The 67,333-nt window shown below is 38.4% G+C and overlaps 1 protein-coding gene across 2 annotated transcripts; it reads left to right on the top strand.

Moving 5' to 3' along the window:
• The first annotated feature begins 6,630 nt into the window (after positions 1-6,630).
• On the top strand, positions 6,631-37,940 carry RASEF (RAS and EF-hand domain containing). Of its 2 annotated transcripts, XM_063295178.1 has the most exons (17): positions 6,631-7,130; positions 13,141-13,287; positions 14,972-15,062; positions 17,719-17,814; positions 18,842-18,919; positions 19,492-19,607; positions 19,689-19,757; positions 22,012-22,096; positions 22,695-22,786; positions 24,772-25,006; positions 25,661-25,798; positions 28,296-28,443; positions 29,764-29,845; positions 32,942-33,056; positions 33,663-33,782; positions 34,259-34,335; positions 36,926-37,940. In XM_063295178.1, exons 1-17 carry the CDS (start codon positions 6,733-6,735, stop codon positions 37,032-37,034), a joined length of 2,196 nt encoding a protein of 731 aa, XP_063151248.1. In that variant the 5' UTR covers positions 6,631-6,732; the 3' UTR covers positions 37,035-37,940. The 2 variants fall into 2 exon arrangements, with proteins under 2 accessions (XP_063151248.1, XP_063151249.1); XM_063295179.1 differs by lacking the exons at positions 33,663-33,782; positions 34,259-34,335; positions 36,926-37,940 and adding an exon at positions 31,715-31,767 and having other exon boundaries at positions 32,942-33,057.
• The last annotated feature ends 29,393 nt before the right edge of the window (positions 37,941-67,333 follow it).

Raw genomic sequence — 67,333 nt, 5'->3', positions numbered from 1 at the left:
ACCCAATTTAAATGACACTATGTTCTCCGAAGATCTAACCACTCCAGATATTGGACATTTAAATTAGAGCTGCATTCAGACTGATATCTCTTTTTAAACCAATACCTACGTAATATATTTTGGAACAAAACCTTCTTTTGCTTTTTTATGCTGAGAGCTCTGCCTTCACTGCTTGCACTGTGGCTCATAAAAATAAATCATCTTTTGTTGAATGCTTTTTCTGCCAGTTGCTTGAATAGCATGGGTTGTCCCTCTGGCTGCTACAGTGATGCCAATCCTACATAGGTGGAAACTGGCTGCCTGAATAATACATCAAGTACCATCTGTTTTGTAAGCTGCATATTCTTTGACAGCACTAAATGACACCTTATTTGATCTTAAGAAGAGAGTCAAAGAAAAGGGCTTGAACATTATGGCAAGATAAATATCACCCTTCCCACAATGTTGCATTACTCTTGAGAGTCAAATGCAAATGTTTGATAAGAGTGTATTAATAACCTTTGGTCATAGCATTTCCAAATAATGTAGGCACATTGTGTGTCAAAAGTGGATGCAAAGTCTTGCTATTAGGTATCTCTCAATTTCCTGGGTTCTACTTTGAAGCCCAGCCCAGCTACCTTGAATATCTCAGAAGCCATCTCTGCTCTGAATGTTACTTACCTCAGAAGAAAACCATCTAAGTTCTTTCATCTCATAAAGCCAATTTAGTATCTCCATGAGATGTCTCTTAATCCCTTTGAAACCAGAGCCTTTCCAAAATGTTCTGTAACAAACACATTTATCTAATCATCATCAGCATAATCATGATTTTGGAAACCAAGCCCTTATAAATAACCAATAAAAATTCTGGAAACCAATTAAAATTCTTAAGCAGATGCTTATATTTTGTCTAAGAAGTGACGGGGTGAGCTCCCGTGGCTAGTCCCAGCTCCTGCCAACCTAGCAGTTTGAAAACATGCAAATGTGAGTAGATTAATAGGTACCGCTTCGGCGGGCAGGTAACGGCGTTCCACGTAGTCATGCTGGCCACATGACCACGGAACTGTCTACGGACAAACGCTGGCTCTTCGGCTTTGAAACGGAGATGAGCACCGCCCCCTAGAGTCAGACACGACTGGACTTAATGTCAAGGGAAACCTTTACCTTTACTATACAAATAAGAGAGACAGAATACCTGTCTTCAAATATACAGACAATAGCCATGGGGGAAAAAATGGAAAAATCTTGTCTTTTATTGTTTCAGAGGGCAGGAATAGAACCAGAACATGGACAGGAAGCAGAATTGGGTAGGACATTACCAGAACATTCCATTTTTTTAAGCTAAGAGATGAACAGCAATGAAAAGGAAATGTCTTGGCAGCAATAAAGGCCTTAAAAGGTCTTTATTACTACTTACTTTATGCAAGTGATATTCGAGCAGAGCTAGGAGAATCATCTGCCAGGAATGCTGTCACCGTGATATTACTTTTATTAATAGAAAATTGGATAATTATTACCTCTAAGCACCCTTCAAACTTTAATATTTTCTCATTTTAGGATTCTAGTATAAAAATTGTATTTTGAGTAGTGCCTTCCCTCCTGAATTATGTAACTTCTTTCTTTGTTTTAAGGTACCCCAGATCTATGCTGCTTAGTTTAGAGGGAGACAGCAGAATCCCATGTGCCTATGGACATCATCCTTGGTGCTCATCAAGCTTTTGCCCACCTGACACTATTTTAAAATATATTATTTCAATTAAAAATTAAATGGAAATCTCTGATGATTTTTATTTACAGCTATGCTTCTGGATTTATGTAAGACCACAGGAAAACAAAATGATGAAGAGTTGCAATGCAGTGCTTGGAATAAAAAAAAAAAAGTTGAGGAATGTGCAGATGTACTATCTTGGGAACAAAATGTTCCATTACTCTTCCAGACCATGCTGATTGGTGGGTTTTTGGAGGTTCAATTTGGAATAATTCTAGTGTGTTCCTCCTCCAGACCTTGCCGATCTGTCATTCTGGGGATGAACTGGTGATTCCCAGATCAGCATGATCCACAAAAAAACAAACAAAAAACCCCAAAGTTCTCTGGATCGTTCTGTTCACAGAATGATAGTTTTTACGTAACTGCCAGCTGCCATAGCAAAAACATCCTAGGTGGCTAAAGGTGGTAGCAAAATTCAGCAAAAAAAAAAAAGTTACTTACTGCTAGTATAGATAAATTGTGTCTGAGTTGAAATGAATGATTTCTTGTCTCATCCATTTGGAATCCTGATCTGTAGCATTCGGTTTTCCCTTCCTGTGAAACATGATGCCTGAATCTTAATGGCTACAGTTGGCATCCACGAACAAACAACTTAAAAGGTCTTTATTACCACTCACTTGGATTGGTAATACCGTCCATAATAGTGCAAAATAGAGATAGAGAACCTGAGGGACTTGGACTGCAGGAGCCTCCTAAAGGCCTTCGGTATGGCCTTCAGAGACCTTCAAACGCTATCAAATGGTATTCTGTATTAAATACTTGATTAGAAAACTATCACTTAAATAAATTTGATTACAACTTAATATGAAATCAAATGGAGTTTTTGTGCTGGCCTTAGTTACCGTTTTTTTTCTAAATGTGGCCCTTGATATAGTAAAATACTCTTTCAGACATTAGGGGTCTAAACCACAGAAGCAGAATTTGAATCTATCACCTTGTGGTACTAATTCAGCATTTATCTAATAGGATTCAGCTCAGTATAAGCTGTCTTTATATATTACTGTTTCCCACTTTGTTACCTCCTCTTTATTTCAATTTCATTGTACAGGTAGTCCTCTGTACTGATGGTGAGCAGAAGGAGGCCCCTGTCCAGGGGGAAAAACGCATGCGTAGTTAGAGGCTTTGAACCTTCCTTCAAAGAAACTCAGAGCAGACCCGCATTGAGTTTTGGGTTTATCTGTGTGGATTTCCCACAGTCTTTCAGTTTGGCAGGATTTTCTGTCTACTAGAGTAGTTCAATAAACACTAGAGACCAAGATACCGTCTCAGCATGGTTCTTCGCTCTAAGTTAGGACATCCTAACTTAACAACCCTAATTGAGACTGGCAACTCTATTGCTAAGCAAAGCTGTTGTTAACAGAAACATGTAACTGCCCCACTTAGTGATGGCAGTTCTGGTTGCCATCTGTTGTTGTTAAATGAATCCCACAGGTGTTAGGTGAGGTCCTACCTTGATCCAAGCCATTCCCAGCTTGATCCCTCCCAGACTTGAGCCTCAGTTCTTCCAAGGCAAGGGACTGTCTCCCCTTCAACTCCCCCCACCCACCTATCTTCCCCACATCTCTGACATTTTGGCTACCTTGCATAGCATGAAGAGGCTGCTGTATTCCCCTGCTGCCCCCCACAGTGGACCTTCTTCCGTCCTTGGTGTAATCATTGTGTTCTTCCTCCCTTCTGCTGGACTTGCCAACAACGCCGAGTGCTGCCTCAAGCTCCACGGCACACCAAGAAGCCCCATTGCTGCGGTGCGCCACAGTTCTGGGGCTGCTGGCTGCGCTGTGACTCGGGGGCTTCTTGCCCCAAGCAGCCCCCAAGCCACAGTGCAGCAAGCAGCCTGCGAACCATGGGGTGGCAAGAACTGCCTGCTTAGGATCCCACCTTCTCCCGCATCCCATCTGCAGCTTACCAAATGAGAAGTGCCCCGCATCGCTTGCCCGGGTCCATCTCGCCTATGACTCCACCACCATAGGAGCAGTCTCGCAAGAGCCATACCTCCTAGAGTGGCCTTCGCGCCCTGTCCTGACATCATTGGCCTGCGGGACGTTTCCACAGTGCCTCCCCGCATGTGGCCAGGATGGTGAGCTCAGTGGACGCAGGCAACGACAATGAAGATCAGGTGGGGGAGTGATAGGGAGCGGTTGTAAACGTGAGTAGGCTCGAAGTTTTATCATGTGATTGTGAGAGGGGCGCTGTGACAGCCATAAGTTCGAGGACTGGTTGCAAGTCCATTTTTTCAGTGTCGTAACTTTGAACAGTTGCTAAATGAGTGGACATTAAGTGAGGACTATATTATGAATTGGGAAATATTAAGAATCAGAGCAGGTTATTACATTATTTGAGATAAATGTGTCAGTAAGTTTTGCTACAATTTTCATGCAATGGATATTTTTTAAAAAAATAAAAATACTTTTTAAAAGAAAATGATTATTTCACTGTGATATGCAGGTGCTATAAAGTAATTTTTTAAGTAACTTTTCATAAAGTATGGCTAAACAGAATTAAGTCCAGAAACAAGTTTGGCAAGAGAACATTTTCTCTAGTTATTCTTAATGAATCTCAACCTCACAAAACCAGTGTTACAAGAAAATGCCACTTCCTTTTCTAGAGTCTCAGGTGATCTGTTTTGAGTTCACTGTTCTGCAAGCAGAAAGGTCAGATGGTTCAATTTGTAGTGCCACTACTTCCTTTATTTTGTAAACATCTTGAGTAAAGACAATGGATTTTAAGTGAACCCCTTGTGAACCCCTTGCATTAACTGGAAAATAATATAATAATAATAATAATAGTAGCAGCTGAGGCACTGTCAAATACTACCTCTGTATTTTTAGAGTATAACATAGTTCAAGGATTCAACACACTAAAAGATCTTAGATTTTATTCCTGACTGACTCAACCAAAGGATTTCAAGCTGTAGCATCACAGGAAACATATCTGCTTAAGAATTTATAAGCAACTGCTAGTTAACAAGAATGGAGCAGAAATGGTACCAGTAATATTTTTTAGTTTGAAAATTATTTGTAAATGTTACTACGTAATACAGAACTGAAGAGGGCTATTTTTAAACTGAATGCTGTTATCCTCCAGTTGGTCTGTAATTTTCATTCAGAGTGTAATGTGGTTCAAATAACTCTCATAAGAGGCACAAGTATATTGGATATTGTTAACTGACATTACAGATGTGTTTACAAGATCTAATTCTGTTCCACATGATATATGGATGTATACTTTAAGTAAACACCATAATTTTATCTTTAAAATATTATACATTGAAATGAAGATGCAAGGAAGACTATTACCATGAGTAATTGAGATGTGAAGAGTGAATTTTGTAAAGCAAGTAGGTTGAGGAAGCTGATCTTGATCAGGACTGGGCTCTGTGCACTTTTACTGCTGTATTTAAACTAATATTGTTTAGCTTAATCCTAACTTAAGATCATCTAAACATATTTAGAATTATAGGTCTTATGCGTACTTGCTTAGGTGACAGTAAGCTCCATGTAGTTTCACGCAGCTCAATTGATCCTGCTCCCCAATTAAGTGTCCTCAAGACTTCAACCTCAATTCAATGAGATTATCCCCAACCCCCAATATATGTTAAGACTGGGTTCCACATCTTAGAATAACATTTAATTGTATTTAATAAACTGTCAAAATTTAACTTATAAGCTCACAATTGGGGTAGGGAAGTTTTTTGACTGTGAATGTATAAACCAGATAATCACAACAAAATTAAGTAAGCGTATCGTAAAACTTGTAAAATTATGTCCCATCAATGTCACTGAATGAATTTTGAATGTGTGGGTCAAAAATGTTCCATCAAAGGAGAGTTCTTTTCAAAAACAAAGTCCATCCTCCTACTTCTCAAAGAGTGGATCTGCCATTTTGGTTGTCAAAAGGCAAGAGCATACATGCAAAGGTGAAATAATAATGGTAAAATAATAATGGAGTTTCCCTTACAATACAGTCCTATGTACAGTATACTTGCTTGGGGAGAAGTCCCCTAGTGAGGAATGAGGCTTCTCTCAGGGGAGCATTAAAGTGGCAGCCTTATAAGAAAAAGCTTGAGAACAGCCATGAAGTATTTCCACCAGTACTATTTTCCTGTGAGGACTCTGCAGGAAGCCCCGAAAAAGTAGTATTTTTCTTGAAAGTAATAGAAATAAGTGGCTTGAATTTGTTACTTGCCAAGAGAAACCTGGCTGGGACCGAGATGGCAAGGCCTATTTCTTGATATTCTGACTGTTGCCCTCCGGGAAAATTTAAGTTGAATACCAGAGGAAAGGTGGTAGTTGAATCCCTAGGTTCCCCATTCATATATTGACGCCTTCAATTCACTACCCAAGCTTCTGCACGCTTATTTAGAAGAAAACTGCGTTCCTTGGAACATCCTTCTCTAAGGCGCGCGTTTAGGCTTGCAGCCTAACGGATTAAGGAAGCTACGGGGCCGGTCCGAGGCGTCGAAAGGTAGCTGCCTGATTCCCAGCTACGCCACACTGGGTTGGTTTGTAGCAAAGGCTCAGTTCGACCCGGGGCAAACCATTCGCTTGGCGCCTAGTCAATTGCCGTCGTCACCCTTGACTACCCGCCAAGCCGTCCCTTTCCAGGATGCGGTTCTTTTGGCGGGCTGTAAAAGAAAGTTGCGCCGCAGGGAGAGTCATCAGAAGTAGAATTCACACCTGTGACGGACCAGCCTCGTCCACCTCGTTTCTACACGTCTGGCAGGCCGCGCCGGGGCGGGCGGGCGCTCTCAAAGCAGCTCCAGATTGGGTGGGAGGGACGGCGGCCGCTGGGGCGAAACTCTTGGAAGAACTTTCCTGCTCGAGAGGTGGAGCGGAGAAGGGGCGGCCTGGAAGGCAGCTGGTAGCAAAAGCAGGGACAGTGGGGCTCGGCGTGGCCGCTTGGTGCCTAGGCGTCTTTCATTCTCACAGCGGTTTCCCGGCTGCTTCGAGCCGTCTCCGCGACTCCACCGCCTCCCTCGCCGTGAGATGGGCTCCTCTGAGGGGGAGCAGGTGGACTTGGACGAAGCTGGTCGGCTCCGCTCGCTCTTCCTGGCCTGCGACGTGAATGGCTCCGGCCGGATCGAGCGCGACGACTTCGGCTCGCTCTGCGCCGAGCTGCGTGTCCGGCCGGTGGAAGCCGAGGCGATCTTTCAGCGCCTGGACGCTGACCGCGACGGCGCCATCACCTTCCACGAGTTTGTCCGCGGGTTTCGCGGCGCCACTCAATCGCAGAGGCGGCGAAAAGACAGCGGGGAGCTCCCCGAGAAGGACGACGACGCATTTGGTGGCTTCGTCGGGGTGGCTGCGGAATCTGCGGTGGGTCCCAGCCAGGCCTGGCGGGAATTTGAGCTCCGGCTCGGGGAGGAGGCGGGCTACATTCCCAGGTAAGTCGCCATTGATCCTCCGAGGGGGAAAGGGCGCGCCATAACCAGCCCCAGAAGTTTTAGCCTTTGCTTCCGATTCAGCCCTGAAAGTGTTTCTGAGTAAGTTCCGCCTTTTATTTTCCGAACAATACAAGCCTGTTAACAAATCATTTTAGCAAACTTCAGTGTTTTCGGAATGGATATAGGTTGTACCTGATGAACTTCTACCAGGCAAATATTACTTCAGGGATACATAAGGGCTAGCGCGGGCAGCAGTTGACTATATGATTATCCTCTGTTATTTATTTCAGCGTTCGTTCCATCTATTTGAGGTTCATGTATTTTATTATTTTCACTGTTGGTAATATTTCTTGAGATTAGCGCCCACCACCTTTTCTACAAGGAACTGAAGTCAGTGTTTACCCTCTTTTATCTCTACAATGTCCGTGAGGTAGAATTGCGCGCGCGCGCGTGTGTGTGAGGCTTTGTTGGCATTTAAAGTGAGTCTAGGGTTTTAGGCAGTTGCCAGTCAGTAACCCATGCTGGCTTTCCAGTGCAGCAGAGAAGGGCCAAGGATATAGTTCCTAAGCAACGCCTGCAGTTTCAGTTTAAGTGGGAATAATTTATTGCCGTTTTATCTTATGCCTGCCAATGTTATAACATAGTTTTTGTTTAAAGAGTAAATTTCTTTGTAAAAAGAATGCCCAGCCTCTCCTCTTCCAGCATGTTTGGTATTTGCTCTCCCCCTCCCCATTGAAGATCGTCTCTGTGGAAGTGGCATATGGTAGCATTCCTAAAGAGAGGATGGCTAGAGAGGACAACAGAATGACAGAAGAATTTTTGTTTTTGTTGTAATGATGCAATGCATACCTCTGAAAACTCTCATACTGCAAACCTGCAAGGTGCCATGTTGCTTCTAGTCTTTTCTTGCTACTGCAACTAAATAGAGCTGCTCTGCTCAGATTTCAAGTCTTTTCTTATGACTTTGGGGGAATCCCACTCTGTGTTTTCTCTCAGTACTGCCTACACCAGCTAATCATTTGGCAGTCTTCAAGTTCTGTGAACGTCTGTCAAACACATTTCCAAGCTAATATACTTTTTTCATACCTGTCCTCATTCTTCATACTGACAGCTGTTCCTGTGCAATGAAAAGGAGACCAACAAATGAAAAGAATCAGTAAAGTGAATTTAACCAAGTGATTTCTGTTTGGTGTCAGATTTTGGGTGTATTCAGAATTCTTTTTACAGTTAAAAAGTAAGAAGGTTGTCTGGCTGTTTGAAGATACCTATGTAAGCTTATACCTATATGGTTCTGTTGTTGTGAAAATAATTCTTTGGTGTTGGGTTTTATATCATGGCTTTCTGAGTTGTATCCTGAATGTCCAAGCAGCAAGTCTTCTTCACTGGAGTATGAGAACAAGCTAAGCCAATGACGCACTGTGCCTGTTTTTTGACATGCTATTTCCCATGATATTAGCACAGTAGCAGGACTATTGCCAACAAAAACAACATAGATTTTCCATGCAAGGCTATGGTTCTTTTGGAGAGCAATTAATCAAAGGATGTTTTATCATTAGCAACTTTCAGAACAAGAGTCAAAACATCCAAAGATTCTGTTCAGGCTATTGGTCTTCTTTCATATCAAATAGAATACATTAGATTTCACTCAATTTGAACTGAATTCTTGACAACCTCAAATAGGGTGCTCAGGTATGGGGGAGGGTGCACACAATTGGCTAGCAGACCACAGTTTGACCATCCATGAAGTAGATGAAACAGTGGTCTGTTGTGCTATATCGTATCACAGGGATGTATATTTCTGTAGTTTTGATATAGCATTATAGCATCATTCAAACATTTTTTGCAAAATGAAAGCATTTTTTAAAAATTTGGTACAAGTTATAAAATAGTTTTCGCCACTTTTCACATGTTCACTGTTAATGATTACTTTATTATTGGTAAATTTGTATAAATGAAAATTGATCCTTTGGTCCTGATACTTAAAATAGATTTTTGATTTTAGAGTCAGGAAACTTGTTCTTTTTAACCTAATTGGATATATGAAACATGAAATCAAGAGCTGCCTTTTTTAGAAGTAGATTGCTTTAAATGTGGTGCTTTAGTGCTGCCGTCAAGGCTGATAACCAGCTTAGGTTGCAGGAGGCTTTTTCCTCATTTCGCTGAACTGGGAAGTTTCTTTTGCAGAATGAGCCTTTCAGTATGAAACAAACTTGGAAAAAAAAGTCATTCTCTTAGCTAAAAGGGAATTAAAATATTGAATGTTTGAACAAATGGAAATTACAGTTGATTCTTCAGAAATTAGGGAAGAAAATTAATTAATAGGTTGTTCTGAGGAGTCTCTTACCTTAGTCCATGTCACAAATCTTTGTGTTTTGGATACTGTAAGAAGCTGACATGTAAGACTGCAGATAGCTAATCTTCAAATAAAAGATGAAATGGATACACAACACTTGAAGTCCAAAAAAATAATGCTATTGTTTTAAGAACCATCTGCAGCCCTAAATTAGCATCCAAATCTAGAGGTGCTAATTATAATCACTGTAGAGGTTGTGATGTTTTAAACATTATCCAAAGACAGAAATGTTATGTAGAAGATGTGGTAAGTTATGGTTTGTTTAACTATGATTTATTGTATAAACCACAATTATTTGGATTCCCACAATATGCTAAACCAAAGCCATTATGTCTTAGCCCAATTTGTGAATCCAGTCTCTAGGAACAAATTAATACTTCAGGTAGCCTAATAAATGTAAGTTATTTAATAATATCTTACAGAGTTTAAAAAATAAACAGCATTTCCCCCAGATCATTTACAGATAGTGACAAGGGCAGTATATGACTAGTGTAAATGTTCTTCCTGAGCAATCCTGTTATCTATCTCCTTTATTTCTCTATTTTTAAAAAGGGCTAGTTTAGTCTTGGCGAGTGAGCCAAGTAGGAGAAGGGAATGGAAAGTCAGTGAGATTATAGTCTGTCTTTGGAAGAACCTCTGGATATTACTAGAGGGAAGTTGAGATTAGCTTTTGTTTCTATGCAGTCATCAAGAATTGAACTTGATGTCGCCTATTTAAGCTCAGCCTTAGGCTGTAATGGCTGAGAATTCTGGAAGTTGTAAACTCAATATATCTGAAAGGTACCAGTTGAGGACGATTTGGGTAAAGGTTTGTTAAAATATAAATCTAAACTTTCAGGAAGGAATCCCCTTTTCAAGTTTCTTTCACCATACATAATGCGACTTAGACTAAGACAACAATTCTACTGGCTTCTTTTCTCAACTTTGTTAGTAGGTTGCTGATCTCCCTGTCTGGGTTCTATATGCACACTGATTTTTTAAAGTCAGTGCCATCTGTCAAACCAGAACAGGTCCTGACAGGGGTAATGACAGGCATTTGGTGGGCAGGTAATTTAAATGGGTGATGCAAACTCTCCCTAATGTGTCACATGACAAATTGTATTTTGCTCACATATCAAGGTAGAATGCTACTTACGCTGTTTTTCTAAGCACTCCTTCCCATTCTTCTAGTTTAAATTAGGGCTAAAGTAATAGCATAAACCTGACCCAATTGGGGCTTTAACAAAGTTGATGGGAAGTCACAAGACCTTTGTGGATTATAACCTTGAAGAATTCAGATGTGTTGGATTGCACATTTTAGCCATCCTTCTCAACATGGCTGTACTGACTAAAATTGATGGATTAGCGTATTTTGCCAACACAGTCACAGCATTAAGAGTTTACTTTTTAAACAAATTAATATTAAAAGTTTGTGCAATAAATCTGTCTTTTAAACTTAAAATCTTTTGACCTTTCTAATATTTGCCAGTTAGGACAGGGATTAAGAATTACTAGAACTCCCAGCAGCTCTAGTGAACATGGTCGGTGATGAGGGATGCTGAAAATATAAGTCAGTAGCAAAATGTACTTTCTTTTAACTTATACTTTATAGAGTTGACTGCAGAGGTATAGAGGATAGGTGTATATGTGGTCCGGTATCCTGTTTTAGAAGAGCTGTGTAGGTGGTGGAATGAAGTTTATGCAGGAAGAGCTTGTGTAAGCATCTGACTTTCTTATCTTAGTACCATGGAGACAGTGTTTGCTCTAGCACTCTGAATGTAGTCCAGCTACCTTGGTTTAATAAGACAGGAGAATGAATTGCAATTACTTTGTTTGGCATAAGTATACAGACATAATGTGTCTGAATTCTGAATAGCAGTCCTCATGTATTGTTTCAAACAGAATGATACTCAGAACAAAACAGATATGATCACCAAAGAATTAGGGCAAAATTAACTGCTTATTGAAAAACCAAATTTTGTTATATAAGTTTTGAATATAAGTTTTTGAGTATAAGTTTTAGATGTTTCTCTAATTTAGATGTGCATTGGTATTATCTATCTATTTAGGAGTTACAGTATATATCCTGTCTTTCATTCAGGAGCTCAAGGTAGCATTCCTTCCTAATTTTTCCCACAGCAGCAACTCTGTGAATCAGGTAGAGCTGAGAATGACTAGCTGATGGTCACCCAGTGAGCTTTTGTGGCTGAGGATGAATTAGAACTTGGGTCTCCTCATTCCTAGTGTAACACTGCAGTGGCTTTCACTGTTAAAGGTGATGGCCTTGTGAATAGCAAAATGTTCACCAAATTAATGGCTTTTCAACAGATTAATTTTTCAAAAACATAGCCATAGTGAAAGAAAGTTATATAGCAGGAATAAGAAACACACCACATTCCAGATGGTTTGAAGCAACAGTACCGGAATATATGACCATCAGCTGTCTTGAATAAGGCTTATTGAGGTATAGTTAAAAGTATCTGGATGGCATCAGGTTGCAACCTCTGTATAAATATTGAACCTGAGACTTGGCATCTCTGCTATATTGGGACATAAAATCATACAGGTAGTCCTTGAGTTACGATAGTAATTGGGATCGGAATTTCCGTTGCTAAGTGATGGAGTCGTAATGCCACATGACCGCGTCACTTAGTGATGGCAATCCCAGCAGTCCTCATTACTGTCATTAACCAAATTCCACTGGTCATTAGGCAAGAACCCACCCCGATCCAAGCCATTCCCAATTTGAACCCTCCCAGCCTGGAGCCTCAGTAAAGTAGGAGACTGCCTCCTTTGCCGCCTCTTCAACTTCCCCAACCCACCTATCTTCCCCCAATCTCTGCCCTTTTGGCTGCCAGGCACAGTGGCACTCCTCAGCAGCAGTGGCTCTGAAGCTGAAGTAGAGCATGGGGTGGTCACAGCCGGCCTGATTTACTTTATACCATTTTAAAGCAGGACTTAGCCCTAAAGTAGATTTAAAGCAATTTAACAAACATCAAAACAAAGAACAGCTCCCCCCGCAACCCATAGAAATCCTGTCTCCATTCACATGTGTGATGTGTTTTTACTTGCTTTGTAGGAACTGTACTGCCCATTGCAACCCTTGACTCCCCCCCACCCCCATCAGCAGGAGAAAGATATAATTTGAGTGATATCAGAGAGGTGAGGCTTATCCAGACCACTCGTATGATGAACTCAGTGGATTTGTCTGAGTGGGACAGTAATCTGATCCTAAAATAGAAGCACTTCCTGTGTGAAGGGCAAATCTGATTCCTTCCTGTTAGCATCTTTATTTATAAAAGTTTCTCAGGTACCATGTATGTGTGTGTGTTTAATCCATGCAGTGTTTTAAAATTTTTATAACCCAAGTGCTAGGGGAAAGAGATTTTGAGTTTAAATCTCTGGAGATGTGTTGATTCCAGGGTAGATCAGATCACAGTGCTTACACCAAAATAAAGCAAACCATATAAACATGTAATATGTCTGTTTTTTGTCATCTGAGTTTGATTGCTCTTGCTCATGAACTAATTGACCCATTTTTTTAAAACATATTTTTAAAATCTTAATAAAAAGCCTGTTCCATCTATCCATTTTTACTTGACATCACAATGTAAGATATATGATTATTTCTGAATAAACCTGCAAAAAGTTTAATACTTGATTTCTCCTCATTTCTAGGCAAGAGCAGGTCAGCATTCTGTATCAGAACATCAATATAGTGGAACCACGATTAATTCAACCATATGAAGATGTTATTAAGAACTTTATTAGAGAGATCAAGCTGCAGAGTACAGAAATGGAGAACTTGGCCATAGCTGTAAAAAGGTAGAGTTAACTGAATTTGTACTTCATACAGTAATGAAATTATATTAGTGTATAATATTTAGATCTGAAGTGGGCAGGGTCCTCCAGATCTGTGGACAGCTTCTCTGTATCTGCATCATGCAGAGAAAGGGTGCCCACACCGCCTCTCTCGTCCCGATGGGAGGAGATGGGCGGGGACAAATTGGATAAATAAATAAACAAAATCCTTACCCATTTTGGATTCAAATGCTTCAGTTTCTATCACCCCAGCCCACAGAGCTGTTGGGAAGGGATTGGGAAAATTGCAGTCCAAGGTATTTGAATTTTTTTATCTGCTTTAAATATTCAATAAACCATGTGGGTGAAGAACAAATAGTTAATGTTTATAGACTGTTTTATTAAATGTGGCTCTGAATTATAAATCTGTATTTATTTTTAGCTTTATTTGAACTGCCCAGAGTCGCTTCGTGCGAGATGGGAAGTGATGAAATTTGAACTATAAATATAAATAAATATAAATAAGCAGTATGCAATGTTGCATCCAAATGATTGAATATGCTTGAAGATTTTGTTGTTAGTTTTATGGTTTGTGAACATCTATTATTCGTTTTCTGAAACAACATTTTCAGATGTGGCATCTCTGACTTTAAGATTTCTGATCATAAGGAATTGGGGGTTGAGGGGAATGGAAGGAAGAATTCAATGGGAAATATATTACTACATAGAAATTAGGAACTCAGTTTATTGCTAGAGAAAACTATTTTCTCAGGTTATCTCAACACAAGCACAAACTAGGCTGTAGCTTCCCAAATACTTGGACAAACAGGGATAGGAACTAAATTTTTCTTGTACTCTTTGGAATGTCAGCCTTAGCAGTTGAGCTGATAGAGATGGCACAGCACTGATAACCAATCTTACTTCAAATCCTATGCAGTCTTTTTCCACTTCTATACTTAGGCAGAGAAGTCTCAGCCTTCCTCTTCTCATGCCCCTAGGTTTTGTCCATTGAAGAAAATTGCATGTTTACATTTCCTTCTAAAACAGTTCCTCCTTCCAGGATGCAATTCTGATGCCACTAACAGTCACCATACTTCTGTAATAGTGCTTCATCTTAATGGATAAGATGTGAATAATACTGTTATGTGCATTGTGTCAGTTTTTTTCTTCCTTCTTGCAACATTCAGTGTTCTGAGCCAATCTTAGCTACGTTTCTTTTCTACATCTTGTTTTACAATTTTGGCTGAAGTCTTATTGGTATTCTCCAGTGAATTATGCTATAGAAGGGAATGAGGTAGGATATGTAATCTTTGGAGATTCATATTATTATGACAGTTCATTTACATCCATGACAGTTTCACCCTGAGAGATTTAGAGCCTAGTATTGCAAGGTCAGAACCTTTTGCAGGTCATTCCTTGTTGCTGTGAGGAATAGAAAAACTTCTGTTCCCAGTTGTATGGAGACAACCAGTCCCTACAGTTCAGCATTTATTATTGGCCAGCACTGAAGATCTTTGATAAATAGGGTAATTGGGTATGAAAGGCAATTAACATGTCTCATTTAGCTATGTAATGTCACATTTGCTAGAGTTCCATTGGTGACTTAAAGATGGGGATAAAGTCTGTTCACTTTCTTCTAATTCCTAGCTTGAAACATATTGGCCCAATTATTTATAAGGTTGTTTTATGTGAACGTTCATTTTTATAGAGCACAAGATAAAGCAGCTATGCAACTTGGTGAACTAGAAGAGGAGATGGAGCATCGCATAAAGGCTACAGAACATAAAACCAAGAAGGAGGTGACTAATACTTCAAATGCTAATAATTTAGAAATGGTTGCTTCCCTCAACAAAATAAGTAAAATAATTCCAAATTTTGTGTTTCAGATTCGATGTATGTAACATTTCTCTGCATAATTTTCCTCTTTAGTTTGCCTTTAATATAAAACAATACAAAGCTAGCATTTTCTCTGTCTCTTTCCTAATTAACTCAGCTTTCTGTGTCAAAAAAGAAAGATTTGGAGAAGAGGGAAAGATGTCCATGATAGCCTATTGCTAGCTAGTCATAAAGTAATTTGTCATTGCAGACAAGGTTGTAGTCTAAGGATCTGTTATATTGAAGATGAAGAGCCTTATATAGGCGTTCTGGAAACTAGATATTACATACAGATCTCTTGAATTGTTCTTTCTCTGAGTGCATAATGAATATATGGAGGAAATGTAAATTCATACGTCCCACTCCAGCACTCACAGAATCTGAAACAGCAGCCTAAGTATATAAGTTTTTGCTTGTTATTGGAAACTCTGATTACACAGGGTTCTCAATTAATACTCAGTGGTTCTCCTTATAGGTTATGTGCAAATACAAATACTTGGAAGTGGGCTAATGTGTATAGCCCTGTTTCTCTTCCTACTTTCTATTCGATTCAACTATATATCCTTAAGTTTAATTTATTTCAATGGGTCTCTGGTTTCTTTGATATACCTTTGGTAATTAAATAAAGGGAATAATTGTAAGGAAAAAATAATATTCTGTATATTACTGTAGAGCTGAAGTTACAAATAGTCCTAACCAGAAATGTAGATCTCTAATCTTAGAATAGCATGGTAAAATAATCACATATATTGACTTCAAAAATGTATCGTAGCTTTTCTTCAGTGGCATCCTAGGACATCTCTGGTATCCTTGGAAGATTTCTTCTACCGAATCTCTGGGTGTCAGATTAGATTACCACCTCATTATTCCAGCTTTACTAGTGGGATTGCGTTCTTCCTATAATTACTTAATAGCTAAAACTACTTAGTATACTTGAGGACCCATAAATAGTAGGCTTCTATGGATAAGAAATCTAGCCATGATATTGTAAAAACTCTGGAGGCTGCTTTCTTAGTACCTTAGTTAGAAGAACCAAGATATTAATGTAGATTAAGGCAGAATTAGTTGGGAACTTTTTCTTCCCCAAATCAACACAGTAGCAGGGGAGTCTGCAGGTGGGATAAAGAGGGGAGCAGATTGACAAAAACAGTGTTGTGCTGACATGATAAAAGCCCCTCTCCTTTGTACATATGACACTGCATGCATGCCCCAAAGGGGTAGGGTTTGTGATAAGATGCTACTTTTGTCGTTTTGACAAATGCTAGAAGCTTCTGTGGACACCCGTGCATTTAATCCTTCAATTAACATATGAAAAATAAAGGGAAAAAAGAGAGCAAAATTCTGGGTTTAGCTTTGAGTATTTGCCCTAGCTCTCATAGTAACCAAGAGATTATAATAGGGTTCACATATTACCCTAAGCTATATTCTGATTTTGATTTAGGTTTTGAAGTAAAGTTTGTAGACTATGGTTTATAGCTTAGTATATTGTATGAACCAAGCTAATTAAATAAATTTTAGTTAAACTAGTTTATGAGGCTATCAACAATTAATAGTGATAGTATAGCTGTAGCCTTGGTTCTGATAACAAACTGCTTTTGCAGTATCCCTGAGTTTCAAAAATACTATTTTTGTCCAGTTGAGTGAGGAAACACTGTTTTTAGAAAAGGAAAAACAGAAACTGTTGCAAGTAACGTGTGCATATTCAGTAGACATTTATGACTTTACTAAGGAATGGGTTGGTATTTGATAAAACAACAGCAATTCAGTGTCTAGGTAGGTACAGTAGGTATCTCCTGTCTATTGATTAATTGTACATCTAAATCAGGATTTCTCAACCAGGATTCTGTGGAACCCTAGGATTCCACGAGAGGTCACCAGGGGTTCCCTGGGAGATACGATTTGTTAAAAAAATATTTCAAATTTACGTTTCATTCTTTATTTTTAATTTAAGAACACAGTGCATATATACAGGCGTATACATGAAACAAATATAATAATTTTGTAACTTGTGGCCTATATTTGAGCCTGAATGTGCAGGGGTTCCCCAAGGCCTGAAAAATATTTCAAGGGTTCCTCCAGGGTCAAAAAGGAGAGAAAGGCTGATCTAAATATTAAGAGTAGTCCATAATAATGTAGTTTGCTTATCATTCTTGAAATTTTATTTATCTTACTGTGTGCTTCATACACGTACTATTAAAAATAAAGACGCCTCAAATGTAAATGCAAGACTGCTGTGATATTTACTTTGTGGGATAGTTCTGAACTATAAATTGTATTAGTTACATGCACATGACTTTTACTAAGCAAGGCTGACTTGTGACGCAGTCAAATAGTGCTTTGTGTGCTAAAATCATTATTATAGAAATGTGCTTTGTGTTTATTCCCAGGTGGCAGAGACGTGAAATGTGCACTATAGCAAATCTTTATATGTATGCCTAGTCATGCATGAATGTTTTAAAACTAGTCAAAATATTTTTGTTAGTGTATAATTAGAACAGATGCCTCCGTGCTACATGAGAATGCAACATAAATTGCTTAAGTCTACCATTTGTAATTTAACAAATGTGTAAAACGTTGCAGGAGAAGAGGAAAGCAGAAGAAGCTTTGAATGATCTCAAGCGCCAGTGTGAAGCTGAAGTGGGTGATCTCCAAGTGACAATAAAAAAATTAAAAATGGTATGTACCCACTCAATTTGTGGTGAATAGTTTATGGTTAAATACATCAAGGCCTGATTCTCTGTAAATGTTCTGCTGTCTTTGAAGTAATTAAGCAGACAGGAAGACTTGAGCTTCATCTTACTGGAAAATGAAGTCCAAATTTTTTAAATCTAATATCCATGAGATAATAGAATAAAGTTTCTGGAGGAGCTTAAGATGGTGCTTCCTTAAAAAGGAAGGAATTATGTTTTGTGGTGTGGTTATGAATCAGGACTAAATGGTCTTAACTGTGTCCTTGTTCACCCTATTTAGATGGTAATTAATATTTGGTTATTTCAAACAGTAATAGTTTAGCCCTGCTGTACTTGGGAGCTCTTCTGCTCATCCTTCAAAGTCTTGGATTTCTGCCTTGGGTTTCTGTCCTCAAATCTTAGTCTGAATGACCAAAAATAAGTGTGTGTTGACCTTAGTGACCCTTTCTCCTGTTACGTGCCTTTTAGTTACTCACCTAATAGTGAAACTGTTTCAGAATTATTTTTTTGTATTATCAAAACATCTGTTAAATTGAAACAGACTGTGGTCAGCTTGTAAGTAGGGATTTATCTTATAGCCTGTAATGAGCAGGAATTCCTTTTGCTGAGCAGATTGGGAAACCTTTTTGTGAATTGATGATTAGTTCTTTGCTTTTCAGTTATTATTACTAGCATGCCATAATTTATTTGTATTGATGATAATTTTTCAGTTATCAATACAATCTTTCTTTGCTTTTCAGTTACTCATTACTAGCATGCCATAAATTATTTGTATTGATAATAGCTCAGGAAGTTAATGACTAGTTTACTAGTGGACTAATACCATTTCATGTTACTAGTTTTTAAACTAATAAAACTAGTTTGCCAGTTTTTAAAGCTGCCCTCAAATAATTTATGAAGAAAAAAATTGAACACTTGAATATTTTTAGAGAAAAGTTTGATTCCTTTTGGATTGTAATGGGGCAGTCAGAGAAATTTTCTTACAATTACTACATTTTCTTTATTGTTTACAGCTGGAGGAACAATCTAAAAACATTAATCACAAAGAAGATTTGGAAGTGCTAAAAAGGAGGATACATGATTTGACCTTGGTATGAGCTACTTAAAAATTCCTCATTCAGCCTGTCAGTCTCAACATAACTGGTATTTTTGTTGCCTCTTCAATTTGCCTGGCTTGGTGGAAGATGGCATTTTCTTGAACTGTCAAATGAATGGCTAGAATTTTGGGGACAGAATAAATGCTTTTTTAGGTATATGATGTGTTTAGCTCCATATATTAACAACTAGTTAGCGGGAAGGTGGTATGTGTAACAATAAAATACAGACTGGCCTTTAGATGCAGACATGTTTTTCTACTAGTGGAACAGTAAGGTGGAATTCCTATCTATTCTTGTGCATGCTATGAAAATCTGTTTGAGGGTGTTTTGAAGAGCCTCAAACAGATTTTGGGGAAAAAGATGCAGGGTACAAATGGGAAACCAGTGCAGAAATAATAAACCCATTTATTTTAAACTGGTGACTGTTCAAGGAGTTCACAGATTCATGAAATAATTTATCAAAGTAACCATTTAAGTAATCATAAAATTATGTTTACTTTCATGAATTGTCACTTCATGAATTACTACATTTTGAATGTTTCATTTTTAAAATTTCTGTTGTTTAGGAAAACCAGAAACTTAAAAAAGATCTTATGGAAGCACAGACAAATATAGCTTTCCTTCAGAGTGAATTAGATACTTTGAAAAGTGATATTGCAGATCAAAGTATGAATTCAGAAAGGTAAGGGAATATCTCTAGAGATATATAATAAGTTGTGGGTAAAAACCAAACTAATTCCCCTTAAATTGATTCTCTTTGCAGAGATCTAGACATGATCAGAGAGTACACTGAAGACAGAGATAGCTTGGAGAGACAGATAGTGATACTACAGTAAGCTACTAAATAATTCTCTTTTTAAAAATGTTTTCATTTATGAATTTTGATGTTCAAAAGTTAGGCATCTCTAGTGGGGAAAAGAACAGCTCTTTTTTTTTCTGTGAAAGGTTTTTCTGGTACCCTGGTCTATATTTTAGTCAGCCTGTCTGATAGATGAAGGATGATCACAGTGTTAAGCTGTCATTTGACATTACAGGAAACTGGTAATATCTTTGGAAGCGTTCCTTTCTTCAGAAATAAAATTATATCATTTTTATTTATTTTTAATTTTTATATGTCTCCCCACCAAAGTCTATAATCTTGCATGTTTTTAGGTCACTCAGGTGTAAATAAGTCATAGTCCACTTGTTTTATTTGTTTGTATGCTCTTTTCCAGAAAGACACTGGTCCAAAGTACCTGAAAATACAGTATAACAGTGTATTTATTCAATTTCTCTAGCTACCCAGAGTCACTTGCTGAGATGGGCGGCTATAGAAATTGGATAACTATAAATAAGTAAATAAAATAACAATGTAATATTTTGCTCGTCCCATGCTGCTTATTTATACTACTAGTACCCAGTTTGAATGTTCTTATAAGGCACTTGGGGTAAAATGAACTGGAGTAAAATGGATCAGTTCAAATTGAATAATTCTGTCTGAGAACTGAGGTGATTATTGGAGACTTTGCTCCAAGAACACCTGACTGCTAAGGTGGCTACCTAGAATGAGCCTTCTGTGTATTAGTAGTTTAAGCTTTGAAATATCCCCACTGGAAAAACCTATTTGGAGCTTATTTTGTGGTCTTTGGGTACACTATAAGCAGTGGATATTATTATGTTTTTTTGGTTTCGGTTTTAAAGAGGTGCTTTGCATTGTGAAGGTAGCCTGTTTGTGACTCATTAAAGTAGCCACATTATTTTCTACAATTGCATGTAGATACTGTGGGAAGACTTCTACTGCAACTGTGCAATCCTGGACACAGCTGCTTTAGTGAGGCAGGTGCATTATGTCCCCCCACGTTCCAAAACACTTCTTCACAATTCAACCCAGAGCATTGCAGAGCCCTAATATTTATTTTAGGAATAAACAAGTGCCATGTTTGCTTTTTTCTATATGCTGAACTTCATGCAAGTTAAAGTATTTTGAGAGGTTTTTGTGCTTCTCAAAGTTTTATCTTGATCGTCTTGCTGTGATGACTTTTGGATTTCAAAGCATTTGATTTTAAACATGGGAGAACATTTAAAAATGGGCTCCCCGCCTTCATCTGATGTGTGAAATAATTCAATGAATTCTGCTGCTTCAGAATTCTTTAACGTTGTGCCAGTTGAGCTCTTATATACAGACAAAAAGCAGAACTTAGTTACAGCAAACTGCTCAGAGCTATCACTAAATTGTTTTATTACTTTATGCATTTTTAATAATTGCTTAGATAACTATGCTATCCTTTCCTAACCTGATGCCTTCTAGATCTGAACTACAACTCCCATCACATCCAAAGATCATGTCAAACTATCTGAGAATGATGAAAGTTGTAGCCTAAGATATCTGGAGGATTTCAAAATCAGGGAGGATAATGTGAAGTGTTAATGGTGTTTGAAATTAAAATTCTCATCTTTCTGTAATATCTTATAATGCATGTTCAGTACTTTGATTTCTCTTCCTGTTAATTTTAATTGGAGCCTGATAATATTTTGGTGAACCTTCATATTGGCAAAAAGGCAATAGGGTAGGGAATGAAAAACCAGCAGTTCTTTGGCCCTTCTCAAATAAGCAAATGTGGAATCTTTGTGATTGTAGGAGAAGTGATTCTTTTTTTCTGCTTTGGGGTCAGTGTGCTCCTATGTATGTAAACCATTATAAGATTAAACATAATAGGATATGTTAATACTCAAGAGAGCCAGTTTGGTGTAGAAACTGGCAGACTGTGAGTTCTAGTCTTGCCTTAGGTAGAAAGCCAGCTGGGTGACCTTGGGCCAGTCAGTCTCTCTCAGCCCTGGGAAGGAGGCAGTGGCAAACCATTTCCAAAATCTTGCCAAGAAGACTTCAGGGACTGACTTGAAGGCTGGCTGGCTGGCTGATTTATTTATTTATTCATTTATTGATCGAACCATTCTGCCATTGTCCTGGCCTTTATTGAAAGCACATGGAACCTCTTTAGTTCCCTTATTTTTGATGAATTTCTTAACACCAACTTAAACTGCAAATGCTAATGACCCATTTTGACTTCTTTTAATGAGATTTTTTTCTCCTTCTGGCTTGATTTTAGGTCAGCTAACAGGAAACTACATGACAGTAATGATGGCTTAAGAAGTGCATTAGAGAATAGCTGGAGCTTATACAACAGATCACTGGTAGGTTTGAGCATTGTACAGTCAACATGTTTGATTAATAAGAAATACATTATTTTTTTGTTTTTGGATATCTCAATAAAATACCCAAACTGGAGTTACTGAAATAAAATAGACCTTCTGGATTTGTGTCAAAACAATCCTGTGCTTCTTAACCTGGAAGTACACCCTGTGCTTAACTCTCAAGTAAATGTACATAAGCTTTGACAGGACAATTCTGTGTCTATTTATTCAGAAAAAATCCACTGAATCTGTTTCTAACACTTATTTAGAATTACAGCCTGAGAAAAAGTTATTGCATATAATATTGCTTATTTATTTTATGGTCTTGTACTGTTTTTTCTATTTGTAAAAGAGGGTAGTATGCACATATAGAATTTCATAAGACAAATTATTTTTAGGAAAACGTTATACCAAGGAGATGCTTCATTCCGCCCCCCCCATTAGACATACAATGATTCCATACAATTTTGTTTTGAATTTTCCAAAATAATAAAGAAATAGCTGTAATCAGGAAAAGTGTTTTGGTAGATAAAGAGATTATGCTTAACTTTTTCCAGGAGTACTGAAAATCTCTGTAATTCATGTGTGTATTTTTCAGCGTCTAACAAATACTTCCCCTGGAAACACAATGTCCAGAGGCAGTCCCAAGTGTGGTGGTGGCCATTCTCCCCAAAATCCACAATATGACAGGTAGAATTGATTATGTCTTTTTAAATTTCACGGTTTGAAAAACAGGTTATATGTTTTAAGCTACATTCTAAAGATGAGTCAAGCAGTTTTCTACCTGTTAAATTCCTTTTTTTTCTAGATCTTCATGATAAGGTTGGATCCACTCCAGTTGGTCTCAGGTTCAATCTCTGACAACCCGAGATAGTTAAAATAATGTCTGATTGAAGTCTTGGAGAGCCACTGCCAGTCAGTGTTGACAATATTGAACTTGATGGACTGATGGTCTGACTTGATAAAAGCTAGCTTTCATTGTTGCCATGGATGATTATATAATAAGGTGTCCCTGAGCACATTCTGAGTCTACAGTTCTTATTTTCAGTACCAGGACTGAACTGAGTTCATGATCTTTCCATCCCTGGTGGTTCCTTTCTTTACCTCAACAACCTGATTTAGGTGTGAAAAGCTGTTTTAGAATAGACATCAGTCTGTCTCTTCATTATTCTGTGCCACATGGATAGGAGCCAATCGGATCACTAAATTTCCATAAAATGATTACAGTTACTAGAAGCTGAAGGACAAGAGTGGTGTTAGTCTGTGGTATCCAAAAATCAGGAGGAGTCTGGTAGCACCTTTTCATACCCACAGGCAGTGCAGTGGAGTGAATGAATATTTTTATTGTGGTCACTGACCAGAATTGCAGAAAAACACATTAAAAATAAAAACAAAACAAGATAAAATATTAGAATTGGTGGTGGATTCATCAGTGGATAATAGCAGTGGAGTGACTAGACTGATACAGGGTTTAAATTGGGATGAGATGGGGAGGAGGGAAAAAGAGAGTGTTTGAGTGGCTTTAGTTGTGAGTTGTAGGTGACAACCAGTGGTGTCTTGTTGTCTGTCTTTTAATAGGTCCTTCCTGGAAATCAATCTGGGTGTATTGATTTGTCTGTTGATCTTGTTGAGTGGGTAATTCAGTCTCCTGAATGCATAGTTTAATTCCATCAGTTGAGCATCTTTGTCAAGTGGGTCAGAACAAATGTAGTGTAAAGCCTGGCTGTAGATGATAGATTTGGTAGTGTGCTCAAGATGGAAACTAGAAGCAAGTAGGGATGCATGGCGATCTGTAGGTTTCCTATATTGTGTAACATAATGTTTATGGTAACTTTAAGATACAGGATTGGCTGCCTACCTTATTCTGCTCTCTAGTGGAATTGAATGATCGTCTAATAACAAGGGACATTTCTGTTGCTGGATGATTGTTGGAAATAGTTGTATTGGATTTTGTCCCTGTGAGGTTTGAATGAATTAAAGTTAATGTTTCTCATTCATTAATAAATTTTGAATGGGAGCCTGGCATTTCTACTCTCAAGAATAGTTTTGCAAATTTAAGGTTTGGGTATTATGTATATTACCTAATTTAAGAAGGCAGCTTCAAGAAATACAAATTTCTCCCAATTTTCAGAGCAGAGCTTCTCTAGCATGCTTTTTTTTTTTTTTAATGTTTGTTTAATTAAAAGATATGTGTCTTGTTCCATGTTAGCTACAGAATTTGAAGGACTTTCTCCCCAACATTTTCTAAATACTGTTTCTTTTTATACACCTGAACCTCAAGGGATATTTAACTATGATTTAACCTTTACCTTTTTATTAGTCTTTGAAATCAGACTAATGTAGTGTAATGAATCAGGATAGGTAGACTTATATATGCTTTAACTTCTATTTCAACATTGGTATGTAGGTCTCCTCTCTCTGCCTCAATGTAGCAATACAATTATTCATATACTCTGCATATTTCCCCGTGTGAAATATAGTTGGCTAAAGGTCTAGAGGGTGCACTTAGCATTCCTCCTCATATTTGTTCCACAGCAATAACTTCTATGAGGTAGGCTGGTTTTAAAGAGTGACTGCCCCAAAGGCTAAGTTTTCATGGCTGAGGGTGGGCTTGAGCCTTATCCATTATATTGCATTGGCTTTCCAAAAGTTATTTCTCCTTATGTTCCAATCAGGCTATCTCATTCATCCTATGTGGATGAAGACTATGATTCCCTCGCACTTTGTGATCCAATGCAGAGGATAAACTGTGAAGTTGACAGCTTGCCTGAAAGCTGCTTTGATAGTGGTTTGTCTACATTAAGGGACTCAAATGAATATGATTCAGAAGTGGAATCCAAGCATCAAAGAGCATCTCAGAGAACACAGGGTCTGCAGGAAAGCTTCACGGGTGATGCTTCTGATACAGACGTAAGCTACTGACTATTAACCATCCATTTTAAAATGTTCAGATTGGTGTTTAAAAGCAGAATTACTTCCTGCTAGTCAGAGAGTGAACTGGAACTTCATGTAAGATAGAAATGCATTGAGTTACAAATATGTAAAGGAATTGCATGTTTTAAGTTTAATGTACAATTGTATTTCTGTGGTTACTCTTCACAGAGTTTTGAGGAAGAGAGTATGCTTGCTTATTTATCCATTGTAATCTCATCCTGTAGATCGATGTAAGTAAAAAATCCATCTTAAGCTACAGGAAAGACACTCTCTAGAAATTCAATAGATGAAATGGAATATTGGAAGAGCCTACTCCAGTTCTCCAAGGAGGATCTGGAAATGCCACTTATTGTATACAACTGAAAACAATCTTATATGGCAGGTATCAACTGAGAGTTGATTTGGATTATGGCAGGAGATAATTGAAATGAATGAATGAATGAATATCTACTATCAGCTTCCTCACTTGTACCTGCCAGACACCTTGAGTTTTTCTCCTGCTTGCCAGCAGATGTGTTCTTACTTTTCCTGCAAGGAAGCAGCTGAAAATAGCTGTGTTTTCATTGGCAATAGTGGTTTGTTTTCCACCCCACCCAAAGGCAGGTTAGTTATACTTCCTGTTTTGTGCAGGTCCCAGATATACGAGATGAAGAGGTATACAGTCCTCATGATGTAAGTACAGTATTGGATTGGAAGCCCCACCAGCCAGTCAGTCGAAGCAGTTCTGGAGCTTCAACAAGGAAACACATCCCTGCCATCTCTCCACAGGTATTAACAGTAGAGTGCTTTTTTTACTCTTAAAGCCATAGTGGCTGAGATTGAAATTACCCTTAGGAACAGCCAAAACTTCAGCATGTCCAATGGCATCCCTGATACTTTTAAACGTAGATCCTTCTTTCCCTCCCCACATGTCATTACATTTTTCACTATCTTTTTAGTTTCAAAAGGTATTTTCCATATGGCATGAAGTGGAAGTCCGAAGCTGCTTTTGCAGTACAGAACTAATCGTGTTATTCTTTTGATGCAGACCACAAGCCATAGTCTAACACAGTTAAGAATAGACACTAGGTTCACACATTGTCCTAAGCCATAATTTATTGAAGAAATAACTATGACTAGATTCATAGTGCAATACATTGCCAGAATCAAACAAGCCTGGCTTAGCATAAGCATCCAGTGCTATGGATGCTTATTCAGATGCAAGCTTCACTTAATTTATTTTTACTAGGTACCAGGTAATTGTTTATAAAGCTCAGTGAAATCTGCAGGAAGGGTGTGCTAACATGTCTTGTTATCATGTAACTGAGTTTCCTGAAATTTTTATCTTTGAAAGTCCTTTATAACTTAAAACCTAAGCCAAACAAAAAAAGGCCTCCAGTGACTTTAGGCACCTTCTACTAATATAAAAATGGACTTTCTGACATTTTAATGATCCATCATAAGACCTAAACACCTTTTTAAATAGAATTTTTATTGAAAGAAAATTTTATACAAAATTTAAAAAACGATAGAAACTTAAACAGAAAAATAGAAAAAGGAAAAAAAGATATGAAAGAACAAAAGAACAAGTGAGGGACAGCAAAAGACAAAGAAAAAAGCAAGAAAAGTTACCTAAAGAAGCGACTTTTGATCTTTGCAGCAGTTATAGACATAATAGTTACCATCTCCACCTCCCAAATTAAATATCTTTGTTCCCTTCTTCCCATGAACGCTCCCTTTTTAATCAGTAAATCCAGAAATCACCAGACATAAAGATATAAATGCCTTCCAAAGCCTGTCAGAGGTCCCTTAGACCAGTCTTCCCTACCTGGTATCTTTCAGAACTGTTGGGAACATAGCTCCTGGCCAGCACTGTCAGGCTTCATCCCTGAGCTGAGCAGCAAATTACACATCTCCAGACACTTAATCCTTAGTTCAGCTTCTCAGTTTGACTTGGCAGAAAACTCACAAACACAGCTTGGCTAGATTAGAGAATTTACTGCAGATGAGAACAAAGCATCACATGTAACAATTGATTGCTTATTGCAATGCAAAGATCTCAAGGACTTTTATATTTTCTCAAGGCTTTAAATTCTGGCTTCTTCCTCCTGCCCTTATGAATTAAGGGTATTTGGTATGTTGTTTGGTGACTTTGGGAGTTTGTACGTTTACATAAGCCTCATCTCTAGCCTGGGAATCCCTAATTCCCATTTGCTAACTGCATTCTTTATATCCATGGCCAAAACAGATCTAAAGAGAACCAAGTTGGGAAGGCTTATTTAGTCCATTGTTCCATTACTGACAGTCACCCAGATGACCCTTTGAACAAGACATGAAGAACAAGACTATTCACTGGCCTTCATGGCTAACAACTGCAGAGAGCCAAATTTTTCATGAATCACTCCCTTTAAAGGCATTTTGAGAGGTGTCTGATTATATTTTGTGGTAGCAAACTTCATAGTATGCGGAGTGCAGATACATATTTTTCTTTATCTTCTAAATCAATGTTGTTAGATGTTTGGGCACTGAATGCTTTGTAAATGATCAGAAAGAATATGTTGGAACTTATACAAGTACAGCATCTCTTCGCTATTCAGTGGAATGCACTTTTTTCAGAGTTCCTCTGTTTTAATTACATAATTTATTGAAGCAGCCACATCTTTAAGTGAGCCTTAAAGCAGTTGAGTCATAGCTGCTTTAATAAGTATAAGAGAGCTATTGCATTATCATGAGTTCCAAAGAACTTTTTTTTTAATAATGTTCAAAGTATGCACAGCCCTACTGAAATTCCTGAAACAAAAAAAGAAATTCTGTCTAATTTCTCTAACCTGTTAATTTCTGTATGAACTGGTATCATACTACCACTTTTTAAAAGGCTTTTATTGTCAGGGAAGGTGCTGCATCCTTCAGTCATTTTGATTGCTTTTCCCTTTCCCAGTTCTTTGTTAAGCTTTGGGAAGCTGCAGTTGTCAATATTCTCAATATTGTACTACTATACTAACTGTGCTACTGGGTTTACAGAAAGCATTGCAATATTGACATTGCAATATATGTGTTTTCATTTTCACTCCCATCCCAATATTTTCATTATGTTGGTCTTCAGTGATGATGATGACCACAACCAGCTTACATCCAGTAATGTGTATATATGTACATGCTATTTGTTGTTCCAGTGTTTCAGGCTTAGCACTGACAACCTGACGCATGTTTTATAAGTAAGGTTATTGAACCAAAGCTTAGTATTATTTTAATGTTGTCAATATGGTACATGTTTTGTTATGTTTAGGTTGATTCCAAAGACTGCAACTTCAGATACCCAAGTTCAGAGAAGGCTTATAAGATCGTTCTTGCTGGGGATGCAGCTGTTGGAAAATCTAGTTTTCTTTTGAGACTTTGCAAAAATGAATTTCGAGGGAACACCAGTGCAACTCTTGGTATGTTTTTTGTACTTTCTTTTTCCAGGGCATCCATAACTGCCTGGTCTAATGGATGAGCTTTGAAGATGGTTTTTCCCCTCAGAATATAGAGACCACATTCTGATTATAATAGCTTGCCTTTCAATCACCTCTACATTCAACTCTTTACCAGGGACCTTAAGACATCATATGTGGCTTTGTCCTTTTCTGTGCTCATAGAGATCCTGTGAGGAAGGTTAGAGTAAAAGGAATAGTGACCTGTCCCAAAACAACTGTTGAATTTAAAGGGAAACAGGGACAGCCGGCAAAGTGGCAGAGTGATGAAGATGTAGTTCAGTCCTTTTTCCAAAACAAGGATGGTAGAAGTACTCTCCACCACTTTAATAATATAAATTTTAATGTTGTATCCAAAATGCTGTAAAGAAATTACTGAATATCCCAAGAACAAGGTAAAAAAAACCAGAAAACGCACATTAGGGTAAAATGGGAATATTTTTATTTATTTATTTATTATTCAAATTTAATTACCGCCCATCTCCCCCAAAAGTGGGACTCTGGGCAGTATATAGATTTTGACACTATATTACTTTGAAACAAGATGTGAGAATTTCCTGAGAAACTCAGGACCAGTTAAACACTGGGACAATCTGCTGGAACAGTGGTGGATTCTACCTTTTCAACACAGGTTAAATGTTCACTTATTGGGAATGGTTTACTGGACTCCTGCACTGAGCAGGAGATGAGACTAGATGACCTGTAAAATTCTTTTCAACTCATTCTTTGTGTGATTCTGCTCAGTGCTGTTGTTGCCTGTACTGTAAGTGGAAAAGCCAAAATTCATGGATATTTGTACTAAGCAGAGTCAAAGATTTGATTCTGCGAGGAGGACGTTGTTTTCCATATTTGGAAGCAGACAAGCATCCAGGTGATGCAGCACAGTTTTCTACTTCGTCACATCTTCCTGTCATCCTCTATTCACATAGAGGGTGCCAATGGTGACAGGTCTCCAGAGAAGTGATTCTGTTTTACCTTAGGCCAGATCTAGAATTATTGTTGAAGTTTAACCCAAGATAAATATCAGAATTAATTTTTTGTTCTTAGTTAATGTTGTTCGACATAATTATTTCATATTTTTTCAAGTAATGTATTTGTGAAGAGCCTTGCATTTTACTGTTTTAAAGCAATACACCATTTGACTGCAGAATTATCAGTAATGCTTCCTTAATTAACCCTGATTATATTTTTAGGTTTAACCCTATAGATAAATTCTTGATTCTTAACCTTAACTGCGTTAAAGGACGGTAGTGCAGTGCTTTAAAGGATATTGTTTGTTTTAAGGGGTTGACTTTCAAATGAAGAGACTCATTGTTGATGGAGAACCTACGGTGCTACAGCTTTGGGATACAGCTGGTCAAGAGAGGTCAGTACAATTTACCTGATTCTATTTTGAAATAAAAATAAAACATTTGTATTAGAAAATTGTGTTTGGGTGCTGACCTCCTAAGTTAATGATACTAACTTGCATTTCCATGTATAGTAATGTTATCTAAATGTCAGAATATTGTTGTGATGCCTTGGTCACTCACAGAGAATAACCGATGGTTCTCAGAAAGGAAATACACATTCCTCTGCCTCAGGCAAGATCTTCCTGGTGAGAAATGCTTACTTTAGCATTTAGGAACAGAAGAGATACACACACCCCTTCCTTCTTCAAGGTGAAGAGCTTTCGCTCTTTCGGAAACTGCAGGAACTGCAGGAAGTTTCTTCAACAGAAGAAAGAAGCAAGAAATTGAGTACTGGGGCAAAGGAACTGTATTTCTGAGCCTTTGATAAAAGGTTGCTTTCTACAAGAAACTGATCAAACAAGGAAAAGATTTTTGCTTCAGTAAATCCATTTATCTCTGAAAGGATAAATTAAAAACATTTAGCTAGGCAGTTTGTGTAAGATTTTGATTTTGTGTTTTTAAATATAATCAGTTGTCTCTGTTGTTTATTTCTCTGTATAAGCTAAATGCTACTTTGTGTTTTGTCTATCTTGGAACCTTCTTACAACAGAGTTTCCTCTATATTAGTAGCAGATTGATACCATCAAGTAATCTGCCCAGATTTCCCTACAGACATGGCCAAAAGTATTTGTACCTCTCTCCTCTTTCCAAAGAATCCCAATTTGCTGTGAAATAAGTTGAAACTGACACAAGTAAATGGCATCCACCATTCTATATTCCATAGTCCATAGAGCAGACATTTTGCTTTTGATTTATGACTTATTTCACAGCAATTTTTGGTCTAGTGGTTAAGGCAACGGGCTAGAAACCAGGAGACTGGGAGTCGAGTTCTGCCTTAGACATGAAAGCCGGCCGGGTGACCTTGGGCCAGTCACTCCCTCTCAGCCCAACTCACCTCACTGGGTTGCTGTAGTGGGGAAAATAGGAGGAAGGAGTATTAGGTATGTTTGCCGCCTTGAGTTATTCATAAAAATAATAAAGGCGGGATAGAAAAATAAATAAATTAAATAAACAAACTTGGGATTCTTTGAGAAAAAGAGGGGTACCAATATTTTTGGCTGCATCTGTATATATTTTTCTCTTGGAGATCCTTTCTAAATTACTTCCTGTGTTTTGAACAGCTCTATATTTTTTATAATAAAGGGATAATTAATAAACAAAGAAACAAATAAATCTTTGCCATTGATTCTTTTGTACTTGAAAAGGTATAAAGGACCTTTTACATATTTTGTTTTCCTATTTTTAATAAAAGCTTTATTTTATTTATTGCTTGCGAGATTGGTAGGGGTGTTGATTTTCCTAGCCCCATGCAGGGACAGGCGGTGACGCTGCACAATTTTTTCATTCTTTTTAGTTTTTTAACATTTTATTTGCTAGTTAGGTGCATAAATTGTGGGAGTCCTATCTCTCCAGGGTTAGGAGGACACCAGGCAAGGCATCCCCCTAGAAGATAGGTGATAGTAATAAAAACTACTAAACCACACACCAAGGCAGGTGGCAAACCTAGAATGTATAGACCTAGTGGGCTTGTGGGTGAGGCTGGTTGAGACCTCCAGCCTTTCAGTTTTTGGGCTCAACCCTGCTATAATGTGGTAATTATGGGGTATATAGAGGCAATCCAATCCAAGTCTTTTTTTTTATAAAGTCCAGTCTTTTTTTTTTAATAAAGACGTTGCTGTTTTGTGTTTGACACCCAGGCAGAAAAAGCAGATTCCTCCCCCCTTTCTTCTTTTTCTCAGATTCTTTTTAGCAGAGATATACACACCAGTTATTTTTATTTTTAGTGACTGAATATGAAGTGATGATTGCCAGAGGTTGGGAAGCAGCCAGGAACAAGGTAAAAGGCATCTTTGCAGCCCTTATCTGTCACTTCTGAAGAGTGGCAGTAGATGGCGTAGGACCTACCTAATCCAAGGGAATCAGTATGTGTGGATTCTTGTGGACTATCCCACTAGATAGTTCAAGGAAGTAGTTCTAAACTGACTTAATGCTAAGAACATAAGTCAGGTCATAATTGATATTTTTGTCAGAGTAGGTTGGCTGCTGTAGATCTTAGCAGATGCAGTGATTAGTTTCTTGTCAGGGTGATGGAGAAGTTAAGGGTTATCCATGACCTGGAGCATTCAATATTGGTCTGTTACCACCAAGCAAATAGTTTACTGAAGAGGTTCAGTAGAACTTTGTATGCCATGATTTCAAGATTCATACAGAAACATAGCAAAAATTGGGACTTGGCATTGCCACAGCTCTGATTTGCATGCAGTGCTGTGCCACACCTAGTTTATATACCTGTCTTCATTGAAACAGTTGTAGGAGAAAGCAAGCAAACAACGAACTACTGAAGGAAGCAGAAAAAAAGCCCTCAATCCTACATGATAATTTGGCTACCATGAGCCAAAAGCTTTAGAAACAGTGAATTATCCACTTTAGTTTTTGTCCTTGCCACACCCAGTTCAGCTCCACTATACCACTAAAGGCTCATGTCGATTTGCCCCCCCCCCACAAAAAACCCCAACCCCTCTCTGCTGTATTCTTGTTAGAACCTTTCAGTACCTTCATTAAAATGTCTGTACTAGGAAGCCTAGTACATTTTGGAGAACGCCAGGTTAAGGAAAGATGTGCTAGAATGGGCTAAGTCTGAACAAAATTTAGATACTTTGAATTTCAACTTCTGCTGGTCCCAGGCAATGGTAAGGAATTTTACTCCAGAGCAACTACAGGGCACCTGGTACTTATACCTGCTCTTGGATAATAGTGGCACATTGAACGCTTAAAGCACTGGCTCTTTAAAGTTCAAACTAATCCTGGGTTGCCACTGGTTTCCTGGTACTAACTTAAAGGGTATGTACTGCAGTTTTTACCATCGCACTTTCCTCCAGAAACAGTCTTTTCTGCCTGCCTTATGGATCAGATCTTTGACTTTAATCCACTGAACTTACCTGCTATGCAGACCGAGGGAAAATAAATTGGAATAGAAGAACTATTGCAATTTTTAACTTTTTTTTTTTAAGGTTCCGAAGTATTGCTAAGTCTTACTTCAGAAGAGCAGATGGAGTGCTTTTGCTGTATGATGTTACCTGTGAAAAAAGCTTTCTTAATGTACGAGAATGGGTGGATATGATAGCGGTAAGAATGTTTTGATCTTACGAAACACGATCTTGCAACTCAGTGTGCTTAACACTTGCTAAATATCCCTCTTAAATGTCATGTACCTTCTCCAGAGAGAGGTGTTTATAAGGTTCTGGGCTGGTGCCCTCCTGGGGCGTGTTAGAGCTGCACTGAAGCCATTGTGCAACTAGTAGACTATAGAAGGAATCAGTGGTTTGAGTCACAGATGAGAAGTTCAGTTTACATGTATGAATAATACTCTGAGCCATTGTGCATCATGGAAAATTTTGACAATTTTCTTGGAGTAAGGGGCAGTTTTCATAAATAAAGTCCAAATAGAATTTTGGCTTGAAATGCTTTTAACCAAAACACTTTTTAAGGACCTGTGTTTTAAATGTTATTACTGGTAGAGGTGATTCAGTTTCAGTGTCCTGCAGTACTAAACATATATCAATAATATGATTTAGTGTTTCTACTATTTTAAAAAAGTCTTTATTTAAACTAGCCAAAAGCAGGATAAAAATCTATTAATAATAAAAAAATATTTTGATACATTAGAATGTCTAAATTTGTATTTCTGATTTAATATCAGAAGTCGCATCATTAAAGTTATACTCATTTTAGGATGCAACACATGAAAGTATCCCAATCATGATGGTGGGAAACAAATCAGATCTTCGTCTAATGGCTTCTGAACAAGGACTGAAATGTGTACCTCTCAGCTATGGAGAAAAGTTGGCCATGGTAAGAACGACAGGTCCAATAGCTTACAAAAATAAAGAATACAATATAGGAAGTAGAATAATATATTGAAATGGTAGCTTGAATTATCAGAAGTAGAATCCTTAGGGATCAGGCTATGGATAAGTATAAGTACTTGATTTAAAAATTGCTATTTGTGTTGTAGTTTTTTGGGTAAGTCTGGAAAGCAACAGCTTCTAGTGCAATGTTTTATCGTTTGGTACCCCCAGAAAGTTTGGACTTCAACTTCTATAATTTTCAGCCTGCATAGTGCCTGGAAATTATGAGAGTTGACATATAGAATATCTGGAAGGCATCATATTGGGCAAAAGCAATTAGTTTATCCTGTACAAGTGTCCAGCAAGCTGTTTCCCCTTGTAATTTTGTTATTTTATTTTCTATTCTGTCTTTTAATATTTTTTTGAAATGAATTTCCATGATTGTATTAATATGCTTTCTGATTTTTTTTAACCTCCTAGGCTTACAGTGCACTATTTTGTGAAACAAGTGCTAAAGATGGCTCTAATATTATTGAGGCAGTGCTTCATCTTGCTCGGTATGTTCAAATGCCATTTATCCACACCTTTTAAAAAGTCATGTCTTCTCAATGCCATTCATATTTTTAAAAAATGCACCATTCAGTGTTCTGTGTAAACTGGAACATGTGGAATGAATAGCTTGATATATGTGTCCTAACAGTCAGGAATCATGCTGAGACGAGGAATAGGTCTCTAGTGTTTATTACTGCTACATAAGACAGAAAATCCTAACAAACTGAAGAAGCATGAGAAAATCCAGACAGATAAACCCCAAAAGTTAAGGCGGGTCTGATCTGTGTCTCTTTGAATGGCTGCTTAACTCCTCAGTACTACGCATGCGTTTTCCCCCCTGGATAGGGGCCCCCTCCTGCTCACCATCAGTGCTCATGACATACATACCCATATGTATGTATGGGTATGTTTTTTCTCCTTAGTTTCAAGACCAAGTCCAGCTTTTCAGGGGCCATCACAGGCTGTCCTTGGTGAACTTCACAGCATCAACCACCTTCTCACTGCCATCTGGCATTAAGTATTTGCTCTCTTCCTTCAGATTTAATTCTGAAGGATCAGATAGGGCTGCCAGAAGCTGTTCCCTTGCACAATTAACTTTATGAAGCAAAAGTGGTTTAGTGGACCACTGCTGTCAGTTAAGCCAATTAGGTGTGCAGAAAGCTGCATCCCAAGAACACTATTTCCTGGGACTAAGTGTAAGAGATGTTAGCATTGAGACCAGGCAAGGCATCCACTCCATTGAGTCCTGGCAAATCTCAATTATTTCAGATTTTGCACGGCCTGTTGAATGTTTTAGGCCAGTAAGTATGGATAGTATATGCAACCCCATGTGTTGCCATGTTGCACTTTCCCGTGGGCATTAAATATATTTGCTCACATATATGAAGAACACTATATATGTTTCATGGGGATTTCTGTGTGGAATTGCCTGGTAAGTAAAATCTCAAAACAGGTTTAAAAAGTAAGGGTAGGATCACACATTCAGCATCAGGATACTGCAGAGAACAGCTGCCTTTTTGCAAGTGATCAGTCATGGTATGGAACATCACCATTATTTTAACATGTTCTCTCCTCCATTGTTTGTGTTCCTGCAGAAGGTCTGCAGATGGTCCATATAGCAAGCTCATTGATTCTGGCTTTTGTCTGGAACGATTATCTATAGACAATTAAATGAGAATTATGGGATTGAGGTCTAACAGATCTGGAAGGCACCAGATTGGATTGGGCTGCTCCAAAATATGCCCAGTTTTGGCAGCTTCCTTCTGAGCTGAATAACTTCTCTTCCAGTCTTACAGCATGATCAAAACTGTGATATACTTCATTGTAACTTTCTCAATAGGGTTTCACTATTACAGCTCTATGGGTTAATAAGCTTTTTGATAATGCACTTTCAGATTGTCACAAAATATCTGTCTTTTAAATTTTTTTCCATATCTAAATCTACATGAATTCCTGATTTCTCTGGGGTATTTTTTATAATGACATGGAGCATGAAATGAAAATCATGGAATGTCTGAAATCATGTTTCTTAATTTTAGCAAGATTAAGAGTAGCACTTGGTGGTGGTTTTGTGTTCAGAAGTTCTTGCTAATTTGTAGAAAGAGACCATTCTCCTTGTTCATTTAGAGTACAAGGAAATCTCTTATCTACCATTGGCAACAGGTGCAGTAGAGGTGTAACCATCTCTTTATCTGAAAAGTCAGTTTCAAATTAATTGTCGCCTTGTGATATGATTCATTTCCAGGAATGTTTAGGCACTTTCTTATTAAATAGCTTGCCAAAGTAGAGATTTCTAGGGAGCGAATGCAATGCAATTGGAGAATCTCCAGAATAGTAGATAACAGGCTCTTTAAATTTAATTTTAGGATGAATAAATTTATTTCAAAAATGAAATAGTCTCTTCAAGATGTAAAATATCAACCATTTCATGGAGATGTAACTGGGAAACTTGCTTTCTAAAGATGTGCTTTCTAACTCCCTGCCCCAAAGGCACATTCCTGGACCCCTTGACAGATGGTGACTCAGTCTGTGATCAGGTTTATATTGTTCTGTGACACAAGATACTGAACCATTTGTAGGAAATAATGGAGGCAATGTTCTGGGAATACATCTTTAAAAAAGAAAATAGGCATGAAACCTGCCATATTGTTGCTTGTATTAATTTATTATTTAAGTCACAATCCATAGACAACCTTCCTTCCACAGTTCCCATTTATTTTAGTGCACTTTGTAGAGGATAATTTAGATTTTCTCTGTGGATTGCTTCGGGGAGGGGGGGAGAAATATGCCAAAATGGGATGTGTCATAATGGCCAGAGACTGGTGCATATTATGCAAACTTCTGAAAAGGTCTTCTTGACAATACTTCTTGTATTATGTTTGCCATAAAACTAAGCACAGTAAATAGCATGGACAAATGATTAATTCACATGACAAATTTAATTTACTCATGTTTAGCATACTCTGTGAAAGCAAACTCTGTGTGATATTTTATCAGTATGGGATATTTATGAACCTTTACTGTTATTCAGCAAACACAATAAGGATAATTTTTCTTTGAAAATGCTTTGTCTGATCAAACAAACTTGTTTTTCAGAGAAGTGCGAAAAAGAAGCGATAGCAAAGATGATGATAAGTCGGTCACTAAACTGGCTGGGACAACACTAAAGAAGTCTTCACTCACCAAAAACTGCTGCAATGTTTAGAGAATTAACTCCTTGGCCCTAAAGAAACAGACTTTTGTGGCAGTGGAAGAGGAAAAAATGAACAGCATAGGTTGTACCAGATGATCAGCAGAAGGGAAGTAACTTTTCAGCCACCAGGCCCATAAAGAGTGTTTAAGCAGAAATAGGTATCTTGCTCATTGAACAAAGCCAAGACAAAAAGTATAAAATTCTAGTTCATCGGTGGGATCACTCACTTCTTCATTTATGTAGTTAAGATCATTCCACCTCAAATCAGCTGTGCCTTCATAAGCCAACTTGCCTGGATAAAAATAGATCCCCCCCAAACATCATACTGTATTTATATAAATAAATGTTACCTTTTTTAAAAACGTGGGAGATCTACAGCCCATTCTCTGCCTTGCATCATGAAGACATTTGTGATTCTTCATCAATAATCTTAAAACTTGTGCAGTGCTTGTTTTGAAGGATTTTCTGGAACATTGAACTTTTCCATACTGTGCAGCTTTGAGATCCCAGAAAAAGTAGTGATTTGAGAACTGAACCTGAATAGGAAAGAAAAATATAATTATCTAGAACTAAACAAAAAATGTGCCCCTTCTGATGCTGAATTCAGAATGCTGTTGCTGGTATTTTTAAGATCTCTGGGTGGAATGTATATAACACGGATGGCTTCTTTATCCATCAGATGCCCTCCTGGTATGTTGGGACTATAACTCCATGCTCCTTTGAAATACTAGAAGTTGAAGTCCCAGCACTTCTGGGGGATGCTACGTGGGGATTGGCTATTATAAAATTTAGTGGTTAAAGATAACCCAGAGATCACTTTAGTTGTAAATATTGTTGCAGGGCTATACCATTTCAGACAACTTAGCAAGGCAGAAAGAAAGCTGGGCTAGAAGATTTTGCCCTGATGTTTAATTTTGTGTATCGGTAGACAAAAGATGCAAACAGTATTTCTTTATGAAAGCTTTCACCTGCATCTGAAGTTGTAAAGCCTAGCATTCTAGTGAGAACTAGGCAAATCATGTGCTGCTGCTTCAGGACTTTTCTCTTTTTTCCTGCCAAAATTCTCAGAATTTGGAACCACTGGATACTTTATAACTAAGGGTTCTAACCATGTGGGTGTACATGTGTAGTGAATTTGTATGATCACATTGGGGATACTTTCCTGTCCACATGCTGCATTTTAAAGATTCACTCTTCCTCTTCCTGAATTTAAGGGAATAGAAGGCATGTAGCTACAAACTATATGCATTATGTTTGTGCCTTGGTGGAGATAAACAGAAGTGAGACCTGAGATTCTATTAATTACCCCCCCTTCTCCTCACAATAATGAGCTTTATTCTGAATTAGATCAGTGACACTCATAAGCTGTTTTCTAGTGTTTGTGTACTTTGCTTTCACCAGGAAGGACCAAAACTTGTAAAACCTGATCAAAAGTCCCATTCTTCCTTTGGGTCTGAGTTAAAAATGAAAGAAGCAAGGCTTAATTGAAGGAAATACTGGAAAGCAAATTTATATGTAAATAATATTCAAAACCAGAAAGGACCCCAGCCCTCAACCCCAGGATCGATATGGGCCTTTGTAAAATGAATAGGCATTTTGTCATTCTCCCAAGGCATTGGTTTTCTTGCCTAGTTACCTCTCCAAACTTCCTTTTAGGAGGTCTGCTTCCTGGTGGAAACCCAGTAGATTTATAAGATTAACATCTACATGGACTGAAATCTATAATATGTAATGCGTGCACTTTAGTATTGTATTATAATGATAAGCCTTGATACTAAAAGAAAAAATCCCAACTTTCCTGAGAAACTGATAAAGATCAGGAGATGCAAATGTTTGCCATTCTGTTGGCTGGACCAAGAAGCACTTTTATATGTTTTTAAAGTTTTATTAGATTCATATTTTTCTCATACTTGGTTTATACAACTAATCTGTTTTCTTAAATGCATAGGTTTTATTCTGCTTTACTGTGTCAAGCTTTCTCATTTTTAAGGAAAAGTTTCCATTGTGATCGGAACAGTAGTGATCCGATCACATTTGTCAATATTTGTCCAAATTAGGAAAGGAATTCAAATTCTGAAGGTCTTGAAAATTATTAGTTTCTCACAAGGTTAGGCTGTGAGAAGAGAAATGTATTTCTCCCTACCCTTATTGTCTGATCTAGTGTCAGAAATTTTCTTACAGTTGGATTCTCCATGCATTTTTAACAACTAGGCTGAAACCTCCAAATCGTCTTACTGGCCAACCACACACCGTTTATATAAATAAATTAAAAAAGAATAATAAATTGCTTAATAGTCTGATCCTAACTGGATTGGTTCAAGTATAATATGTGTTAGCCTTGGACTCATGTTCACTATCCTTATTCTTAGCTATCAATGTTATTTGAACTTGAAGGACATACAAGACTAATTATTTTATTGTCAGAGCACAAGCCAGGATCACAAGTCACAATTTTTATCCTTAGCCTTTTTAACTAACAGATTAATCACATTTCCATTGAGTTTGAACCTAGTAGAGCTCTGGTTATTTGAAAGCCAAAATTGTTATAAAATCACAAGTAGTTGAGATTGGAGCAGCTTTTCCAAAGCAGATGCCCTTCAGACTGTCATGTAACTCCTATTAACGTCCTTTAGCTTTGCTGTTCTGTAGGAATTGGGGGAATCCTAGATACGATATGAGAATATCTGGGAGTGCTTGTGCCCAAGGCGTGCTCATATAACACTAAACTGTACATGAAGGTTATGTCCCAGTAAAATGGCTGCTTCGTCATCAGATGCAGAACTGGGAAGCTTACAACAGTACAATCCTCCAATAGTGAGAACGTTTTGATGTAACAGTAGGAGAAAATCTGTAGAATTGAGAGTTGAGAAATGCAAGCTTTTGAAATTAAGCCAACCCCAAAGCGAAATTGCGCAAGTCACAAATGTTTTGCAGATCCTTCACTTCTTTATATTTGTGGTTCTATAACTATTGAAGCCTCTTTCGTAGGTGTCAGTTTTCATGTTCTGTTAATTATTTTGAAATTTTAAAGATGTTTTCTCAAAGTGCCAATAATTAAGAATTCCTTGTTTGGGATGCAAATAAGTAGATGTTAGTTTGTTTTTAGAAAATAAGGTTAGTCCGTAAGAATTATCAAGTTGCTGAATGACGTGCGTGTACAAACCTGGAGTTCTCTTGGTATGGTTTTCAATACAGTAACAAGGCACTTAGCAACAAAAGCAAAAGAAGTACTGGTTTTATTACTCCACCAATAAAGCATATAGTTTGAACTAGCAGAGTTACACTTTCTATAATTTGAGTTTCTCTTGAAGAATGAATCCTATGTCAGCAATGTTTTGTGGACCCGGGGGCTCCAATGCAAAGATGAAATGTTAGAAGCTCTTTGCCTGTTTCAGGGAAAGGAGAGCTTCATGCATGCTACAAGATCTACTTCCAGACAGACTAAAAAATATAACCAGGCTTCTAGATTCACAGGAAGTAATACAGTTTCTGCATTGAGACAATCACAGTATGAAAGTCCTGAATGAATTGAGCTCAGCCAACTTAAGAAAATAATTGGTTTATTGAATAGTTAACTTGTACTCTTAATTTCCAAGTAAAGTTTTATATTTATTCAGTTGTTATGTTGTCATGCATATATTTATTTATTTTCACAGGAAAATATATCTGTTTCTTTGGTAAATTCTGTATATAAGATTTTTTTTCAGGCAATTAGTGGTCACAAGTAGTTTTTTCCTTGCTGTCTCTGTTTATAGCACATGTCGTTTTAAAGGCAATATTTGTCCTCTGGAAGATTCGATCTGTTTAACATGCTTTGGTATGTAAAACATGCTTTAACAGGCTGTGTGCCCAAAATGTGCTGCACCATACTTTCTTAGAAATAAAATTATATATACCACAGGAAATCCATGTTTATTAAAAATGTTAGTTTAAGCCTAATTTTTTAAAAAACGCAGCTTTTAAAAAATGACATTAAGGCAGCAATATTGTAACCCCTGGAAGATGTATCAGGCCACAGGCGTTTAAAGAGCTCTGTCATAGGTGTGGGAGATTGAATCATGGATTTCCTCTCCCACTTGCCAGAGAAATGTCTTGTGTCAGAAGTGGAGAGAAAGCATGTCTAGTCCCGGTGCATCTCTTTCCAAGCAAATCTGCAAACTAGCAGATCATCTGTCATTTGAGCTGTTGTGGGTCAGTTGAACCCAATTGGTTTCAATAGCAGAGAATGCTTAATTTTTTTTAAGGTAATGTGGGAATAGGACAAAGTGAAAAATGCTGCTTCCCATTTTTTTCCCTTGCTAGTGTTTTGGAATAATTATAAGAACTCCCTTCAACATAAAACAGCATTGTTCTTTAGCGATATAATCCTATATGGATATCCCAAGAAAAACCAGAGAATTCACTGGGATTAATTCATTTTAGAGGAACTACATGAGTTCTCACAGTGTAACATTTCAGGCCCCACTGCCATTAGAACACGTGCACCCCGAGCTTCTCAAGTCCATAATGCTGATCGACTCTGCCAATGAAGCAATACTAATGTCTTGTTCTATTTAGCTGGCAAAGTGACCACTATGGGAGTTCACTTGCTATTCTCCCAACTGGAAATATTTTTATACATAACCTCTGCTACTTGAAATCCCTGGATTTGGGTTCACTGAGTTAATCTTTTTCACAAAGGGCAAATTGAATATGAACATAAAGCCCTTAATCTATGTTTTGTATTCCAGACCAGGGTTTCTCAACCAGGGTTCTGTGGCACCCTAGGGTTCCGCAAGAGGTCACTAGGGGTTCCTTGGGAGATCATGATTTACTTAAAAATTTATTCAAATTTGGGTAACTTCATATTAAAGAGGTAAGTTTCATTCTTTATTTTTAGTTTAAAAACACTGTTAATGCATATATACAGGCCTACACGTGAAACTAAGATAATAATTTTTAATTTGTGGCCTATATTTGAGCCTGAATGTGCAGGGGTTCCCCAAGGTCTGAAAACTATTTCAAGGGTCCCTCCAGGGTCAAACGATTGAGAAAGGCTGTCCAAGACTATATTTGATGCAAGAATAATAAAAACCTGTCCCTGGAGAAAACTAGGTTAACCAGACATGATCCCTGTGTTCACATGCCCAAACAAACTATTTTGGATTTGCATGGTTCCCTATCTCATGCACCATGGAATGACAGTGTTAGATTTGATTGTTAGATACTGAAATTTCTTTATATCTGACCCTTTATATGGAAACTCAAAACAATGTACATAGCACCTCTCCACCATAACAAATCTGTAAGGTTGGGCTCAGATTGACTGGCTCAAGGTCACCAGGGAACTCATTGACTGAGAAGAGACTTGAGCTTGGATCTCCCTGATCCTTGTCCAAAACCTTTGGAATTAACACCATATGCTGCACTACTATGCCAAAAATTTACCAGTTATATTTTAGGTTCATTAGTGTGTTGTGGGAATTCAGCCTTTAGGAGGTTTCCCTTTTATTCAAAAACACAATGGTGCTTCTTAGAAGGGTAAGCATGGCTATTTTGTAAAACTGTTAAGTGGGCCAAAAAAATGTTTCCTTGAAAGTTGTTATAGATTATTTTAGCAGTATGATAGCCTCACCCCATAATATCTTCTCTTTATGAAGGAAGAGGATTAATGTGAAGATTGGAGTGCATTGATGGTCAGGAAACTTTACCTCTTGGAGTACATGAATCATTGGAAATACTTAAGAAAAAAATTGTCTTAAAAATGTAGTTTTTTAGCATTGAAAAATGGGAAATAGAATCTCTATGATCTGTTGATTTGCTCTCAGTTCTGGTGCTTGAAAGTTTTTAAAGAAGAGTTTTGGGGATGTGGAAGGAAGAACTTGCTGCTCATGTGAGTTTTCCTGACAGTTTTGTATCTCTCAGACTTTAAAGGGAGTAGAGATCACACCTGTACAGCAGAGAGATCAAAGAGAAATGCTGAAGGCAGAGGGTTGGAAGAGCTGAGGGAGAAGCCAGTTGTGTGTGGAACAGGCCACACTGAACATTAACAGTTTGGTGGAGTGAAGAAATTCCCCCCAGATGATAAGGATGGAGAGACTGAGAAGCAACTCAGTAGAAGGGAGTACATACCTGGCAACCCCAACCTCCAGCAGGACCTACTGAAGTAGCGGGGTGGAGGGTGGAGAAAAACAGGCCCAAGTATAAGCTAAAAGACTTTTAAGCCATGGGTAAAAGGAATAGGAATCTTGGTCCTTAAAGAAGAAGGCTAGAGAAAGAACTGTGTTAATATTTCCTTTATTGCTAAGAAAGGTGGGCAGTTAGGAACACAGTGGAAAAGGGAAATTTGTAACCTTGTTGAGCACTAAATGATAATCACAGCATTTAGCACAAATAGGTAGATAAGTTTGTGTATAATAGGCTCAACACAAGTATAGCATATAAACTTACCTCTTGTAAACATATATGGAAAAAAATTCAGCTTCCTGGTCTGTGGTTTCTACCATACCTTCAGTGCAACCCTGTCACAGGGGATCACATGTGCTCCATGGGCCATAGGTTAGCCTCTCTGCTCCAGAACTAGAGCAATGCTGTGGAAGATAAAGAGCTGGTCTGACAGAGCAGCTAGAACTCAAGTGGTGGCCTAAGAGTGGTGAACTATTTCTCCATTATTGTGTCCTCTGATTGATGATTGGCAGCCCTTTTAAAGTAATCTGCATCCTTTGGGGGAAGGACAGGCCATAAGAACATATGTTGGATTGATGTGAAGTGTTTGCAGTGACTTGGGAGAATAAAAATAGATACTTTCAGAATTGGATGCCATCTAGGCAGGACCAGCAGAGGTGAGTAAGTCTATTGTGGTTATTTGGGGAGAATTTGGGTCTTTTGGTCCTGAGGATGCAGATAGAGTCCTTCATGTTATCAGCTCTGTCTCCTGTGGGTTAGATCCTTGCTCTTCCTGGTTGGTGAAAGCCTCCAGTGATGTGATAGGAGGACAGAGCAGTGATGAATGCATCTTTGATACAGGGGGTGATGTACTCATTCAGGCAATTGCCAGGAGTCAAGACTGACTCAAAGGCACAACCCCCACCCCCAGCAACTCCTTTTGTTATGATGATGGAGTAGTTGCTGCTTAGAGTTGGCTACATTTGAAGAGGCCCACAAGCCTAAGTAATACATGCATACATAAATTATTCAAGGTTGACGAATTTGAATCTTGGAAATAATTTTCCAGATCCAGTGAATATTCTTCAGTATTGGCTTTACTACTGCCTCCTTCCTACACTTTTTATGTTCAGTTCTATCCCACTGTTCCATCATTAAAAAAATTCCAACTGAGATATAATTAATGAATACTCCATTCCCACTAAAGACATAGTCCAGTCTGGCATATTTTGTTAATAAAATAGGCAATAATCTAAAAAGCTATAGGCTAATCAAAACCTGCCAAATAAAATGAAAAGAAAGTTCCAATTCATCCTACCTTCTGAAAAAAGGCTGGTATTCAAGTGGATAAAAGCGATTTTGATCCACACACTGCATTGCAAACTGATTATGGCGAAAGAACATTTCTCGGAGTTGGCTTTAAAATGGGCTCTGATGTGTTTGGCCATATTTGTCATGAACTTTCACCTATTTCATAGAATCATAGAGTTGGAAGGGACCTTAGAGGTCCACTGGTTCAATTCCAGCTCAGTGTGGAGTACACTATAGCATTTCTGACAAATGAGCATTCAGGCTCTATCTGAAGGATAGAACCAGTGAAGGAGATCTTACACTTCATGGGCCACCCTTTTCTACTGTCTGCATTCTAATTATTAATCTCAGCTCTATAGAATGCCATGGAGCTTAAATAATTCAACAGCATGGCTGTTTGGGAGTGGTGATACTACCCATTCCAAACGTAAAAAGGCAACTGAAGCTACGTAGAAGTTCCATAGGAAACCTAAAAGGTAATCTTTTTGGCTTAATAATCAAATTTGGTCTTTCACTTCTGCAGTCCAGAAGGAGAAAATGCTTGCAGAGGATACGAGACATGAGACAAATGAAGCCTGTTCTTCATGCTACAAGAAAGGGCTTGCTTGACAAATAATCAAATCGAGCTTTCATTTATATTTATGAGCTTTCATAAGCATTTGTTTGGAACATCCGAGTTGTAAATCAATTAATTAGAAGTTAGATTCAATGGGTGGAGGCAATTTTTTTCATCACAAATTATCTAAATATGTTTGCTTGCTTTTATGGGTGCATCAGAAAGTTTTTTTGACTATTCATAACTGGGGACACCACTCTTCAAGTTGAGTTTGCTCTGCTCATTATAAACCTCACAGCCAGATCTGGCAGTAGTGTGTTAAATAATTCCCCATTGGCAGTGATCACTCTTGGACTGGCAAGCAACAGTAAGTAAAGGAAACTGGCACAGAACTGATCTTCTAAAAAATGAACATTTTCATACATCAGCCCCCTGCCCATCAAAGTAACACCTTATTCACCATCTTGGACTATACATTTTATATTTTGGATTTATATGGCATTTATTCTATTGATATTTTAATTTTTGATTTTTAACTGTTTGTAAACCACCCAGAGTTGTAATATGAGATGGATGGGGTAGAAATATGATAGATAGATAGATAGATAGATAGATAGATAGATAGATAGATAGATGAAATGCTTTGGGCCTCCCCCAAAACTGAAGAATTTTCAGAACTGCTGTTCTCATGACAACATTTAAGGTCAGGACCTTCTGGATATATAGCATCTGCAAATGATGAGTGGCTGAAAACTACAATTTAATATTTATTGCAAGAAGCATTCAAACAAATGAGGCAAAGAAATCATTCATTGATTCCCATGAAATGAATAGCAACAAGGAATCATTTTAGTAAGTTTTATTATTGTGTGGGCAATAATTTACATGAGCACTTGGCAAGAAACACTAGCTATGCTGTCCCCATATGTACAGGTATGTAGTTGTATGTCATACACGTATGTATGCACGCACACGCACACACTAGAATGAGTAGTGAAACCCACATAAATGTTCTAAAAGCAAACCATTTTGGCTTCCACTTTGTTTCATCTGCTCTGCGCTGAATAAAAGGATTCTGCAATTAATGTGAATGTGAATGTAATTAATTAATGCTTTAATAAATATTCCAAAGAGTGAAATTGATTGTAGCAGAGTAGTTAGGTAGCAATACAATTTTAGCTGCACTGACATAGAGGATGAAGGCATGAAAACAGCCATCGTAGATCTTGTCTCCAAATATGCAACCCAGAACATTATTCAAAAATATAATTTAAAAAATATGAGATGGGCTTCCCTTGGGAGGAAGTGTGATATGTTTTAAAATGAATAATAATTCTAAGTTTCAAATATGTTTGTTTTATTTTATTTTAATGTGCTGTTAATTTTCTCCAAAGTTATGGGAAGTACTTTGGGGAAGGAATAAATTGATTTTTCCCCCTTTTTCATCAAGGCCTTGTCATTCCCATATTATATTTATAAAATTGCCATGCTGCTGATTTTATACCAAGTGTAGCATTAAGAAACAGTTGCCCCATCAAAATATAGACATGCCACCTGATTGATCCATTTAGTTGTAGAATGAATTGTGGCATTAAGGTAAGATGTGAAATCTGTATTATAGCATATATTTCTAAACTACAACTCCAGACAGTTTTACCAGCATAGGCTATTTCTTAAGGAATGCATATTTTTCTTTTCAAATTTCCCAAAGAACCTCTCTCTCTTTTCCCCCTTGTAAACATATCTATTTTGCAAATATATAGTTATTTCTGGTGACACAATTATTTCTGTGAATGGTATTTCTCCCCTCTACCATTTTCTCCTTTATAATCAAATCAAAGACCAAACCTTATAGAGTAATTCAACTTTTCAGAGCAATCAATTCCTGATTATTTTCTGTCTTTGTGATGCAAACAGCAAAGAGATGTTTCAAATCGCACCTTGCAATACTTGTTGTGAAAACAATCAGGGAGAGAAAGACCAACATTCTCCGCTCCTACAAGGAACCCTGGGCTGTGTGTGAAATGGTGCAATCTGCAACTTAGCTCTGTCACGGTAAAGCTGCATTGAAATATAGTGCTGCGACTGCTGATGTAATCATTTTGGTCAGATTTGTATGTTTGGGTTTACTTAACTCAACCAAAGTGGTTTTTGACTTTTCGAATGGGATAAAAAGTGTCTAACTCCATTAAAAAATGGCACCAGGCAACAGAGGAGAACAAACTCGCTTTTTATTTATTTAAACGTTGCCACAAGAGGGCAGCATTGCTTAACTTTCATAAGGATGAGGATGATGAAGATAATACAGCCACCTCAGGGCAGACAAGGGTACAGAAAAAGAGTCATTTAAAATACAGGTAATAAAAAGTAGGTTATTTCAGAGGCATGTTTAAGCTAAAACTGTCAGGCTTTCTGAATTTTTGAGTTTTTTTTTTCTCCAAAGCTGCTCGCTGTACAAAATCCATGAATGTTTGCCCCTTTAACCTAAAAAAGTCCCTGCAGTCTTGACCAAGTGATTGATGCTGATTAGAGACAAATTCAGCTGTGATGGTTCTGAGGAGGTTCAGCAAGGACTAAAGGAGGTTTTGGATCTTTCTATCTAAGACAGATCAGCCTACTCTTTGTAGGCAGAATTGAAGCACAGGAACCCTCCAACTTCGAAAACAGAGCTCTGAAAACAGAGCTCCAGCATCAGCAGAGGGGGATTTGGGGGAGTATAAAGAAAGTGGTTATAGGGCAGGCAATGGCAAACCACTTCTGAAAAAGCTTGCCAAGAAAACTGGTTAAAGGGGAAAGCTTGGATCTGCTTCATGAAAAGCTGTCTTGTTCTCCATCATGCTTCCAAAACTCCCCCAGCTCTGAAGTTGGTACAGCTTAATTGCCTCCCAAAATAATCTGTTGGAAAGCAATCTAATAAGGCAGATGGTAAAGACTCTAAAATGGCAGGTGTGTGGGGGGGAACCACTTCCCCAAACAGTGAAATACCTTTTTGAGACTGGGTGAAAACAGAATCTTGATGTGGATGAATATGCTGTGTGTGTGAGAGAAATACCTTCTTAGGAAGATTGGATGTTGTGCCCTGGGAGAGAGGATTGTGAAATGAAGTTAGCTGGGGAAAAAAATGGGGTTCAAAGAATCACTTTTTGTGAGATGGGTGGCCATATAAATTTGACGAACAAATAAGTAGAAAAATGGGTTGATGTTCTGGAGCTTAGACTACACCTGTGATGGGCTTCAGTAATGCTGCTGGTTCTCAGGAAGGAGAGGAGCAAGATAAAGAATTGAAGTTTGTCTGGATTGATTCTTCATTGTTCTTGGGCTGGGCCTGACAACACCTCTGGCATGTCTTCTGGTTCTTGAGCAAGCTGTTTAGCCTTCCCAGAGCACTTTTCTTTCTGCGATTAGCCAAATTCACCACAATAGCCATTTCGGGGGTAATTTCCCTGAGTGGTGATATTTGCAAAAAAGCTCACTTGAGGTCTGAATGATGTCTCCCACAGAATACACAACTCTTGCCTGCTCAATATAAAGTTATACAAAAACTAAGCATACCATATCTGGGCTGCAAAAACTCAGAGAACCACTAGATCCATAGAGATACAGAAACTATAGTCCTTTGCTGCCACCAAGTGGCTGTTTGTAATGATGTAGCCCAGAAATGTAATGTATGCCTGCTAAAACTAGGGTTACCAGATATCTGAATAGGCAAAGGAGAACAGGGACAATTGGAAAGGAGGACAAATGGGGAAAAGGACTTTCTTGGCATCTGCAGGATCAATTGCAGGATGTGCTAGAGCCTTAGGAGGCAAAAGCCCTCAGCCTGTAACTGATTAAGGTCTTGTCAATTTCATGGAGCTCTTTAACATGTGGTTAGCACCTTTTAGTGCAGGCAGAGCTGCAGAAAAAAGCTGCTCAGGAAGGGACAGCTTGTAGATCAACAAGCCAGAGACAATTTGATTTTAAGGCTATGTCTGCCAGATGGAGGATATAAGGACAAAAAGGAGGACATGTCCTCCTTTTGCTGGGCATCTGGTAACTGTCCAAAACACACATGGATATATCTGTATATTTCAAAAAGATCAATGCAATGCCAAACTTGAGGAAATTTATTTATTTTATTTATTTATCTAATTTGTCCCTGCCCATCTCCTCCCATCGGGGAGAGCAGTGCAATACTGGAAGCAGTGCTGGCTTGGCTGTATATGAAGCTAAACAACTTTAGATGGTGTCAAAGACTGGGAGTGAGGATGGTAGTAGAAAGCAAGAACTGCTATCTGAACTAGGCTAGTTTATTTGGTGGAGGTGGCACTACTGTTTTGCTTCAGATGGTAGACATGTCTGGAATCAGGAATGAACTGAGGAAGTGACATTCCTGTAGTTGCTGAAAATATCCTAAAGTATTAGTTCCCAACTGTCCCCTGCCCACACACTCTTGTTAGGAATCCTCAATGCCTTCTTCATCATAACTGGGTTATTCCTTAGTGCTCTCACATCAGATAAGAGCAATGGAGATTAATTCCTTTCTTCTTTTCTCCTCTGGGGTCAGGAATGTGGTAAAGCATCTAACTCTTCACTAACTTTATTTCTTAAGAATACAACTGGGATCCAGAGACTTTCAGGAAAGAAAGATGGCAGACAATTGGAGGTCAATGTTTCATTTTGAAAGAGTTTTGGTCATTTGGGGGCAGAGAAATGATATCAACCAGATATTTCATGGCCATAAATGCAAGGAGGTTCATATGTACTATATTGGCTTCCCTCACAGAAAACACAGTATTCCTTAATGTTGGTGTTCCAGCAGAAAGGAGGCCCTGGTTCAGAGATGTTCAGGTTGTATCTAAAATTGGCATGGGTATCCTTAGCAGGGCATTGTGAGCATATCTTAAGAACTGGAAGATACCTTCTAATTGCAGATATTTTTCCCTGATGAGGCCTCAATAAGATTTAAATTAAAATCCTGTGTTTTAAAAGACTACATTGCAGTTCAGATGCCAACAGATTATTCCATTTTTTGTGAAAGTAGGCTAATGAACTGAAAAGGGAAGCTCAGCTGAAAATAATTATTCCTTTTTCAGCTTCATTTGCATGCCCTTCAGTATTTCACTATTAATATCTTGATTTAGTACATAAGAATATGCTAAGAACAATTGGTCTGAGCCCCTGAAAAATCCCTGGGCATCTTTTGGGTCTAATTGTCACCATACCACTTGGCTTTAAGAAGAGAAATTGGTTTTCACTTTAGTAGGGTGGGCAGCCAAAGACCTCTGGATAGTGAATGGCTTTTTCCTGTTTCTCTCTTTTTTAAAAATGAATTGCATTGGAGACCTCAGAAAGCAATGCTCTGTGATTGTTTTTATATTGCTTCAGTAACTCTAGAGCATTTATCCATGTAATAGCATGGTCTTCTGCTTCGCTGCTTGCATTGGCCTCATGCTTCAGTAATTTTGCTTGATAGGATTCAGATGGAACACTGCTTAGGATATTTTATGTATCAGAATGAATATTATAGCAAACAAGTCAACAAGACATAATCAGCTTGACTTGAAAAGCTAATTAGGCTTTAACTTTAATATATAAAATTATGTGAGTCTAAACCATCTTGTTTACATGTAAATGTTGCTATTTGTATTGAATTTGCAGCATGAATTATTGGCAAACAAATATGGAGAGAATACAAGATCGTTTCGATTCTGCCCCCACCCCCAAATGCATTCGCCCAGACATTCAATTATGTTCAATGTCAAAATGTTGTCCTTGCTTTAAGTAGTTTGTTGATGTAACTTTGATAGCATCTTGAACAGGAAGACGTGACCTTATGGAATTTGATGCAATGGATCTAAAGATCTGGAATTTCAGCATAATGCAGTGACCTCATCCCCTTCATTTACCAGGCTGTATAAATAATTTCTCATATTGTTAACCTAAATATGGGTAAAGAATACCTGCCTCTAATGGGCTCCAACCCCTATCAGTCTTAGCTATCATCAATGGTTACAGAGAATGCAAATAAAGTTCAGATTAGTAGAGGTGATAAATAGGTATACCTGGTGAATTGGGGTAGCAAGGACATTTTGTCCAAGAATCCTCCAGATTTGAAGCAATTATGTGTGTGCAAGTATATGCTGTATGATGATAAGCTTGCAGCCAGCAATAATGTTCTGCTGCATTTATGGGCAACTCCCAGGAGCTCTGGAAGGCTTTAAAACTAGGATGGATCATTAAGAGGAAAGAAACTGGATAAAGCTAGCAAGAAAAATGGCACAACAAGGCTGCTACAGACAGATTAGGCAAGTCACTGATTGGTGCCTTAATGCAGATACATATAATATTAGGCTCTTAAACACACGAGGTTCCAAAGCTTTAGGTACAGCCTCCAAAGTTCCTCCAAAGAATGCTACTAAATTATAATTTTTAATGTTACAGAAGATCCTCCTTCCTGACTTTTCGGTGTTTAGCCCCTGAAACATCACACAAAGGCCAAATACATCCTTCAACCACTTCAAAGTTGGGCACTTTTGCCTTAACGCTAATCTAGGAATGACCACAGCACAGTCAATCTAATTCCATTTACCATTTACCAGGCCCAAACAATCACTTGTGAAGACTAAGTCCCCATAATTACTTGAAGAAGTAATGCTGGTCTAGAAAGATCTTTGGTCCTCTGGGGCCATTCTTATGTAAAAAGATCTGATTCAAGCTGTGTTTGTACAGGTAAGGTGGGGAAACAATATATAGAATGATTGCTGGACACAGCATCCCTATTCACCAAATTGTTTCCTTCATGGTGCAGAATAGAGGAAGGATCAGCTGGGGTCCTTCTTTCCATCTCTATTCTGCTACTGCTATAAACATAAAAGGGTTCAGGCTGGAATAAACAAATACCACTCCCTTTGGGACTGCCCATGCTTATTACCCACATTACTGTTTCCAGTGGCTCTGAAAGATTCTGCGTCCTTTTTTATAGATGTAGATATATATGTAGATAAGGTAAATTATTGCTTATTGTTAATGTCTCTTTCTCTCTCTCTCTCTCTCCCCCCCCCAAACAAAACATTTAAATTGGCAAAATTGAACAAAAGTCTACTTTTCCTGACTTTTTTCCCATTTTGCCAGTTTAAATGTTTTGATGTTTGCTGATGTTATAATGAACATCAAGCTGTACTTTTTGCTAGCTGAACTGAATGGCATGTATGTTCGCTCTTATCTCAATATAGGGATTGACTGGGAGTGTGATGGGGCAAATAAGCCTGGTAATTACCCACAATAATTTTCCACCAAGAAGAACGTATCAAAACACCTTCCAGGTGTACTTGATACTGTAATTTAACATCCTCTTCTATCAAAGTCAAGAAGATAAATAGAGCATGAATGTCAAATAAATTTTAAAGTATTGTTGACATTACAGAATAACCTAGGTGTGTTTATTAAAGATCCCTATCATTTTATACAGCACTGTTCAAAACACTTAAGTGATTAATTATTCTAATCAATTAATTCAATGTAATTAATCAATATTTAATATGCTGCATTCTTCTAATGGAACTCTGAGTTTTTGTAGTAGGTTCTACTGACCTTTTTTCATTTTAATTCTTATGATTTCCTTTCTCCTGATTCCATCCTCTCTTTTATTTATGGACATCACATGGCTTTTACTTATTCCTTCCAAATATCACCTCTCTAAAATGCATTTATCATAGTGTGCAAGTACTAAATCAAGTTTAGAATACAAAGTTCGATTTACTGCATTTGACTGTGCATCAGATTCTAGCAAATTAACCATAAATTTTAGTGAAATGATTTATACTGGGCACTGCTTTAACACTGCCAATTCATTGAGAGCGTACTGTGTATAAATATTCATAGTAAACAAACAAATATATTAACTACATGCTACTTGCTTCAGTGTCATTAAAAACAATTCCAAAATGTATAACTGGGAAGTATGCAATCAAGTATTAAAAACAAGTCATCAAATTTATTGCTCACAAAAAAATCCCCTATCAAAATCACTTGAATAAGAATCCAATTAGTCTAATTTAAGAAATTCTCAAAATATGAATGCTGGCCTTTCTGATGAGAAAGGGCAGTTTCATCCATTCTTTTAAGAGAGGGAAGTTGGTGGAATAAGAGGAAGGAGTCACCATGGATATTGGTAACTTATCTGTTGCTGCCATCAATACCTCATTCTCTGTCAGCAAAGATGAGGCCATTGGCAGATGCTGGTCATTCCATTCCTTCATGGCATTCAGGAATAGCACTGGTATCTGCAAGCTAGAAAACCTCAAGAAGAATCAGCTATAAGGGACTGAGAAGATATTCAATACAATATTCTTATAGCACGTTAAAAATGGCTGAGGTCTTCATCCAAAGGGTCCTGTAGAAGGCTGATATGTGGACGATACCACCCTAATGGCAGAAAGTGAAGAGGAACTAAAGAGCCTCTTGGTGAGGGGGAAAGAGGAGAGTGCAAAAGCTGGCTTGAAACTCACCATCAAAAAAACTAAGATCATGGCATCTGGTCCCATCACTTCCTGGCAAATAGAAGGGGAAGAATAGGAAGCAGTGACAGATTTTATTTTCTTGGGCTCCAAGATCACCACAGATGGTGACTGCAGCCATGAAATTAAAAGACTCCTGCTCCTTGGGAGGAAAGCTATGGCAAACCTAGACAGCATATTAAAAAGCAGAGATATCACCTTGCCGGCAAAGATCCATATAATCAAAGCTATGGTTTTCCCAGTAGTAATGTATGGCTGTGAGAGTTGGACCACAAGGAAGGCTGAGCGCTGAAGAATTGATGCTTTCGAGCTGTGGTGATGGAGAAGAATCTTAAGAGTCCCTTGGACTGCAAGGAAGTCAAATCAGTCAATCCTACAGGAAATCAATCCTGACTGTTCATTGGAAGGACAGATACTGAAGCTGAAGCTCAAATACTTTGGCTACCTAATGTGAAGAGAGGACTCAGTGGAAAAGACCCTGATGCTAGGAAAGACTGAAGGCAAAAGGAGAAGGGGACGGCAGAGGATGAGATGTTAGATAGCATCACCGATGCAATGAACATGAATTTGAGTAAACTCCAGGAGACAGTGGAGGACAGCAAGGCCTGGCATGCTATGGTCCATGGGGTCACAAAGAGTTGGACATGACTTAATGACTGAACAACAACAACAACAACATGATCCCAAGACTGCTGTTGGAAACAACTGTTTGTTAACTCTGACTCTCTGTGCCTTGCCTTTTGACACTGAACCCGGACTGGCTGACAACCTCGCTAATGCCTCGGACTCCTGGATTTGCCTGACCATTCTTGTGCCTGCTCCCTGGACTTTGAACTCTTTATTTAGGCAAGTTTGCTGGACTTGTGAAAACTTGGTTGCTTTTACGTGCGTGTGTTTACACATAACTTTTTGTTGCTGCTTGCTATAAGTAAAAGTTTGCAACTACCTCTTGTGTATTTGTGTGTGCCTGGCCGGAGACTTTCTCTCCAGTATCCTCACCATTTTCTGAAAAGCATCGTGTCCCTTCTAAGTGTTTTTATTTTGTTTTTGCCCTTTTACCTGTAAAGATATCTGTTGACAAACTCTCCTTTTTCTAGAAACAGGTGAATTGAGCCATTTTAATTTTACTCAAGTTTTCATTTTTCCAATCTTATTTGATGTTATTAACACATGGATTTCTTAATTTTTTAAATAGTTTGCATTAAAGTTCATACATAATTCATGCACATTTTCCCAATATAGGTAGGTCTCAATTAGTGCTGATAATGTACAAGTAGTCCTTGCTTAATGGCCACAATTGGGATCGGGATTTTGGTTGCTAAGCAAAGTGTCATTAAGCAAATCCAACCCAATTTTACGACCTTTTTTGTGGCACTCATTAAGCAAATCACCACAGGCGTTAAGCAAACCACATGGTTGTTAAGTAAATCATGCGGTTTCCCATTGAGTTTGCTTGCCAGAAGCTGGCCAGGAAGGTGGAAAATGGCAATCACATGACCACGGGACACTGTAAAGGTCATAAATGTGAACCAGTTGCCAAGCACCCAAATTACAATCATGTGACCACAGGGATGCTGCGATGGTCATAAGTGGTAAGTCCAAACCATCACTAAATGAACGGTTGTTAAGTAAGGACTACCTGTATTCCATAAAATGATTGCATTATTTGAATTTGCATTATTTGAAATGATATTTCTATGGAAAATAAGGTAATTGGTTCCATCTTGATGGAAACAGGCAATGAAAATGCTTAAACATAAATTGTTATATGTTTATTAATGAAATATAACAGTAAAAGATTAAAAGAATATACTTACAACTTAAATTTATTTTTAACAAAGTCACAGAGTAGCTATAGAAAGGAAAACAAAAACAAAAAAATCTCAGTGAGATGGGCGGTGAATAAATTTAATATATAAATAAAAACAAATAAAATAAACCAACTTATAATGAATTTTGTATGCATGTTCCCCAATTTATACATTTTATACACACTTTTATACTACATACTATATCACAAAATTTGGAAGAATGCAAATAGTAGATGTGGGGAACCAGCACCAGGTATGTCAGTGGCAAGAGATGCTGGGAGTTGTAATTCAGTAGTATCTGGAGGATGAAAGATTTTCTACTTTTACATAGGTTTGGAAAGTGCAGATTAGATAAAATTCCAGTTAGCTAATAAGAGATAAATACATGCCTTTCCATTCCTAATTCTTTCCTGAAATAGTTTAAATACATTAAGTATTTTTTATTCTTCAAAGGTGTTGCTTTACAGGCTAAATCCAGCAGCCTGACCCAACTGCTTAACTTAAATTGAAGTATTAAAACATTTTAGTGCTTAAATTTCAGAGATAGAGATAAATTTTGCTTCCTTATCTTTAATTAGACCCAATTAGTCACATTTTGAAGGCCATTAGGGGCCTGATTTGCAGGGGGGAACAATAGGATGTAGGCTCTCAGTGTAGTGAACAGTTCCCACTCAACCACAGAATGGTTGACACCAGGTGATTTTGGGCCAGTCATTATTTCTCAGCCTAACCCTGTCCCACAGGATTGCTGCTGAAAAACTAAGAGAGAGCAGACCCCAAATGTATTGCTTTGAGTGTCCAAAGGAAAGAAAGGGGGGGGGGATACAAATAAATGAGGTGTCTCCAATTTCCTCTACATTTAAAACACCGAGGCTGTGTTTTATGAAGTGGAACCTGTTCATCTAACAAGCAAAGGAGAGCCAGTGGACTCTTCCCATCTGCCTCTGGCAAGGAAATCCCCTTTTACCCTTTAACTAAATTTGTGGGATGCCTATGAGATTAAAGTGGCCACTGATAGCTGTAGCAGGATAACAGAATTTGAAAAAGATGGCAGTTTATGCATCGTTGAGAATTCCAATTGCTTTTCTGTTCCAATTTGAATTAATTCTGCACTGAATGCAATTGACCAATATTGCAGGTTGCAGTTCAAATCCTTGTACGTAATGATTTTTCTCAATTCTGTTTAATGGTTATGCAGTATAAAATGTAACCTAAAAGGGCATTTGATTGCATGTACTGCAGATGTTTGCAAATCTATCCATCATACCCCACATAGTCTTCCTTCAGCTGCTACACTGAGCTCCATTTTAAAATTTAGATTATTGTCAGCCTCCTGGAACTCAGAGGGTGTGATAGTGAAGTCCCTCAAGTGGTGGTGTCAAAAATGTTGGCTTTTTTTAAAGTTGGAGACCTTTGCGGGGGCTTTTATGAAAAAATGGGGTATTTAAAAAAATCACCATGGTCATTTTGCTTCTGAATTTCAGGTGAATTTTGAGGGGCCAACCAAAATGAACTTAATGGACTGTGGATCTCCTACCAGCAAAAGTCTGGCATTCCGATCCACTTGATCTATAAATGGCCTGTCAGTAGAAGTCAAGGGGGTGGATTCTGAACTGGGGGTCCTGAATTGGGGGTAGGTCAATACTAGCCCCAATTCAGGACGCTGATACTTGTAAATAGCACCATAAAAGATTTTGGGCTTGTGGTAGTTAAAAGATATCCCCCTAGTAAAGTCAACTAAAGAGAGCCACTTTGGTGTAGTGGTTAAGGCATCAGTCTAGAAGCTGGGAGACTGTGAGTTCTAGTTCTTCCTTAGGCACAAAGCCCAATGGGTGACCCTGGGCCAGTCACTCTCTCTCAGCCCTGGGAAGCAGGCAATGGCAAACCAGTTCCGAAAAACCTTGCCAAGAAAACTGCAGGGACTTGTCCAGGCAGTCTCCAAGAATCAGACATGATTGAATGGATTAAAAAAAAAAGTCAACATGTGCTTTAAGATTGGCCTTGGAGATTTTGGCCATGGGGTTGGCAGTGGATATTATAGCATTGTGTGAGATAATGTCATGTCATCTGGTGCAGGGATGTCCAAGGGGGAATAAAAATGTCTACAACAGTGCAATAGAAGCCCTGCCCCTTTTATGTGAGTTACATATACAACATACATAAAAAATGGTGAAGTCTTTGATTGCATGGTCACAACTGCGATCTTGAGTTTTTTGACTCCCCACCCCCACCTCGAGGACACTGCTGATTCAGTGCCGGGCCCTTGCTCTAGAATGTACAGTTTTACCTTTGAGAGGCCTGAGTTTAACAAGTTGCAAAGAGTGTTACTATACTTAGTTTCTGATTTAACAGCGTGGAGAAGAACTGCTTGGTGGCTGCGTACTGAGGCAACTAACTCAGCATAACATTTCAGAAACAAATTATACGGGATCACTGCAAATAATTAAGCAGTGTCATTCTTGATTACCTTGGTAATGAAGAGGCAAGCCAAGTGCTACTTATTATACCTCCAGGGCCTGGCAGCGCTGTCTTGTGTTTAAGTCATAATTGATTTTTGATTGTCTTACCTGAAGAAAATATCTCATTTTTGTACAGCGGATCCTTCTAGTTATTTGTAATTATGATCCTGACTCCAGTGAGAGTTGTTCTTTTACTGATCACGGGAGGGGAATTATTGGGGTGAATCATACACATTCTAGACCTTAATTGCTATGTAAGAAAGAGTTTTACATGTGTGGTCACGCGAAGCCATTTGCCTGGTTGAGAGGCCAAAAAGAGAGGTAACCTTGTGCCTGAAATTTCTTTTTCTTTTAACGTATCAGTGGGAATAGAGACAGAATAGTTTATAGTTCTTACGTTCTTCTCCATGTTGCTTTCCAGACCTGTTGCCTTTCATCTGTGGAATGTACTGAACATAAAATTATATTTAAAAAATAATACTGGGGAAAAGGTTAAATGCCCCTTGTTTCAAAGTCTCAGCCAAGAACGTAAGAAAGTAAGAATGGCCCTGCTGAATCAGGGCAAGGCCCATCTTAGTTGAACATTTTGTTTCTCCTAGTAGGGGCCTGTCAGATGCTTCTAGGATGCTTGCAAGCAGAAGATGTAGACATCCATTTCTTCCACTCTTGCTACCTCCATCTGGTATTTGGAAGCACGTTGCCCTTGACAAGACTGAGTCTTCAGAGTTGATATCCCTTGACTGAATTGTCATCCACGAATTGATTTAATCCCCTTTAAAGCTATCACCATATCTTGTGATAATGGTTTGTGCACTGTGTGAAGAAATAAATCCATTTCAACTGAATACATTCATTAAGGACCAATACAAATGGGTTAGAAATAGTTACTTTTAAAATAAGATGTAACATAGAATTCAACCTGAATATTTTTGCATCCTGAGAACTCTTGAGTTTTCATGGCATAACTAGGTCTGTGTTTTACCTTAGATGCTTGAAGACAAAGGCATGTTTTCAAAGCTTTAGATAATTTCCAAAAAAAAAAAAAAATTAAAGCAGGCCATTCTAGGGTACCTTGACTTGACCATTCGTTTTCAGATGACTCCTTTGGTATCTGCTTAGCAATAAAGTTAGATCATAGTGATCAATCAGAGATATAATTATGTGCAGTGAGTTATATATTTATGGTTTGCTTATGTCTAGGCATGTTTCCCCCCCACCCCAAAACATAGCTTAATAAAGGAGAGGTGTGGGCAGGATTTATCACAATTGTGTATAATCTGTTTATTGATTTATGTGCTACAGTTCTTAAACACTGATTTAATAGCTTTGTCTAGGAATTGTACATTTACAGACTCCATAGTTGAGTTCAAATAGTTGAAATTATCTGAACTGAAATGAACTGATTTTTTTTGAACAATCCTCTTTGACTGATTGTTATTTAACAGTTTGAATTTGGGGCATAACATTATTATGTCTGTACTTTTAATATGTCCAACAACCTAAGAGACGGCTTTATACATGGACTTCCCCAGATGGACAACACCGAAATCAGATTGACTACATCCTTTGCAGCCAAAGGTGGCGGACATCTATACAGTCGGTAAAAACAAGACCTGGAGCTGACTGTAGTTTAGATCACGAACTTCTTCTTGTACAATTTAGGATCAGACTAAAGAGATTAGGGAAGACCCACAGATCAGCTAGATATGAGCTCACTAATATTCCTAAGGAATATGCAGTGGGGGTGAAGAATAGATTTAAGGGACTGGACAGTAGATAGGGTCCCGGAAGAACTATGGACAGAGGTTCGCAACATTGTTCAGGAGGCAGCAACAAAATACATCCCAAAGAGAAAACCAAGAAGGCAAAATGGCTGTCTGCTGAGACACTAGAAGTAGCCCAAGAAAGAAGGAAAGCAAAAGGCAACAGTGATAGGGGGAGATATGCCCAATTAAATGCAAAATTCCAGAGGTTAGCCAGAAGAGATAAGGAATTATTTTTAAACAAGCAATGCACGGAAGTGGAAGAAGACAATAGAATAGGAAGGACAAGAGACCTCTTCCAGAAAATTAGAAACATTGGAGGTAAATTCCAGGCAAAAATGGGTATGATCAAAAACAAAGATGGCAAGGACCTAACAGAAGAAGATCAAGAAAAGGTGGCAAGAATATACAGAAGACCTGTATAGGAAGGATAACAATATCGGGGATAGCTTTGATGGTGTGGTCTGTGAGCTAGAGCCAGACATTCTGAAGAGTGAGGTTGAATGGGCCTTAAGAAGCATTGCTAATAACAAGGCAGCAGGAAACGACGGCATCCCAGCGGAACTGTTCAAAATCTTGCAAGATGATGCTGTCAAGGTAATGCATGCTATATGCCAGCAAAGTTGGAAAACACAAGAATGGCCATCAGACTGGAAAAAATCAACTTATATCCCCATACCAAAAAAGGGAAACACTAAAGAATGTTCAAACTATCGAACAGTGGCACTCATTTCACATGCCAGTAAGGTAATGCTCAAGATCCTGCAAGGTAGACTTCAGCAATTCATAGAGCGAGAATTGCCAGATGTACAAACTGGGTTTAGAAAAGGCAGAGGAACTAGGGACTGAATTGCCAATATCCGATGGATAATGGAAAAAGCCAGGGAGTTTCAGAAAAACATCTATTTCTGTTTTATTGACTATTCTAAAGCCTTTGACTGTGTGGACCATAACAAATTGTGGCAAGTTCTTAGTGGTATGGGGATACCAAGTCATCTTGTATGCCTCCTGAAGAATCTATATAACGACCAAGTAGCAACAGTAAGAACAGACCACGGAACAACGGACTGGTTTAAGATTGGGAGAGGAGTACGGCAGGGCTGTATACTCTCACCCTACCTATTCAACTTGTATGCAGAACACATCATGCAACATGCTGGGCTTGAGGAATCCAAGGCTGGAGTTAAAATTGCTGGAAGAAACATTAACGATCTCAGATATGCAGATGATACCACTTTGATGGCTGAAAGCGAAGAGGAACTGAGAAGCCTTATGATGAAGGTGAAAGAAGAAAGTGCAAAAGCTGGCTTGCAGCTAAACCTGAAAAAAACCAAGATTATGGCAACCAGCTTGATTGATAACTGGCAAATAGAGGGAGAAAATGTAGAAGCAGTGAAAGACTTTGTATTTCTAGGTGCGAAGATGACTGCAGATGCTGACTGCAGCCAGGAAATCAGAAGACGCTTAATCCTTGGGAGAAGAGCAATGACAAATCTTGATAAAATAGTGAAGAGCAGAGACATCACACTGACAACAAAGGTCCGCATAGTTAAAGCAATGGTGTTCCCCGTAGTAACATATGGCTGCGAGAGCTGGACCATAAGGAAGGCTGAGAGAAGGAAGATCGATGCTTTTGAACTGTGGTGTTGGAGGAAAATTCTGAGAGTGCCTTGGACTTCCAGAAGATCAAACCAGTCCATACTCCAGGAAATCAAGCCAGACTGCTCACTTGAGGGAATGATATTAAAGGCAAAACTGAAATACTTTGGCCACATAATGAGAAGACAGGACACCCTGGAGAAGATGCTGATGCAAGGGAGAGTGGAGGGCAAAAGGAAGAGGGGCCGACCAAGGGCAAGGCGGATGGATGATATTCTAGAGGTGACGGACTCGTCCCTGGGGGAGCTGGGGGTGTTGACGACCGATAGGAAGCTCTGGCGTGGGCTGGTCCATGAAGTCACGAAGAGTCGGAAGTGACTAAACGAATAAACAACAACTTTTAATATGAGCTTAGTTTTCATTGTACTCTGTACAGATATTTTTAAACACAGAAACTGATATATAACTTAGAATTTTAGAGTTATTGCAAACAACTTCTGTTTCTACTCCTGAGCATTCCAAAGCAATGTTTGGAGATCTAGTGGGATCTGGGGGATCTGATCAAAAAGTCAAGATGGTGGCTGAGACAGGGAATCAAAGCTCTGCCTGTTTTCTGTGTGAGATGCACATAAAAAAGAAGTGAAACTTCGACCATACCCATTTTGGCCACTATTTAACTTTTTGGACCATATTCTGTGGAGACCCCTGCAGTGACTGAATCTAAAGCACTCCACAGTCCTCATATAAATAGGCTGATTAAATGAATGAATATAAATAGGTAATGTGTGTATAGGCTTACAGTAGATTTAAGAGAGTATGCAAATTTGGTTTTCTGATTTGTTTCTGAAGCTTGAGCTGTTCTTCCCCTTTCTGCCTTCAGTATAAGCGCTGTAATGAAGACAAAATAGCATGAGGCACCTCAGAAGTTAGTCTTCTCATAGATTCTTATAACTTTGAAAACACTTTTCTTGTGGAGGTGCCTGGATCTGAGAGTATTGCTTAGTGGGCATTGTGCGCTAATGAGAAGTGATAACTCCACTCTGTGTTTAGCACATCCGAAGGCCATTAAAGGTGCTAAATAGAAGGATGCTCTGATGGGATTATATGTCTGGATTGGAAATACTTGAGGGAGACATGTGTTTTCTCTTGGAAGTAGGATGGTTCTTAACTCTGCCTCTCTGCAAATGTCCAATTTCATCTTTGCAGCTACTGAAACTTGTCAAATTATTATTAGCTAATTATTATTAGCTAATGTTAAAACTAAGACTACAATTAGATGAAGTGTTCTTCAGAAAACAGTGCTCTCTTTCTCTGGGCTGGTTAATTAATAAATAAATCCTTGAAGCTAGAGGGTCAGCAATGTTAAGTCATAATCAGAAGAAACTTGGTATACTAATCAGAGTGAATATTTGCAGCTCAGGGTTGAACTGTGGAGTCCTTGGTGTTTTCTGAGCCTTGTTGTTTTCTTGCAGATGTTTCATTGCCAGACTAGGCAACATCTTCAGTGCAAACCATCAGGGAGAAACTGTTCACACTGAAGATGTTGCCTAGTCTGGCAATGAAACATCTGCAAGAAAACAACAAGGCTCAGAGAGCAACTAGGACTCCAAACTTGGTATATTTTGAACAATATAAATAGCATTTTAGTGTTTGTGGGTAATAATCTCTAAATGCTCTCCAGCAAAAGATTGTTTCCTGAATAAATGAGGCACAATTGGGCTTGGTTCTAGCAAAAATGCTGGCTAGATGTTTGTTTGTTTGTTTATTTATTTGTCATATTTTTATTACCGCCCATCTCCCCCACTCGGGGGACCCTGGGCGGTTCAGATGTTGCTCTGGCTAAGATACTGTGAATGGAATAGCTTTGGGCAAACTATTGCAAACAAGAACTGAGTGCTCTCATCAAAAGGCAGAAGAAGATAGACGAAACGGAATGACTTCTAAATTTGAACATGAGAAAAAAATCCTAAATTAATTGAGGACTGCATTTTTGACATGCAATGCTAATAAAAGAGGGATGTTGGACCCAGTTGTGTAAGTCTCAGTATTGTTCCTAAATACTACCTGGTGGTCAGTTTTAATTTAAAATCAGTAATGTAATGTAGTATGTGGAAAAAGGAGCTTTTCAATTCCTAAGCATGGCACTTCCCTTGAGAGAGGAGGTTCATTACTTGGGGTAAATGGTGGCCATGGCCAAGAGGGTCTTTGGCCAGTTTCAGCTGGTGCACCAGCTGGTGCACCAGTTAGGCCCTTCTTGGAACAAGGGGATCTTGCAACATTAACTCATCCTATCATCACACTGTTGGATTACTGCAATGTGCTCTCCATGGGGCTGCCTTTGAGGACCACTCAAAAAGTGCAGTTGGCACAAAATGCACTGGCTTATGTGCCATTGCAACGCAAGAGAAGGACAGGCACTAAGTCAAGGAGGGAGAGAGGGAGGAACCCCAAGTGCCAGTAAAAAAGGTATTTATTTGAGATTCCTCCATCATTCCCTCATTCATGTGGTAATGAGTATGAGACACTGTAGACATATTACCCCTGTTCTATGGGATCTGTATTGATTACTAATAGATTTCAGGGTGCAACTTAAAATGCTGGTTATAAGTTATAAAGACTTCTGTGGCTTGGCACCAAGGTGTCTCCAGGTTTGCTTGTTTCAAGTAGAATCAATCTATCCAATTCTAGTAGAATCAATCTATCCAATCTATCAATCTATCCAATATGAACATCATGGGAAAAATTACTTGCAACTCCTTATTACTGTGAAAACATGGGGGTGGAGATGTTTTTATGTCATGGCTCCCACTCTGTAGGATGGCTTTCCGCTGGCACACTTGCCCCAACCCTGTTCACCTCCTGGAAACAAGTGAAAGCAGAAGGTCTTTTTAAGTTAGTTAGATAAAGCCATTGGAATGTTAGATGCTGCTTTTCTTCTTCAGCTTTATTTTATTATTATATTTATGTTCTGTATTTAGGGTGGATGTTTTATGTACCACTAAGAGTCATAAGATTAAGGTGGTTTAATTACCACTCAATAGACAAATACATGAGGTGAAATAGCCAACCAGGCTCACTCGGTTGCAAGCAAATGTTGCTCCTACTGAAATCCATTTTAGGAGGTTGGAAACAGCTAAGCTCAGGAAAGCCAACAGAGGAGCATTTCTAGCCAAAAGCTTCTGCTGTATTGCATTGGAAAGGGTAGGATATAACTCAGGAGGATAGCATTTGGGTAATACAAGCCAACTTTGTGTGTGCATCTGGATTTTGGAGAGCATCTCATAAACTGGATGCTGGGGAGCATAAGAAAAATCTCCCTTGATTTGAGCTGCAGTCCTGGTCACTATATGGGCGTATCCATGTTGTTTTATTGGCAACAGTTCAGAAGTAGCTTGGAGCTGCCTTCTTCTGGAATGTTTTTTTCAACTTCCTGTTATAAAACATCAATTTGCCAGATGACAGGCTGGTGAGATTTCTCCCCACCATATCTTTAGCTCATCCGGATGCTCCTTATCAGCACTGTATCTTTCCTGGTTAGGTGGGATCACTTCCAAACAAGTCCTTGGGCTGTTACCACCCACTATTTTTTATTTTCTAAGAAGGCCTCTGGGACTTATATGGGCCTCAAAGGCACTATTGTAACTGAAGATGATGGTAGAGACTGGCATTTTGTTTTGCCACATGCCAGCTTTCATTAATTTTTAATTAAAAAGATCTGAAAAAAGATAGGTGGGGCAGGTAGCCTAGGGGGCACCAAGTTGCTCAACCCTCTTTCAGAGCCAAACCCACAATACCTGCTGCTACAGGAATGAAGAATCTAAGGTAAGAGCTGAGCTGAAATCTCCAGAAGGGAGGTGGGGAAGAGAGGGGGGGGGGTCCTCCCCACTGCCCTAGAAATACATATTATTCTTTTCCTGGGACTAAGAATACCATTTGCAATTTTTGCCCAAAATATTCCCTCATATTTATTTCTAGGAACTGCTACTCTACCTTCCACCCTCCACACACAGAGTGAGGAATCATGCCGTTTCCCTCATACTGTACACCCACGGTATTAGCGGAAAGCCAAAAAGACTGAAAAGATGCACCTACTTTCCTTAAATAAAACTTATAAGGGCATATTCTTGTGGAGAAATGAATCTTGTGTGGAAGATGGACACAAACATGTAATACACCAAGTGACTTGTTGCAAATTTAGTCAGCAGATTAACTCTCAGTTCCATGGTGGCACTCACAGTAATACAGAAATTGCTGAAGACAAATACTTGGCTGCAAACGTTAAGAACTTAAGCAACACATGTAATAGCAGAAAGTAGTCACAGGTTTATGAGGTGTATCAATTAGCTGCTGGCAATGAAAGACAAAGGGCAGGTTCTTGGAGACAGAGTTGGTTACCTGAACCAGGCAAGCTGTGATCTGCAGCTGATTGGCAAGATCTGAGAAGAAGCAGGTTATGCAAGATCAGAAAACTCATCCCCTTATTGTCACAGATCATATCTACTGTTTCTTTTGGTAAAACCAATCTTCTATTCCATATTCTTCTAGATGGCAAAAATTTTACCGCTAATATAAATCAGGGCCAGGGTATGCCTGGTATTAATTGTGTGAATGCAATTAATCTGGATGTTTTTGCTACTCAAATTGATAATTTTGGGGAAAATTGGAACAGTTTAAATTCTCCTCCTGGTAGAATGAAGCTAGTTCGGTGTTAGGCTTTTCTCATTATATACCTATAACATACTTATAAGTAAATCTCCTTTCGGTTAGTTAGAAAATCTGCTTTACTACACATCTAACCTGGGAATTGCTATGCTTCTGAGAAGAGGAATGTGATTGTGATTGAAGAAAGTTATCAGAAAATATTTAGACTTTTTCCTTGATGTTCCTTTTTCCACCATGTATATATGAGTTCCCCAGACAACAGATGATGTTACTGTTGGGATAGAGATTATGGAGAGGGGATGGAGACCACAGGGCTGCCTAGTAGCAAAAGATCCTGCCCAAAGGTCTAAATGCATTTTTCTAATTTTTTCTAAATGCAGAAAACATATGGTATGTCTATAAGATAAATATAATACTAGGGGCCTGCCTTGTGGAACAGTATCCTCCTAGAGGTTCAAATGGCCCCCACTCTGTTAACCTTTCATAAGGCATTGAAGACATGGGTGTTCCCCCCAGGCATTTGGGCCGGAAGGTTAAGTTGGCTCTGCTGGCTGATGTTGTTTTTATTGTAATTGCATTTTTGTGACCTTGCACATTTTTCTTTGGTTTGTTGTTCTAATTATTTTGATTTTAATTCTTGTAGGCTGTCCAGAGTCATTGTTATGAGATGGGTGGCCATAGTAAAGGTTTCAATAAAAGTAAGTAAGTAAGTCTTTCATGGGTGCTCAAGTCCTTTTCTATCATGATTCAAGTTCCCATGGAAGCTTGCATGTAGAGGAAGCCTTCCTTGCTGCAGAAATTGTGAATATTTCTGGAGAAAAGCTATCATGCTCATAATTTGTGAAGGGCAGAATGCATTCCTGCTGCTCACATGAACACTTTTAACCCTTTTTGCAATGCCTGAAAAGGGTTTAGGATAAACAAGAACCTCTGTAAGTGGGGATATAAATGCACTTTTGATGATTACCAGAAATAGATCCCCCAAAGGGCAAATCAGGGCTATGACCCAACTCTCCAGCTAAAGGAGAATTTATATGCCAGGCTCCATCATTCATGTGATGATTCATTCTGTAATCCTTGGCAGATCAAATTCATGAGTAGACTGAGTACATTTCAGTGTGATTTTTGTTATAGAGGTGACTTGGGGATGCACTCCCATGAGTGACAATTATAGTATGAACATTACTGGCACTTTCTGCACCACAGGAAACCAAGCCAGGGAAATAAAAACACTGAAAACCAACCTTCCTTCCTTCCTTCCTTCCTTCCTTCCTTCCTCCCTCCCTCCCTCCCTCCCTCCCTCCCTCCCTTCTGGATCTTCTCTTTCAGCAGAAGGACTGCTACCCTAAAACACCATCAGAGGGCCTGCCTGTGATTTATAGGCATACATATGAAATACCTAAATGTGGCTAGGAATAAGGTTCATTTACACATTTATCAGGTATGCTTTTCTTTGGTTGGAGAAACCCAGTTCATCTGCTGCTGTGTTGCTGGAGCATCTATAATCC

Source organism: Candoia aspera, chromosome 2 (genome assembly GCF_035149785.1).
Source record: "Candoia aspera isolate rCanAsp1 chromosome 2, rCanAsp1.hap2, whole genome shotgun sequence".
Taxonomy (NCBI): Eukaryota; Metazoa; Chordata; class Lepidosauria; order Squamata; family Boidae; genus Candoia; species Candoia aspera.
The sequence above is the reverse complement of the archived record's forward strand: the minus strand, read 5'-3'. Positions and strand labels throughout refer to the sequence as shown.

What these genes read in the sequence shown, in the direction of transcription:
- RASEF (XM_063295178.1), top strand. Translation starts at nt 6,733, where the DNA reads ATGGGCTCCTCTGAGGGGGAGCAGGTGGACTTGGACGAAGCTGGTCGG. An exon ending in AACATAAAACCAAGAAGGAG is followed by an intron (nt 15,063 to 17,718) that starts GTGACTAATACT and finishes AAAACGTTGCAG; the next exon opens with GAGAAGAGGAAAGCAGAAGA. An exon ending in CAATAAAAAAATTAAAAATG is followed by an intron (nt 17,815 to 18,841) that starts GTATGTACCCAC and finishes TATTGTTTACAG; the next exon opens with CTGGAGGAACAATCTAAAAA.